The sequence below is a fragment of the Microcebus murinus genome, chromosome 10, assembly GCF_040939455.1.
Source record: "Microcebus murinus isolate Inina chromosome 10, M.murinus_Inina_mat1.0, whole genome shotgun sequence".
NCBI classification, from domain to species: domain Eukaryota; kingdom Metazoa; phylum Chordata; class Mammalia; order Primates; family Cheirogaleidae; genus Microcebus; species Microcebus murinus.
Window position 1 is genome coordinate 94,039,260 of NC_134113.1, and position 72,089 is coordinate 94,111,348.

The 72,089-nt window shown below is 37.0% G+C and overlaps 1 protein-coding gene and 1 pseudogene across 1 annotated transcript; both read right to left on the reverse strand.

The window, feature by feature from the left end:
* Positions 1-11,821: 11,821 nt before the first annotated feature.
* Positions 11,822-18,889, reverse strand: CLEC4E (C-type lectin domain family 4 member E). The gene is given in 7 exon segments (XM_012760703.2): positions 11,822-13,065; positions 13,067-13,204; positions 14,301-14,416; positions 15,073-15,224; positions 16,194-16,283; positions 17,681-17,773; positions 18,580-18,889. Coding segments are annotated over 7 exon segments (792 nt in total). The 5' UTR covers positions 18,617-18,889; the 3' UTR covers positions 11,822-12,899.
* Positions 18,890-23,145: 4,256 nt separating this feature from the next.
* Positions 23,146-24,536, reverse strand: LOC142873451 (BAG family molecular chaperone regulator 4 pseudogene; annotated as a pseudogene).
* Positions 24,537-72,089: the final 47,553 nt, after the last annotated feature.

The window sequence follows — 72,089 nt, forward strand, 5'->3', positions numbered from 1 at the left end:
CAGGCTTGTGTTCTGAGAAGGAAAATCTCAACCAGAATCCATAACAATTACACCAAAAGACACTTTCCACCAGGAGCTGCCAGACATATGCAGCGAATGACCTCTGAATAACTTTTTAGTAGCTCCTCTCTAGCCACAGATCAAGCAACCTCTGAAGTATACTCTCTTAGGCTTGCAAATACCTGTTGCTTATCTCACCCCAACTAAATAGGTAACAGGGATCAAGGTTCCCCTGGGAGAGGCACAACACTCCCCAAAGGTTGAGATTCCTGTCTACCACATTTAAGGGTTTAGAGGTCATTACATAAGTTTTGGAATAGCTTGATAACCAACCTCCCCACACAAACCACAAGAAACAAAAAAGAGAGAATAATCTCATAGCTCATTGCAGTGCCTCCCACTTCATACTAGTAGTTGATAAGGGAGTCATGCTCACAAGAGGGATACAATTCCAGGGAGTCTAAGCAAAGGATCCAATCTCACTAATTTCTACTAAAAGATGGTGAAGACAACAGGTCAAAGATAACCCAACAGGCTCAAACTCCTCAAAGACATTACAGGTCCAGAGCACATATCCCCAGATCTGCCAAGGATCATCCCTTCGGAATTCCAGAATTTAGCTCATAATCCAGTCCCTGCACCTCCAGTCCTCAATAAAGCACCCAGATGAGAAAGAAACAGCAAAAGTTCACAGGAAACATGAAGGAGCAGAGAGAAAAGTCACCTCCAAAGCAAAATACTCTTCCTTCATCATCTGACACCAACTTACATGATATGATTAAACTGATGGAGGAAGAATTTCAAATATGGATTGCTAGAAAACTCAATGGAATTGAAGAGAAAATAGAATCCCAACATAGAGAAACCACAAGAACAATACAGGAAATGACTGAAATATTCTCCAAATAAATTGAAATTATCCAGAAAAATCAAACAAATTCTGGCAATGAAGGAAATAATCAAGGATCTCCATAATACAGTGGAAAGCACAAAGAACAGGCTGGACCATGCAGAGGAAAGAATCTCAGAGCTTGAATATTATGCCTATGCACTAAATAAATCAGAGGAAGAAAGGGAACACAGAAATAAGAGACAAGACCAAAGTTTACAGGAAGTGTGGGATTATGTAAAAAAGCCGAATCTCAGATTGATTGGGAATCCAGAATGGGAAGAGAAATACTCACAAGGGCTGGAAAACATATTTCACAAAATACTGGAGGAAAATATGCCAGGCATGGCCAGAAACCTTGATATCCAAATATAAGAAACAATAGAACTCCTGGGAGACTCAACGTGAAAAGGCAATAACCTTGTCACATGATTATTAGGCTGACCAAAGTAAACATGAAAGAAACAATTCTCTGTGCAATGAGACGAAAGCAGTAAATGGCCTATAAAGGTAAGCCTATCAAACTAACAGCAGACTTCTCATCTGAAACCTTACAAGCCAGGAGGGATTGGATGCCTATCCTTAATCTTCTAAAACAGAACAAAGCTCAACCTAGAATTCTTTTTTTTTTTTTTTTTTGAGACAGAGTCTCGCTTTGTTGCCCAGGCTAGAGTGAGTGCCGTGGCGTCAGCCTAGCTCACAGCAACCTCACACTCCTGAGCTCAAGCCATCCTCCTGCCTCAGCCTCCCAAGTAGCTGGGACTACAGGCATGTGCCACCATGCCCAGCTAATTTTTTCTATATATATTAGTGGGCCAATTAATTTCTTTCTATTTATAGTAGAGACGGGGTCTCGCTCTTGCTCAGGCTGGTTTCGAACTCTTGACCTTGAGCAATCCACCCTCCTCGGCCTCCCAGAGTGCTAGGATTACAGGCATGAGCCACCACACCCGGCCAACCTAGAATTCTTTATCTGGCAAAATTAAGTTTTATCTATGAGGGAGAAATAAAGTCCTTCTCAGACAAGCAATCACTGAAGGAATTTGCAAAGTCCAGACCAGCCCTACAGGAAGTTCTCAGATCCACATTTCTAACCGAACAGGGTAATACACACTCCTCAAAGTAAAATCTTCAAAGAATTAAAGCTTAGATCTCAAACTACATGATGGCTCAAGGAGTAAGACAAAGCAACAAGACTTCACCCAACGATATGAATGAAAACCTTCCTCCAATTTCAATCCTCTCAATAAATGTAAATGGCTTAAACTGTCCTCTGAAGAGATATAGACTGGCAGAGTGGATAAAAATCCACAAGCCTAGTATCTGCTGTCTATGGGAAACACATCTAACCCACAAAGATGCCTTCTGACTGAAGGTCAAGGGATGGAAAACTGTCATCCAGTCAAATGGAAGTCAAAAGAAAGCTATGGTAGCTATACTATTTGCAGATAACATAAGCTTTAGAATAGCAAAAGTAAAAAAGGATAAAGATCGGCATTTTATAATGGTGAAAGGGAAGATCCAATAAGAAGATTTAACAATTCTTAATATCTATGCAGCCAATGCAGGAGCACCCAATTACATAAAACAAACCTTGTCTAATCTAAACACCATGTTACACAACACTGCCATGGTATCAGGGGACATCAACACTCCACTGAATGATCTGGATAGATCCTCCAAACAGAAAATAAGCAAAGAAATAATGGACCTGAACAGAGCCCTTTATCAAAAATGTCTGACAGATCTCTATAGAACATTCCATCCAAATAAACTTGAATTCACATTATTCTCAGCAGCCCATGGATCCTTTTCCAAAATTGATCACATCCTAGGCCACAAATCAGATCTCAAAAAATTCAAGAAAATAGAAATTATACCTTGTATCTTTTCTGACCATAATGGTATAAAATTACAGTTCAGTTCCTATAGAAACACTCAACGCCTCACAAAATCATGGAAACTAAACAATCTATTATTGAAAAATTACTGGGTCAAGGAAGAAATTCAGAGGGAAATCAAGAGTTTCTTCAAACAAAATGATAACAGTGATACTTGTTACTAAAACCTGTGGGATATAGCAAAAGCTTACTTGAGAGGAAAACTAATAGCAATTAATGCCCACATCCAAAAAACAGAAAGCTTAGATACTGACAACCTAATGAATAAGCTCAAGGAATTGGAAAAAGAAGAGCAAACAATTTCCAATCCTAGTAGAAGAAAAGATATAACGAAGATCAAAGCAGAACTTAATGAAATGGAGAACAAGAGAACTATACTAAAGATCAACAAAACCATAAGCTGGTTTTTCAAAAAGATAAACAAAATTGATGGCCCTCTTGCTAGATTGACGAAGACTCAAAGGGAAAGGACTCTAATAAACTCAATAAGAAATGAAAAAGGAGAGATCACAATAGACACCACAGAAATACAAAACATTGTATTTGACTACTATAAAAAACTGTATGCCCAAAAACTACAGAACGAAGACTAAATGGACAAATTCCTGGATTCATACACCTCCCTAAGTTCACCCAGGCGGTAACAGAATTCCTGAACAGACCAATCTCAAGTTCAGAAATTGGAGCAGCAATTAAAAACCTCCCCAAACAGAAAAGTCCCTGGCCAGATGGCTACACTTGAGTTCTACCAAACATACAAAGATGGACTTATACCTATACTACATAAACTATTTCACACCATTGAGAAAGATGGTATCCTTCCTAACTCATTCTACGAAGCCAATATCACCTTGATACCAAAGCCAGGAAAGGATGCAACAACAACAAAAAATTACAGACCAATATCCCTCATGAATACAGATGCAAAAATCCTAAATAAAATTTTAGCAAATAGAATTCAGCAGCACATCAAAAAAATAATTCACCATGAGCAGGTGGGCTTTATTCCAGGGATGCAAGGCTGGCTCAACATACACAAGTCTATAAATGCAATTCACTTCATAAATAAAATCAAAAACAAAGACCATATGATTCTGTCAACAGATGCGGAAAAAGCATTTGACAAAGTCCAACACATCTTTATGATAAAAACTCTTAACAAAATAGGCATAGATGGCTCATACCTTAAATTTATCAAATCCATTTATGACAAACCCACTGCTAATATCATTCTAAATGGGGAAAAATTGAAATCATTCCCTCTTTGAACTGGAACTAGACAAGGATGCCCACTATCTCCTCTCCTATTCAACATAGTGCTCAAAGTCATAGTGATAGTAATCAGGCAAGAGAGGGGTGTTAAGGGCATGCAAGTGGGGGCAGATGAAATCAAACTCTCGCTCTTTGTCGATGATATGATATTATACCTAGAAAACCCTATGGACTCATCCAAGAGACTCCTAGATTTGATAAATGAATTTGGTAAAGTTTCAGGGTATAAAATCAATATACACAAATCAGAAGCATTCATATATGCCAAGAACCATGAAGCAGAAACTCAAATCAAATAAAAAATGCAATACTCTTTACTATAGCCCCAAAGAAAATTAAATATCTAGGAATATATTTCACAAAAGATACAAAAGATTTATACAATGAGAACTATGAAACACTAAAAAAAGAAATTGCAGATGATTTAAACAGACGAAAAAATCTACATTGTTCATGGATTGGCAGAATCAATATCGTTAAAATGTCAATATTACCTAAAGTGATCTACAGAATCAATGCAATCCCCATCAAAGTACAGATCTAGAAAAAATAATTCTTCACTTTGTATGGAACTAGAAAAAACCTCATATAGCCAAAGCAATCTTAAGTAAAAAGAACAAGCTGGGAGGCATCAGTCTTCCTGACTTCAATCTGTACTATAAAGCAGTAATAGTTAAATCAGCCTTGAACTGGCACAAGAACAGAAGCATTGATATTTGGGATAGAACTGTGATACCAGAGATGAAACCATCCATATATGGTAATCTAATCTTCAATAAAGCAGACAAAAATATACAATGGGGAAAAGAATCTCTCTTCAATAAATGGTGCTGGAAAAACTGGATAGTTACATGCAGAAAAGTGAATCAGGATCCCCACCTCTCACCTCTCAAAAATTCACTCAAGATGGATAACAGACTTAAACCTAAGGCATGAATCCTTGAGAATCCTAGAAGAAGATGTTGGGAAAACCCTATCAGACATTAGTCTAGGCAAGGATTTTTGAGGAAGACCCCCAAGGCAATCACCACAGCATCAAAAATAAACAAATGGGATCTGATCAAATTAAAAAGTTTCTGCACAGCCAAGGAAACTATCATTAGAGTAAATAGACAACCCACAGAATGGGAAAAATATTTGCTCTCTACACTTCTGATAAAAGTCTAATAATAAGAATCTATCTAGAACTTAAAAGAATTAACAATAAAAAAATCAAACAACCCCATCAAGAAATGGGCAATGGAAATGAACAGAAACTTCTCCAAAGAAGACAGAATAATGGCCTGCAAACATATAACAAAATGCTCAACATCTCTAATCATCAGAGAAATGCAAATCAAAACCCCAATGAGATACAACCTAACCCCAGTGAGATTGGCCTGTATCAAGAAATCCCAAAACAACAAATGCTGGTGAGGATGTGGAGAGACAGGGACACTCTTACACTGCTGGTGGGACTGCAAATTAGTGCAACCTTTGTGGAAAAAAATTTGGAGATACCTCAAACAGCTAAAAATAGAAATATCATTGGACCCAGCAATAGCATTGTTGGGCATCTACCCCAAAGAGCATAAGACATTCTATTATAAAGACATCTGCACCCGAATGTTTATGGCAGTACAATTCACTATTGCACGGTCATGGAAACAACCCAAGTGCCTGTCAATTCATGAGTGGATAATTAAAATGTGGTATGTGCTCATAATGGAATATTACTCAATTCTAAGAAATGACAGTGAGCTAGTACCATTTATGCTATCCTGGATTAAGGTTAAGCCCGTTATCCAAAGTGAGGCGACACAAGATCTGGAAAATAGGCTACACATCTACTCGCCATCAAATTGGTACTGACTGTTTAAAACTATGGTACTCAGATGGTGGTAGTGTTCACCAGGGATTCGGTGGGGGGGAAACCTACATCTTAGGGATGTGGTGAGCATTCTGGATGGGAAGGGAATACCTCTAACCCTTCTTAGGGAGAGACAAAGATATACAATGTAACCAAAATGTCAAGAAAACCAAAAACTTTTATTGGGTGGTGGGCAGGTGGGGGGGGGGGAAGCATGTATACTGACATAATGGGTGCAATGTGCACCACCTGGGGGTTGGACACGCTTGAAGCTCTGGCACAGTGGGTGGGTCGGGGTGGCAGGGGCAATATAAGTAACCCCAACAATATTTGTACCCCCATAATATGATGAAATAAAAGGAAAAAAAGAAATTAATTCTAACAACTTATTTTATTTAAATTAACATATGCCAAAATATTATTTTAACATATAATCAATATAAAATTATTAGTGATATATTTTACCTTTTTTTTCCAATTAAGTTCTCAAAAATCTGGTGTATATTTTACACTTCCAGTGTATCTCAATTAGGATAGTGCTCAACAGCCTCCTGTGGCCAGTGGCTACTGTACTGGTTAGCTCAGTTATATAGATAGTATAATTATCTACACAGAAACTATAATAGACTGTACCACCAAAGTGTTATAAAAAAATAGGACAGTTCAACAATGTTTCTGGATAAATTATAATTATACAAAAATTCACAATATAATAACCTGCAAAATGTAGAAAATATATTTTAAAATAAAATATATTTAAGATACCAATAAAATGATAAGATACCCAAGAATAAATTTGACCAAATGTACCCATTTAAGTTTGGTTGCAGGATATGTAAGCTTACCTGCTCAGCCTCTGCCTCCTCACTCTGTGCCGAGTGACCGCTGTGGACACACACACCTCACCCCGCCCTGTGCCCTGCCACCCACCTAGAGTATCCTGCTTGACTCAGATACCCATGCTTGGCCACCTCACTGTGGACGTCCTCCTGGTCACTCTGTGCCAAGTGACCGCTGTGGACACACACACCTCACCCTGCCCTGTGCCCTGCCACCCACCTAGAGTATCCTGCTTGACTCAGATACCCATGCTTGGCCACCTCACTGTGGACGTCCTCCTGGTCCAAGCTCAGGTTTTGAGACTTTGAGCCAGTCCATCTCTCCACCAAGATGCCCCCTGAACCCTCCTGGGTGCTGATGCCCCGAGTCCATCCCCCTTCCACACCTCTCCCCTACACTGTCTCAGCCCAGCTCAGGCTCTCACTCCCTGAGGGGTAAACACGTGTGCCCTCAATTCCCCACCCCACATACCTGCACACACATATAACAGCTACCTTGTTCTCACCCAATGTATGATTTTAGGACTGCATTGTCAAGAGAAGAAAAGGCAGGAAAGGGGATTGGGAAATAGAAGAGCAAGAACATTTTATTTGATTCTTCATAATTTTTCTTTACTTCAGAGGGATCTTTAGGAACTAGCTTTTTGTGACGATCTATAAAGCTTATAAAATTCTTGAAGTTCAATACTTCTTTAATTTCGTTTCAATTTTTTTAAATGTTTAAGGTGATGTTAATTACCCTGATTTAATCATCATACGATGTATATATGTATTGAAATATCACACTGTACCCAATAAATATGTATAATTATTATGTCAATTAAAAACAAAAGTAAGAAAATTTTAAGTATCATCTGTTGTATGATTCCTTTCTAAATGTATGTCAATGCATACATGTATGTGTGTATGATTATGTGTGTGTGTGTGTATGTATAGAGAGAGGCACATGTATATATTTGCCTAAATATTTTTTCTCTCCTTGTCTTTCCATTCTTTTAGCCAACTTGAAGTTGTAAGGGAGAAAGGTGCTATCTTTTCCTTACCAATTTCAAGGTCTATGGCTAAGACCCCTATAATAAGAGACAGATGAATAAGAGAAAAGCATGCAGATTTATTTAATATAAGCTTTACAAGACCTGAGAGCCATCAGAAATGAAGACTTAAAGAAACAGGGAAATCTCTGTATATTGTATGCTACATCTGATGAAGAAGTGGATAGTTGTGGAGGAGATTGGACAAAAAAAGACATGATCTAATTGTAACACACTGGGAGAAACTTAGCAAGTCCTGTTTGTTCAGATTCTTCTTGGCTTCCATGTGTGACATTCCTTCCCTCCTGGAATAGAGTAGTACATCTTTCACATGACGGTCTTCGGGGTAGAAGGGAGGAGAAGGTCAGGGTGTGACCTTCCTGGTTTTTGTGGCCTGCTTCAGGGAAAAAGGGCAAAAGGAAGGTTAGAGAGGCCTTCCTGCTTGTGTTGTCTTCTCAGTTTCCAAGGTGCCATATTTTGGGGTGCAATTTCCTGTGCTTCATTAAGGTCAAGGAAAATTTTCTGGAATAATGCTACACTTGATCTTAGCCAAAAGACCAAGAAGTGATTGGAATGATGTTCAGCTAATGTTCATGATAATTATTTCTACAACTTGGGATTTGAAATTTTTTCCATTTTTATCTTTATATAATTGTGCTCTGTAGGAATTCTTGATAAGGAATATGTACTAATATCATTTTTATAAAAAGTAGTAGAGTGATTTTTCTTTAAAAAATTGGGGACCCAAATGGTAGCATCTTTTTTTTTAATATACTGAATTTTATTTTATTTTGCTATTTATTTATTTAAATTCAGGATATTATGGGGGTACAAACATTTTGCTCACATGTAATGCGTAGCCCAAGCCAGGGCTACAAGCATGCCCTTTCCCCAAACATTAAGTATTACACTGCCATGTGAACACTTTAGTGTTGATCAGTTAATACCAGTTTGATGGTGAGTACATGTGGGACATGTTCTTCCATCCCTGTGATACCCCACTTTGAAGGATGGGCTCAATCTCTATCAGGGATAAATAAGAGGTTTTTCACCATTGTTTTTTGTAGTTGAGTAGTGTTCCATGGTATAGATATACCACATTGTATTAATCCACTCATGTATTGATGGGCACTTAGGTTGTTTCCACATCTTTGTGATTGTGAATTGTGCTGCTATGAACATTTGAGTGCAGATGTCTTTATTATACGATGTCTTTTTTTCCTTTGGATAGATGCATAGTAGTGGGATTGCTGGGTCAAATGGTATTTCTAATTGTATCTCTTTGAGATATCTCCATATTGCTTTTCACAGGGGGTGTACTAATTTGCAGTCCCACCAGCAGTGTAAGAGTGTTCCAATCTCTCCACATCCATGCCAGCATTTGTTGTTTTTGGACTTTTTGATAGAGACCATTCTCACTGGAGTTACATGATATCTCATTGTGTGCTTTTTTTATTTCAGCATATTATACAAATGTTAAGGTTATGTATATTGCCTTTGCCCCCCACCTCCCTCGAGTTAGAGCTTTAAGTGTGACCATCCCCCAGATGGTGCGCCTTGTATTCCTTATGTATGTGTATACCCATCCCTTCCCCCCCACCTGCCCAACACCTGATAAGTGTTATTCTTATATGTTCACTTAGGTGTTGATCAGTTGATATCAATTTAATGGTGAGTACATGTGATGCTTGTTTTTCCATTCTTGGGATACTTCACTTAGTAGAATGGGTTCCAGCTCTATCCAGGAAAATACAAGAGGTGCTATATCACCATTGTTTCTTGTAGCTGAATAGTACTCTATGGTAAACATATACCACATTTTATTAATCCACTCATGAATTGATGGGCACTTGGGTTGTTTCCACAACTTTGCAATTGTGAATTTTGCTACTATAAACATTCGAGTGCAGGTGTTTTTTTTATAGAGTGTCTTTTGTTCTTTTGGGTAGATGCCCAGTAGTGGGACTGCTGGATCAAATGGTAGATCTACTTGTGTCACTTTAAGGTATCTCCATATTGCTTTCCACAGAGGTTGAATTAGTTTTCAGTCCCACCACCAGTGTAGGAGTGTTCCTATCTCTCCGCATCCATGTCAACATTTATTGTTTTGGGACTTTTTGATAAACGCCATTCTTAGTGGAGTTAAGTGATATCTCATTGTGGTTTTGATTTGCATTTCCCTGATGATTAGAGATATTGAGTATTTTTTCAAATGTTTCTTGGCCATTAGTTTATCTTTTCTTGAAAAGTTTCTATTTATGTCTTTTGCCTACTTTTTAATGGAGCTGTTTAATTTTTTGTGCTGATTTCCTTGAGTTCTAAATAGATTCTAGTTATCAGACCGTTACTGAATGTGTAGCATGTGAAAATTTTCTCCCATTCTGTAGGTTGTCTGTTTGCTCTTGTGATTGTTTCTTTGGCTGTGCAGAAGCTTTTTAGTTTGATCAGGTCTCATTTATTTATTTTTGTTGTTGCTGTGATTGTCGTTGGGGTCTTCTTCATAAATTCTTTGCCTAGGCCAATGTCTAGAAGAGTATTTCCAACATTTTCCTCTAGAATTCTAATAGTTTCATACCTTAGGTGTAAGTCTCTTATCCAGCGTGAGTTGATTTTTGTGAGAGGTGAAAGGTGTGGATCCTGCTTCAGTCTTCTACATGTGGCTATCCAGTTTTCCCAGCACTATTTATTGAATGAGGATTCTTTTCTCCAGTGTATGTTTTTGCCTGCTTTGTCAAAGATTAGATGACTATATGAGGATGGTTTTATATGTGTGTTCTCAGTTCTGTTCCACTGGTCAATGTCCCTATTTTTGTGTCAATATCAAGATGATTTAATTACTACAGCTTTGTAGTATAATTTGAAATCTGGTAAATTGATACCTCCCATTTTGTTTTTATTGCCTAGAATTGCTTTTGCTATATGGGGTTTTGATTTGCATTTCCCTGATGATTAGAGGTGTTGAGCACTTTATTATATGTTTGTTGTCCATTAATCTGTCTTGTTTTGAAAAGTTTCTGTTCATGTCCTTTGTCCATTTATTGATGGGGTTGTTTGATTTTTTTCTTGTTAATTTTCTTAAGTTCTATATAGCTTATTGTTATCAGTCCTTTATTGGATGTTTAGAAAGCAAATATTTTCTCCCATTCTGTAGGTTGTCTATTCACTCTAATGATAATTTCCTTGGCTGTGCAGAAGCCTTTTAATTTGATCAGGTCCCACTTATTTCTTTTTGTTGCTGCTGTCATTGCTTTAGGGGGTCTTCTTCATAAATTCTTTACCTAGGCAGATGTCTAAAAGAATCTTCCCAACATTTTCTTCCAGAATTCTTAAGGTTTCATGCCTTAGGTTTAATTAAGTCTCTTATCCAACATGAATTGATTTTTGTGAGAAGTGAGAGGTGGTGATCCAGTTTCAATCTTCTGCATATGGATATCCAGTTTTCCCAGCACCACTGATTGAATAGAGATTCTTTTCCCCAATGTATATTTTTGTCTGCTTTGTTGAAGATTAAATGACAATATGAGGATGGTTTTATATCTGGGATCTCCATCCTATTCCAAAGGTCTATATCTCTGTTCTTGTGCTAGTAACATGCTGTTTTGGTTTCTATAGCCTGTAGTAAAGTTTGAAGTCTGGCAGACTGATGCCTCCCAATTGGTTCTTTTTGCTTAAGATTGCTTTGGCTATATGAGGTATTTAAATCTTAATGATGGTTTATTTTTGAAATATGTTCTTAGGCATATGTATGATTAATTACTCCTTTATTTTTTGCAAATCTCTGGGTTTTCTGGTGCCTTAAGTGGTTAAGTATTTGTATAACCACATTTAGGATATATTATATTTTTTTAAAAATTTCATTTGGATGATGTACTTCTCAAAAAAGAATTTTCTAAATAGATAATTTAGGTTCCGGTGATCTTTAACCACTAAACCCTTAGGAATTGTTTCTTTTCTTGACAAACTGTGAAGACAAAGTTTAATTTTATAACTTCAATTATAACTACAGAAAGGGAAATAATGGAGAACAATATTTCCATGTCTTTCAATACAGAACTAAAATTTAATCAAATTATAACCACTGACAGGAAAATATCAATAAACAACAACAAAAAAACTTCATCTATCTTTCAATGTTTTCTCATTGATATTTATGCTTTTAAATAAGGGAATTAGAAAGTTGAAGTTACGTTTAGTGGATTATTTTTAGGGTGAATGATGTTTGCCTTAAAGGTGGGTTTTCAAAACCAGATTGTCACAATGCCTAACAGAAATGATCTTTGGTAAAGAAAGCTAATATATTATATTCACTTGTTCAGTTGAATTTTTCCATTCAGTGATTATACATTAATTCCAATGTATGAAGTTTTGAGGATGTCCTTATGGGTTTCTTATGCAAGAAACATAGTTGTAAAACCTGCCATGTTATTTATATATTCTTATTCATATTGATATAATATTAAGCAATAATTAGATAGGTTTGAGATAAAGTGTGAAGCTGAATGTTCTCTTAAAATAATTTGACTATTGGACTCTGGTCTAGCTGAGCAATAGATACAAATTCAGGTGAGATCCAGTCATTTCGTCGAAGAAAGTAGAGAGCAAAGGGAGTGCCAGGGATGTGTGGATTCGATCATAATCCGTTTGGAGTGGAAGGTCAGCAATGGTCTTCCCTAAGGAGGTGCAGTGAAGGCCTGTGGCCAGAAAGTCCACATCCATCTTCTGAGCAGGAATAAATTCGATGACTTGAGAAGCTTTTTACTCATTATACAGGGGAGGTTAGAGAGGATACATGTTTGGGCAGGAGGTAGAAACAGCATGATATCAAGAAGAGAAGGCAGACTTTTCAGAAGTTAGAAAGAAGACAACTTAACATAGACCTTGAATTCAGGTGACTGTCGTTCAAAGACAATTTCCAAAATCCTCTTTGCTGGACTCTGCACTTGCTTTATGTCCCTGTACTTTCATATAAATACTCAAAAATGACCTAATATACCAAAAGGAGCATTTCTTTCTTCTCATGGCATTTGCTAATGACTCTGGGAAGAGGACTTGAGACTAACATAGAGAAAAAAATGCACTTCAGTCAGTATCATGAACCATATTAAATAATATTCAAAACTACTTATTTTTATCAGTGTAGCAAATACTTATAAAGTCCTTTGAAGTGCATTGTATACTTTTCTCATAATGGAGTTGTGGATTTGACCACACTCTTTTTCCTTCTCCTTTATATATTAAGTTATGCCTTTTGTTCTTAAGGGATTTTTCTTTGTTCAAAATATTTTTCTGGCATTTCACAAATCCAAGCCTTAGAGAAGAAACATGGTACATCATTCCAATTTTTCTTTGGATTGGGAGAATCTCTTAGGATGGCACAGTCCTCCACGGTAAGTTTGTTGTTAGGCTCTCCTACATCCCAGAAGCTGAAAAAGAGTGACATGGGAGATTTTAAATACCATCAAAAAGAGATAAAGTGACCTCATCTACTAGGCTAGGCAAATTATATTCGTGTTATTTAACTTCACAGCAATTTTGTGAGGTAGGTATTATAATATTCATTTTCTTGATGAAGAAAAGGAATCTTGGAAAAACTAAATCATCTGTCTAAGTCATAGAGTTTGTGAGCATTGAAGCCTAAATGGATCTTTCTGATTTTATATTCTGCCATGCTCCTTCATGGTTTTAGACATAGAATGAGAAGTTATGGGAAAGACTGATACCTTAATGCTTTTGTTTTCTTTGCACTCACATCTCATATCAGGTTTGATTCTCTTTATTCTGCACAGAAATATTAACTTAAGTGTATCCTTCAATATTGTTATGGTGCGGTAGTGAAGCAATGTTTCTAAAGTATCAAAATATCTGGTCTATACTCTTAAAACTGTTGCTTATTAGCTGTGTAAGCCATTTAATCCTTCTGACCTTTACTTTCCTCAAATTCTAAATAAAGATGAATAACACTGCTGTATCTCAGGAAGGTGTAATTTGGGTAAAATGAAATAATGAACAAGAAAAAACTTTGAAAACTCCAGAATGCTGTGCTCTAAATGATATTAATGCCATTATTAAGGAGAAAAGAGACATCATTATGGGATTCCCATTTTCACTCCATAAGAATCTGCTGTCTTTTTCAAATAACTTTTTTTCCACATTTACTATAGTTTTGGAGCTTAAGACTCTTAATTCTATTCTTTGCCTCATCTTCATTTTCAATGGATGATTCTTCAATTCTAATCCACTTCTCATTTTCATTTATTAGTTCTCCTTTATTCTTGAGACAGTTCCAGGAAATGGGAGAGGTGGTTGCTTGTACTTCTCTTTTTTCTGTTCTACCCCAGTTCTTCTTCTTCTTCTTCTTCATTTTTTTTTTTTTACAGCTTTTCTTCTTCCTGCGTCTGACACCACAAAGCATAGACCTGACTATATTTTACGTCACAGAAGGAGGTTCTGAGAACTCCAACTGTGGTCTAGTTTAGGATTTGGGGTGGTACTAGAATTCTCCTACAGGAAGGTAATTACCTCAGAGACTCTCTGAAAGGTGTGCCGTCCACCCATTCCCACCTTCCCTCCACCACCTGGTCCGTCAGTCCAATATAAAACTCTATGTTGTTAGGTTTCATGTGGAAAAGGAATTCCTATGAAAGATACATAAGAAAAAATAGGAGATCAATTATTTCAGTTTTGAACAAATACTGAAGGTAATTATTATTAGAAGAAGCAAAGTATGATCTGGACTAGAAACAATAGATAAATGGGCCTGAAATTATAAGATCTTGGAAGATTATCTACTGATTTTTTTATTGTGGCAAAATACGTAGAAATCAAATTAAGCTGACAAAAATGACTTTCAACAGGGGAGAGTCTGAATAATTCCTTCAAATTTTACCTACTGTTATTGGTAGCCAAATCTACTGTATATTTTGAGCACAAAACATTATTAACCACAGTTTAAAGATAATGGACAATGTTTGCTTGCCTTCTTTCATATGTTCATAAATGTAATAATCATACATATGTTCATAAATGTAATGATCATTATAAACTTAACTCCCCACTTTCTTTTTTTCCCCCTGAATAACTAAAGGAACTTCACATGGAAATACGCATTTTCTTAGGTTCTTCTAGTAATGAAAATAAATTAAAGTAGATAGTGGCATAAAGAAATAGGAACAGCATGCATTTCAGCACATTCATTTAACAAATAGTCATTGAGGGTCAAACGCCGTGCACTTGTATGGAAAAGGGGACGGGCCCTGTGAAGAGTGTTACATCGAGCCTGTGCTCCATCTACCTGTTCCTCCAGTGTGTTGATAACCACCAGATGAGCCCCCATGGCTGAGCAGTTTTTTGAACTTAATGCCCAGGTCAGAGTGTCAGTAAAAAAGAAGTAGCAGCTAGATTGAAAATGTTTCCAGTTCAATGGACAGCAGTTCTTGACTGAATCTAGGAGGAAAAAAGTTTCAGTAAGTGTCTCACATGACCTGAGTAAGGAAACATAAAGCTTCATTTGGCCCCATCATTTACAGTCAGAAGCACTGGAATCCCTCATTCACACCCCATGTCTTACTATCTAAGATGTTAGATAATTCCAATGTCAATAAACATGAAAAGCAAATTTCTTGTCTTTTGAGTGTAATCCTTATTTGCTAGATGCCAGTGCCAGAAAATGCAACAGTGTACACAATCTATCTCAGTTGTGCTATTGATACAGAGCTCTGTTCTCTGTTGTTAGACTGCCAAGGTCAGAGAAAGGTGCGTATTTTATTTGGTGACCCCCAAGCAACCATTTCTTATGCTGCCCAGACAGTGTACCCTTAATCAAATCTCCAAACTGTGGTGTATGGCTAGGTTAGATCTCCTAGAATTATAGAATTTCAGACTTTTAAGTCTACTAAAAATAAATAGTCTAATCTCTCTCAATTTAATGGTAAGAAAATTATAGCTCAGAGAAGGAAGTCACTTTCCTACGATCATGTACCATTTTTCTAAGACTTGGATGATATATAAGAGCACAGGGAGTATTATTCCTGTGGTATTTATAATTTTCCTACTCTATACATTTTTTTCTTCTTCACCTCATTTTGAAAGCAGTTAAATGAAAAAAAAGTACACTCCAGACAATAACACCTTCTACTTCTAGATTTACTGTTCAGATATATGCCCCAAATTCATTCTAAAAGTTTACTATAATGTCCTCAAGATTTCCTGTCCCAATACTAACTGCATTTCCAAAGTTCTATTCCTGTACTCTTACCAACTCCTCATCATTATCTTACAGTGCAGACAGGATTTTAAATTTGCTTTCAAAAAAGAGTATCTAATCCAACGATATTTTACCTATTCCAAAGTCAATCTAGAAGCCAAAAAATGTTGATATATAACTTTGATGTTTAATGTTGAGGACTGTTATACCTGATCCATCATTGTCACAGGAGAGCTCTGTGAAATTCTCTTGAAGCTGGAAATTTTTCTCATCACAGTTTTGGAAGATGTGATATGTTACTGTAAGGGAAGTGGTAGACTTAATGTTAGTTACTATTTTTTTTAAGTAAACAATGTATAATTTTATTTATAAATAACTTGACATTAATTTTCAGTGTTTTCTGAATACTCAGTATGAAAACGTATTACTTTATTTGCTTATAGGGTATTAGAGATGTGATTATGCTTTAAAAGCTATACAATCATCTTGCATGACACTATTTGCATAATAAATCACATATTTATACTGTGGTTGCCACATGTAGAAAATTTTATGTTTATAAGATACTGTAAAATTTAGAAAAAAAGTCCTCCCCCAAAGCAAAATCCTTCTTTGCAAGATCTATTTATAAACATTTTATATGTGCATGAGGAAACCTGAGGAAGTCAGTGACACATGAAGTATGCAAATTTTGGTAATCCTTTAATTAAATTTATGATGGGCTTGTGTTGCTAACTAAGATTGTGCAATGAAAAGTGTCCATACTGAAATGTGTGCCATCACTGAATAAGACAAAAATCTACAATAAAACCTAGTAAGATAATGTCAGCCAAGAAATAAAAATAAAATAAAAATTTAAAAAGCATGAAAGCTTTATATGCTCTTACTCAGAGGAGTTTCTCATATTTCAAGATCTGCTAGTGGAATGATAAAACATTGTAAAATCTTATAGTGTTGCAGAGAATAAAATAAGAGAGATAATATTGAAAGTGAACCGTGCATGGTATTATAGAGAGTAGAGAAGGCAGGTTGAAGATAGGAATAGGAGTAAGCTGTGTCCGTAGTAAGCTAAGGACATAGTTACTATTTTTTGGTAAAAAAATCAATTTCCTCAGTTTTGCATTCATAACAAAAGTGCCAATAATTACCATAATATTTCCTTACTGTCTACTTCTTCCACACGCAGAGGCACTGAGATTTGCTTATTCAAAGAAAGAAGAGGGAATTCACATTTCATGGTTTTCCCAATTTATAAAGATGAATACATTTTATTTCGGGCCCAACAGCCCAGACAAAACAAATATGTTTGCACATCCTCTTATGTCAAGTCTAACCCTCTCTACCCTTCCTTCCAAAAAGTAATTTGTCATATCTCTGGTCCTGACTAGTGGGTTCAAGCTCTAAACTAGGACCTCCTAGGGAAGGTGACACTAATGATAGCGGTATAAAGGGTGGTGGTGGTGGGGTGGAATTCAAGGCATTAAGGAGATAAAAAATGTCTATCATGAAAATGGGTCAGAAATTACTGAAATTTGGTAATAGGTTTTTGCCTTGAGGAGTAACCTGGAGGTTAATAGGGAAAAAATTGAAATAGACAGAATATTTGAAGAAGAACAGAATCTATAGACATCAAGAAAGAGTTTACTCCTAGTATTCATCAGGGAGAATTAGATCAAATTTGACCTTCAGAACCCACCAACACATCTGGTGATAAAACAGGCACTCAGAAATAGGATGGAGACACCAGCAACAGTCCATAAAAACACCTGGGAAGTAAAGCATCCTCTCTCTGTAGAAAAAAAGACACAAACATGGTCAATCTTCCCTAAACTAGATACAAAAGAGATGGAACAAAAGAGATAGAACAGATTCTTATTCATCTTTGCTTATTTCCTTCTACTTGCTTTGTCTATATCGAGTTATCCCCAAACTTAAGCATGCATCAGAATCACTTGGAGGACTTGTTGAAACACAGATTGCTGAGCCTCACCCACAGAGTTAGAAATTCAGTAGAGCATGTATGGAACCATGTTCCCAGGGGCTTCTGATGCCGCTGGTCTGGGCCACCCTTTCAGAACCACTGAAGTAATCCATCACTCATTTTAAGACTGACTCATGAACTCAGATATACAATTCTTCTTTTCTAAGCCATTCACATTTTCTGAGGTTTTCTCCATTCTTTTCCTCTCTTCCTTTTCTTTCTCCCCCTTCTGCTTTTCCTCTATTTCTCTCTTCTTTTCAGTGTCTCATTTTTCAAGCTCCTTGTAAATTAGTCAGATAACAATTGACAGCCATCTACTCGTTTCCTTCCAAAATACATTTTATAGACAAGAAAAGTGAGTTCCACAGAAGTGAAATGACTTCCCCAAAAGACACAGTGTATACAGAAAGGGTCGAAATAGCAGTCTGATAGCTCTCCCTGCACTCAAGTCCAGCAAGCTTTCCAGTATGACATATAGTTTTCTAATATCTCTCTTTCTCTCTCCCCACCCTTTTACTTCACTGAATACTTTTCTATTATTCTGTCTCTCACCATATTTATCACCTGTTCCAAAAAGAGATGCATGAGATAAAAGGCAGAGTTGCAAATTTTACCTGGGCGTGGTAATGCAGGTGATTTGGATGAATTCATTCTTTCTTTCTCGTCGTCTCTTTCTTTCTCCCCACTTCTGGATCTTTCTCCCTTTTCTCAGTTTCTGAGTCCAGGAGTTGGTAATATGCAGGGAAAATCAATATTGAAAGATGAACACTTCATCCATTTTTAAAGAAGTCCGACTCTAATAGACATAGAATATTAATTTGTTTTGTGGTTGTGCATTTAGGTAAGGATTTCCTTCCTTGCACAAGGAGGACAAGGGACTTTACTGGACAATGTGCCAGCTCTTACTCTGGTAAATGACACAATGAGGAAATTATGAAACGGTGACTATCAACACAAGTAGGCTGACTACGGGAAAATATGAGAAACTCAAAAAAAATGTTGCTTTATTTTGTTGGACAAAATATCTTTACTTTCTTCAAAACCTAACTTATCCCCCAATTTTTCCTTCACAATGTGGAGGCCACCTCTGCACTCTCAATTTCACTTTTTTTTTATTGCGGCATATTATGGGGGTACAGATTTTAAGGTTTCAATAAATGCCCATTTCCCCCCCTCCCTCAATTTCACTTTTAAGCTGTACTATTCACATATTTGGTAACTGAAAAGGAGACCTAAACAGCACTCGGCACAGAGCTGAGCATATAGTATATGCATTTATGACATAGCAACATGAATTTTTTAATCTTTTATTTTTTTTCTTTTGTAGCTCTTAAACATTCTATTAATAGTATGGCGGACTTATCTCCCTCTTATCAAAGCACTATTAGGCTGCTTTGTGGGTTCATCTTAGCAGGAAAACCTCATGCGGTGTGACATTTGAAACTCAGCTCAGTTTCTTACAACATAGTGTGGTTTCTGAAATCTCAGAGACTCAGCAGGTAGTTTAATTCTCTTGTTCTGAACTTTTGGGGGATTTTAGTATATATTACAGTCTACACGAGGAGAAATGGATTTGAATTTCAGAAGAAGCAATTTCAACCAGATATTAGAGTTTCATATTGCTATGGAAAGTTAGACAGGTGCCATCTCCTTTCACAAAGACACTAAAGAATGAGATCATATTGGTCTCAGCTGCTACAAGTGCCTGAATGTCAGGAGGCATGAGTGTGATATACTTCACTCCACACACCCAATGACTCACAGATTTTCCATGTGTTAGAGAACATCCTTGTTCTTAAAGGGACTTTTTATTATTTTGATACACTGGCCAGTTTCCTCTGCAGTCTCCACTTTACAGTAATACAGATTTATTAAAAATGTTTTAAAATTATGTGTGTATATTATGGAATATAAACATATTTAATATGTGTGATCAGTAAATGGCTTTTGACCAGTAAAAAAGAGAAATTATCTAGTGGATGAGTTATATGAATTATTATTATTTTTTTTATCATGCCAGGTCTTTAACTTTATTCAAGATTTTAACAAAATGATCCCCAAAGTAATATAAATATAGACACTTTTAAAAGTCCAGATATGAAATTTCAAGAAAATCCTGAATTCAGATTTTCAATATTAAACCAAAAGTTGAACCAAGTCTACAAATCATAAAATCTATTTTCCTTCTTAAGTTCATTATATTTTCTGAGTCAAGTTACCAACTTAGTTAACTTTCTCTGATATTGATGTTTGGAATCATTTTAACATGATTTAACATCTTTAAATTCTAAGTGTGTACTTGTTCTGAATATTCTTATTATAATTAAAAATATAAATCCAGAAGCAACACCTCTTTTTTAAAGAGGAATTTCAATTAATAAACATAGAAGGAATGAGAGAAATAGAAAATCACCATTAGAACACCACAGTAGTAACTGCCACAAGCAAGATCTGCCAAGGGATAGTAAAATGGCTGGGCAAAAGTTTAAGCAGAAACAGGACATTTGCATAGTCTCCAAGTATCTCCAGCAAATATTTAGTAATTACAAGGAAAACATAGTAAGTTTACAGTAGAGAATCCTAGCAGACACCAGCCAAGCATAGTGATCAAGGTTAACAATACCAGAAATACATTGCATTAGGTATCCCCTGTTTTGATACACTGTCACAGAATAGAGGACACAAAAGAGACAAGACAACTAAATGGAAGGTGGGATCCTGGATTGGATCCTGGAATAGTAAAAGGATATTAATCAAAAGACTAATAAATCTCTACTTTTTAAATTCTCTACTTCAGTTAATAGTATCGTATCAAGGTTAATTTCTTAATTTTGACAAATATTCTATAGTTATGCAAGATGTTAACACAAGGAGAAGGTGGGTGGAGGATACGTGAGAACTCTGTACTATTTTTACAACTCTTCTGTAAGTCTAGAATTATCTCAAAAACTTTTAAAAAACTGTTTAAAAGCATACACACATATATGTATATATGTACATAACATGGGTACATATATCTAGAAATCAAGATGTCATGGAAATTGGCATCTTGGGGCACTCAGTAAAATAGTAGTGTTCTCTTCTGAATTACTCATTGTCTCACTGGTAACTTAGCTTTAAAGTCCTCCCCCTTCTATATTTTTAGTCTCAAGTATAATTTTCTAATTTTCATAGAAAAGCCTTTTTAAACATTCCATATTAGGCCAAAAATTAAAATCCAAAAATAAATTTACCACTATATTATCTGGCAGAATCACTCATCCCAACCATAAGACCCAGCCAACATTTTTACTACATTTCCTCTCATCTAATATGTTTGTACTGATTTGGTTTTGTTTATGAGGAATGGAGACAGATGATAGATTTAGTATCACTAATAGGCCTGGTAGTCTAGGAAAAAAAAAAAACCACTTGGATATCTTATGAAGAAACAGTTGTTTTTCTAAGAACAGATACTGTATACTAGAACTCACCTCAGATGTAAAAAGTAAGTTATGTACCTAAGTCTCTTCTACTACCCACCAAGGCTAGGTAAGACCCTTTCATTATCCCTTCCATAAATTTGGCTCTAAAATGACTGTTAATAATGGTAAAAACATCTTTTTATGAAACAGGCATTTCTATATATGCAGTTTACAGAAATAAAGATAAACATCAAATCTACCTTTAAAAGAAGAAAATAATTAATTTCCCACTCTAGCTATGGCTGATTCATTCCCTGAGCATGAATACCCTTTAACCCTCATTGTTTTTAACTATAAACTGAGCTGAAATCTGCTCATAGGGATCTTGATGGTGAAACTAATCTTAGATGGAGAATGGTATTACTAAATAATTATATCTATTACTTTTGTACTCATTATTTCTACTCACTGTGGCATTTAAAGTTTCATCTATTGTCTATCACAATGCTCTCTATGGAAGCAGCAATAGTGAAAAGATAATTACACTTTGTTTAAAAAAACAGATAATTTTAAAATGGATCTTTATCCAAATACAATAAAAAAGCAAAAAAAGTAAAATGTCTACAAACATTTTCATTCTATGTCAATGACATTTCCAAATTCGCCGTCCACTACCACCATGAAAAGCAAAAGTGGTAAAAACAATCTACACAACACGGGAGACAAACAATTTACCTCAGGAACTCACTACACATTGCAATACATTCAAATGGTGAAAAGATATAAATTTATTCAGAATTGTCACACTATCGGGCTGTCAATATAGCCTCTTGAATAATTATATTAAACATATTACTACAAAATGTACCAAGAAGTAGAGAATACTGTATTTGTGAACTGCAAGTAACAAAACAAAACAAGTCCAATAGTCTAAAGTCTAAGCTGTAATTGACACATGAAAGGTATGCTGAAAGCAGTCACAATGTACAAAAAGGTGACAAGTAATCCAGATGTTTTTAAAAAAAAAAAAACAGATCCTGTTTGTCTCAGATTATAGCCAGTCTCATCTGGTAGGTTTCTATTATAAAGCCTGTTACATAAGGTATATTTCCCTCCTGCTGATAAGAAGCAGTTTGCAGATATCCATAAATTTCTTAAAGAGTGAGTCTACTTGGCAATATTGTTAGTTCCATAGTTTCCTATTATATTCAATTGTCTGAAAACTGAAAGCAACTTCATAACTAAAATGTTCTTCCATTCCTTTATCAATTTTTTCAAATTTTAAATCAAAGGAAAGTTGGAATGTATTGCTTCTTGTCATCAACAGGCATTTAGAAAAGAGGGTAATTAACGAAAATCAAGAGTTCTTTGGTCAAGTTAGTAACAGGCTTCCACTTTGTTCTAAATCCTTTCATAATCCTTTTTTTTTTTTTTTTTTTTTTTGAGACAGAGTCTCGCTTTCTTGCCCAGGCTAGAGTGAGTGCCGTGGCGTCAGCCTAGCTCACAGCAACCTCAAACTCCTGGGCTCAAGCGATCCTTCTGCCTCAGCCTCCCGAGTTGCTGGGACTACAGGCACGAGCCACCATGCCCGGCTAATTATATATATATATATATATATATTAGTTGGCCAATTAATTTCTTTCTATTTTTATAGTAGAGACCGGGTCTCGCTCAGGCTGGTTTTGAACTCCTGACCTTGAGCAATCCGCCCGCCTCGGCCTCCCAGAGTGCTAGGATTACAGGCGTGAGCCACCGCGCCCGGCCTCATAATCCTTTTTAAAAAAATTTTTCTAGTATGGCCTGGATCTTACAAACAGCCTCTTTCTGGGCCTGCCGGACAGAGTCCTGGCCCCCAGTTTCAACTGAATCCAGTTCCAAAAGTTCCTTGGTTAGCATTTCTTCCAGAAGCCAGTAAGCTTTGTCTGTGTTTTTTCCTACGAACTCTTCTACTTCTTGTTCAAGATATTGGACCTTCTCCAGCACATGTATGATTTTTTTAATACTTGGGGGAGGACCTTCATCTGAAGATAAGCACTCTTCAGGAACATTATTACTTCGATCTTGATTGCTGGGATGTTCGTTGGTGGTGTTAGCATACAGCTGAGGCTCAGCACTATATTGGACTTGGGAATCCAAAAGATCTGAATTATCATTGTTCGCTGTCCCCGAGGATTCGTACAGATGGACACTGCACGGGAACTTGTGCCATTCCTGCGTTGATCTGATTGGCTACAGGGGTATGAGGAGTCCTCGGGCTGCTGCAGAGACGGCGAAGGAGGCGGCCGAGGAGAGCCACTGCCGGGCCATGGCGAGGCACTTTCGGTCAGGTACGGATTCCGAGGTGCCCGGAGGGCGCAGCTGCAGGCCAGGGCAACGCGCACCCGTGCCGTAAGCTCCGGGAGAAGCCCACGCGCCCTCCTGTGGCCGTGCAGGTGGTCCTGACTGTGGGACACTGGGACTCCCATCCTCATAAGGATAGTGAGGCGGGGTCACTCCGGGTTCTGCGAAGCAGGATATCCTGGAACCTGCCCCCTAAGAGGGGGTGCTTCAGTCCGACAGTCCTGTTGGGGATATAGCCAACGAGGGACTGGAGTTGGGCTGTCACCCGGTGAACGGTAAGAGCTTGGAACGTCTGTGGAGTAATTAGTCTGAGTCTATCCAGGTGCGTAATAAGCCCCAGAGTACGAGGCAGCATCTGCCCCAGGGCCAGGGGACAGGTTGGACCGTATGCTCCATTTGTGTAAGAATTCAGGCTCTGGCCTTGCAAGTCTGGTCTTACAGGATACGACCTTGGGCGTGGAGCCCCGGGTCGTGCAGCAGAATTCCAGCAGTTAGAACTGTAGCTGGGATATGGGGGCTGCTCCTGGTGGTTACCCCAGCTCGACCCGGCTCCGGCCAGGAGCCTCCGGAAGGATAGTAGCCATCTCCTCCTTCGCCTTCTCCCGGCCACGTGGTCTCGGTCGGGCGCCCCCGCGCCCCCGCCGGGAAATGGGAGGCTGCGGAGGTCGGGCGAAGAGGAGACAAGGGCGCAGGTGGGTGCTCCGGCACATCCCCACCCCAGAGCCGTGGTCGCGGCGTAGGACCGACCGTCACTGGGGCCGTACCCGAGCGCCTCGGGGCCGACATGGGCTCCGCTACCCCAGTTATATGACTTATTAAATGACAAGTAATAGTTATTACTACAGTCATTATTATTGTGATCAGCCAGCAATCATCAATATTAATATGTAATTATATGTTACTGTTTTACTTTTGCAATCTACATACAATTAAATATATACTAAAAATTCAATATTTTACCAGCCAAAATACGTATATGTTTAATCCTTTATCACTTTTCCTCCAAATTATATTAATAAAAGCAATATTTTTTATCGTTAACAATATGAAAGGAATGTGACAAATAAAAGAACTCCCATTTATCCTTAATGAATTCTTCTAAAGTCAACCACGCTTAATGATTTCTCTTATCTACTCATTTTCGAGGGTTATTTAATTGCAATATGCATAATACATTGTTTATTATTTTATACAAATAGGATGATACTATGCATACTTTTATGTTTTGAAAATTACCTTTATATTCTTCATTATATTTGGATATTGATCTTAATAGATATTTCCATAATTTATAAACCAGGTGCATTTAAATCATTTCTAGCCTTGCCTCTAACAAATTAAGTAATGACTATATTTATATGTATTTTCCAGTGCACACTTTTTGGCTTCTGGCTACATGGCTGAGTGTTAAAATCAATATTTGGCTTAGGCTGTCATCATACAATAATATTATAGAATACAAAATTAAATCTGAAATTTTATCTGAAGGAAATTTCCATTGCAATTCAATATTAAAAGCTTTATTCGGTAAATGTAGCACAATTACATTATAATATGGGAAGAATAATTACTAAGCAGAGTAATTTGTTTCTCTGATCACTATGTTGCAATTTTTCCATACAAAACAAATCTTGCTCTTAATAGTGGAGAAATAGAGAAACAGGGCATTTTTGAATGTGTACTTCACTTTCCTTTAACCCTTTCTTATTCACACTCTTTAATAAAAATTCTCTTTGTATCAAATATAATTGATGATAGATTTTGAAAAAAAAGATTTTGAAATTTTTCTGTCTTATAAAATTTTGAGGTGGAAAGATTGATAGTCTGGTGTTAATTCATCCCTGTAATATGTGAAAAATTTCCAAATAGGATTCATATTGAAAGATTTATAGGCTAAATAGAAGTTAAATAACTAAAAAAACCTAGTCATTTTAAGAGGTTATAATGTCTAACAGAGCTATCCTGCAAAGACTAGAATTATAATTTTTGCATTTATTTCTTTTACTTTTTCAAAGCAGTTTTAATGAGGTATGATTGTCATACAAAGCTGTAGATATTTAATATGTAAAACTTGATGTGTCTGGAGATAAGCATGTACTTGTGACTGATGTATATTCATCAGAGATAGTGGCCTGTAGTTTTCTTTTCTTATAGTTTCTTTGCCTGTCTTTGGTATCAGGGTGATTCTGGCTTCATAGAATGAGTCTGGAAACATTCCATCTTTATTCTGTTTTGGGGAAGAGTTTAAGAAAAATTAGAATTAATCTTTCTTTAAATAGTTTGATAGTATTTACCAGGGAGTTGAGAATTATTTATTTATAATTCTTTTTTATTTCAGCATTTTACGGGGGTACAAATGTTCAGGTTATGTATATTGCCTTTGCCCTACCTGAGTCAGAGCTTCAAACGAGGCCATCTCCCAAATGGTATGCACTGCACCCTTTAGACTTCCTATTTGTAATTGATATGTTCAGGATTTCTGTGTCTTTTTGATTCAGTCTTGGTAGGCTGTATGTTCCTAGGAGCTTATCTGTTTCTTCTAGATTGTCAATTGTTGTTGTATAATTGTTTATAATGGTTCTTTATGATCATTTTTGATCTTTATGATCATTTTCTGAGGCATCAGTTATAATGTCTCCTTTTTCACTTACAATTTTATTTGTCTTCTTTTTTTCTTCGTCTAGCTAAGGGTTTGTTGATTTTGGTTATCTTTTCAAAAAACAAATCTTAGTTTCAGTTTCAATGATTTTTTTAGATTCATCTCTATCTTTTATTTGACTTTGACAAGTGGCATCTTTTTATGAAAAAAGAAATGCAAATATTTTTTCTTCTGAGTATCATTATAAACTCATGATTTTTACAGACTTAAACTGTCCCAACTAATTATAATTTAAAAAAATTTATTATGTTTGACTTGACAAAATTAGCTGATAGTTTCTCCCTTTAGGCGGACTTCTTTGTCTTTTTAATGACACTCTGTAAATTTTTCTTTTATTTTTAGTTGACACACAATAATTGTACATATTTATGGGATACAGAGTGATACTTCAATACATATATGCAATGTGTAATGCTAAATTCAGGGTATTTACTTATCCATCACTTCACATATTTATCATTTCTTTGTGTTGGGAACAGCCAAAATCCTCTCTTTTACCTTTTTGAAAACATACAATAAATTGTTAACTATGTTCATCCTACAGTCTTGTAGAACACTAGAACTTATTCCTCCTAACTAGCTGTAATTTTGTGTCTGTTATTGAACTTCTTCCTATTCTCCCTCCCCCACTTCCATTCCCAGCCACTAATAACCAAAATTCTACTTTCTAATTCCATGAGCTAAGTATTTTTTAGCTTCCACATACTAGTGAGAACATGTGGTATTTATCTTTCTGTGCCTGACTTATTTCACTTAAAATAATGTCCTCCAGGCCCATTCATGTTGCCATGAATAACAGAATTTCATTATTTTCTATAGCTAAATAGTATTCCATTGTAAATCTATTCTACATTTTCTTATCCATTTATCTGTTGTTGAACATTTAGATTGAATCCATATCTTAGCTATACTAAATAGTGCTGCAATAATCATGAGGGTGCAGATATCTCTTTCAAATACTGATTTTCTTTCGTTTGGATAAATACCCAGTAGTGGGATTGCTGGATCAATGGTAGTTCTGTTTTTAGTTGTTTTTTTGTGTGTGTGGGGTTTTTTTTTTTGAGAAATCTCTGTACTGTTTTCCATAGTAGCTGTACTAATTTACATTCTAACCAACAATGTCTAGGAGCTCTGCAATGTCTAGATGTCTCTGCATCTTCTCTAGAGTTTTTATTTTTGTGTCTTTTTTAATAATAGCCATTTTAACTGGGGTGAGATAATATCTTATTGTGGTTTTGATTTGTATTTCCTTGATGATTAATGACATTGAGCATTTCTTCATATACCTGTTGGCCATTTGTATGTCTTCTTGTGAAATTTCTATTCAGATTCTTTAGCCATTTTTATTTTTATTTATATTTATATTTTTTATTTTTTTATTTTTTTTGAGACAGAGTCTCGCTTTGTTGTCCAGGCTAGAGTGAGTGCCGTGGCGTCAGCCTAGCTCACAGCAACCTCAAACTCCTGGGCTCAAGCGATCCTTCTGCCTCAGCCTCCCAAGTAGCTGGGACTACAGGCATGCGCCACCATGCCCGGCTAATTTTTTATATATATATCAGTTGGCTAATTAATTTCTTTCTATTTATAGTAGAGACGGGGTCTCGCTCTTGCTCAGGCTGGTTTTGAACTCCTGACCTTGAGCAATCCGCCCGCCTCGGCCTCCCAGAGAGCTAGGATTACAGGCGTGAGCCACCGCGCCCGGCCTCTTTAGCCATTTTTAATAGGATTACTTATTTATTTGGTGTTGAGTTGTTTGAGTTCCTTGTATATTTTGGCTTGGTGGATGAATAATATGCAAATATTTTATCTCATTGTATAAGTTCTCTCTTTATTCTCTTCATTATTTCTTTGCTGTGTAGAAGGTTTTTAGTTTGATGTGGTCTCATTTGTTTTTGCATTCTGTGCTTTTGAAGGTTTACCCATAAATCTTGTCTAGACCAATATCCTAAAGCATTTCTCTTACCTAATCTTTTAGTGGTTTTATAGTTTCAGGCCTTAAATTTAAGTCTTCAATCCACTTTGAGTTCATTTTTGTATATGGTGAGAGAAAGGAGTCCAGTTTCATTCTTCTGCACATAGATATCCTGTTTTCCCAGCACCATTTATTGAAGAGGGTGACCTTTTCCCAGTGTATGCTTTTGGCCCCTTTGTCAAAAAACAGTTGGTTGTAAATATGTGGGTGTATTTATGAGTTCTATATTATGTTCTATTGGTCTATGTGTCTGCTTTTATACCAATACCATGCTGTTTTGGCCATTTTAGCTTTGTAATATATTTTGAAGTCAGGTAGCATGATGTTTCCAACCTTGTTCTTTTCACTCAACATTGCTTTGGCTATTTGGGTATTTTGTGGTCAATACAAATTTTAAGATTGTATTTTCTATTTCTGTGAAGAGTCTCATTGGCATTTTGAAAGAGATTGTATTAAATCTGTATATTGTTTTTGGTAATAAGGTCATTTTAACAATATTAATTCTTCTAATCTATGAGCATGGGATGTCTTTGCTACTTGTGTCCTCTGATTTCTTTCATAAGTGTTTTATAGTCTTTATTGTAAAGATCCTTTACCTCCTTGGTTAAATTTATTCCTAGGTATTTAATTATTTTTGTAGCTATTATAAATGAGATTGCTTTTTATGTTTTTTATTTTTATTTTTTTTTAATTTCAGGGTATTATGAGGGTACAAACATTTTGGTTACTTTTTATGTCTTTGCCTCACCCTAGCGAGGGTTAGAGGCATGCCCTTCCCCTCTACAATGCTCTCTGTGCCCTTTAGTTGTGAATTTATCTTTCCAACTTCCTAATCCCTGGAAAAAATTACTACCACGTGAGCACCATAGTGTTGATCAGTCAGTATCAATTTGATGGCGAGTACAAGTGGAGCCTATTCTTCCGATCTTGTGATACCTCACTTTGGATAATGGGCTCAAGCTCAATCCAGGAAAATATAAGAGGTGCTAGAGATCATTTCTTATAATTGAGTAATATTCCATTGTATGCATATACTAAATTTTAATAATCCACTTATGAATTGACGGGCACTTGGGTTGTTTCCACATCCTTGCAATAGTGAATTGTACTGCCATAAACATTCGGGTGCATATGTCTTTATTATAGAATATCTTTTCTCTTTTGGTTAGATGCCTAATAGTGCTATTGGTGGATGGAATGGTATTTCTATTTTTAGCTCTTTGAGGCATCTCCAAATTCTTTATGACAGAGGTTGCACGAATTTTCAGTCTCACCAACAGTATAAAACTGTTCCTGTCTCTCCACATCCTTGCCAGCATTTGTTGGTTTGAGATTTTTTGATAGAGGCCAATCTAATTGGAGTTAAGTGATATCTCATTGTGGTTTTGATTTGCATTACTCTGGTGATTAGAGATGTTGAGCATTTTTTTATATGTTTGCTGGCCATTATTCTGTCTTCTTTTGAAAAGTTTCGGCACATGGAACAAGATGGCAGACGAGAAACACTACCAGACAGAGTGTCTCTGCAGAGAAGACAGATTCTAGGAGAAATTAGAAGAAAGAAGCAAGCAGATGAGCATACATTGGAGGAGAGTCAGAAGGAGGGTACCTGAGACCATGGGAGACTCCATGGGAGGAGGTTGCGAAGGAGAACTGGAAGCAGAGACCTCTTGAGTAGCCTGGAGACCAGTGGCAAGGGTAGGTGTTGTCATTAACTTTCCCCTTCCTTGCATGTTGGACTGCTGGTGGGCTCCCCAGCGGGTGGAGAGACCTGTGGACACCAGCCCAGAGACGACCACCGCCAGTGAGCAGTAAGCCTGTAGCGGACGCAGCACCAGGCTCCCAACTCCCTCGGGGCACCTCCCTATTCACAGACCCGAGCCGAGTGGCAGGCACCATACTGCCTCATTCTGCCCTCCCCTGTCCCTATTCATGGCCACTGAGAGAGACAATATAGCTACCAGCTGCAGGCACCTCCAGGGACCAGGACCTTCTCTTTTGGAGCCCTATAGCTGACTGAGGGGAACTCAGATGGTGAGCTCCCTACCCACCAGCCCTCCCAGGTGCTGCTGGCCCAGTGATCCCAGGAGAACGGGGCAGAGCCTGAGGCTGAGAGACATCAACCTAGCTTGGGCTACCCATGGGAGAATTAGAACTGGCACTCCTCTCCCTGGTGGGGTTAGGGATTGAACTCCAGGGCTCAGAGGTCAGACCTGCAGACCAGATCCCCTGCACCCAGGTCTCACATTGCCTGGGACACAGAAGGGATATTCATGAACAGCCTACTGAGGTGTGTGTGCCTTCAGGGGCATATCAGCATCCTAGAGGGCAACCCTCCTTCCAAAGGGGGGTCATGTGCCCAGCCCAGGCAGCAATCCTACGCAGGTAACCTCTCAAATAGCATCACAGGTAGGGGAGGCCCAGTGGTGTGAGGTCTGGCCTGCTGGCAGAGGCCCAGGAGTAGCTGCGGAGTTGGGGAGGGTGAAAAGAAGCGAGGCCCACTCTGGACTGTGGGTCTTAGACGGCCCCACCCCCACAGGCAGACTTTCTGAGTGGGGCCATTCTAGCCCCTCCCTGACAGCTTTTCCTGGAAGCAGAGAACAGAACTTTGACCCCTGCTAACAGCATTGGTGGTGCCTGAGGGCAGGCTTACCCAACCCAGCTCTGCCCAGACTCACTCCCAGACCAGCCCTCACTGAGGAGGAGAAGAGACATCTGGAATTCCCAGGGCCCCACCGACCACCTGAGGCACTAGAGTGCCTCTCCAGAGGAACAAGAACTGGAGACAAGACTCGAAAGCAACAGTGTAGCCTGTTCCTCTGAGTAAGCATCATCTACTGACAGGAAGGACATTTAGTACACCCTTTTGACAGCACCTACTGACTCATAATGTAGGGTGTGGTCAAATCTAACCCACAAACACCACCTACTGGCTCAGAGACTAAAGAGGGCGTGTCAATACAAAAAAAAAAAACCTAAAGGAAAGAAGCAACAACTGATCCAGATGGGAAGAAACCAGCGAAGGAACTCCAGAAATATGAAGAACCTAATGGAAACCACACCCCCAAAGAGGAGCACCAGCCCCTTAGAGATAGACACCAACCAAAATCAGGCAACCAAAATGACAGAAGAGGAATTTTGAATATGGATCATAAGAAAATTCAATGACCTGCAAGAACAGCTGGATAGCCAACACACACACACACAAAAAAAACACAAAAAGACTCCAGGACCTGGAACAAAAATTCACTAAAGAAACTGAAACAATGAAGAAAAGTTTAACTGAACTCCTGGAAATGAAGAATCACTTCAGGGAGCTACGAAACACAATGGAAAGCCTCAAGAACAGAGTAAATCAAACAGAAGAAAAATCTCAGAGATTGAAGATAACACTTTCCAATTAAATAAATCAGTCACAGAGATAGAGCAGAGAAACAAGAGAAAAGAGCAAAGCCTACAAGAGATGTGGGATTATGTGAAGAAACCTAATATGAGGGTCATAGGGTTACTAGAAAGGGGAAGAAGAAAATACTCAAGAGTTGGACAAGCTATTTAAAGATATAATAGAGGAAAATTTCCCAGGTCTTGCTAAAAATCTCCAGATACCAGTTCAAATAGCTCAGAGACCTCTGGGAGATTCAACGCAAACAGGAAGACCTCACGACATGCAGTCATCAGACTGACCAAAATATCAACTAAAGAGGCCCTTCTGTGACCTGTAAGATGAAATAAGCAAGTAACATACAAAGGAAAGCCAATCCGAATAACACCAGACTTCTCTACTGAGACTTTACAAGCAAGGAGAGACTGGGGCCCCATTATCACTCTTCTGAAACAGAATAATGCCCAGCCTAGAATCTTATTCCCTGCAAACTAAGTTTTATATATGAAGGAGAAATCAAGACATTCTGAGATAAGCAAAGACTGAGGGAATTTGCTAAGTTAAGACCAGTCCTTCAAGAAGTACTCAAAACAGTGTTACCCATGGATCAGCACAATAAACACTCACGACTCTAAACCTACTCAAAGCTAAAGATCAAAGCTCAGATACCACAATGGCTCAAGAGAGAAAACAAAGCAACAAAGTTCAACCCAACATAATGAACACAAATGTGCCCCACCTATCAGTTATCTCAATAAATGTGAATGGCTTGAACTCCCCACTCAAGAGACATAGGCTGGCTGAATGGATAAAATAACACAAGCCAACTGTCGGCTGCCTTCAGGAAACACATCTAACCTGCAACGATGCAGGTAGACTAAAGGTAAAGGGGTGGAGAACAATATTTCAAGCAAATGGAAGCCAAAAGAAAGCTGGCATGGTGGTGCTGATTACAGATAACTTAGTTTTTAAATCAACAAAGGTAATAAAGGAAAAAGAAAGTCACTATATAATGGTGAAGGGTACAGTTCAACAAGAAGACATAACAATTCTAAATAATATGCACCCAACCTTGGTGCACCCAGATTCATAAATCAAACTCTACTTGATGTAAACAAATGGATAAACAACAACACTATAATAGTCAGAGACTTTAACACCCCACAGGACAGATCCTCCAAACAGAAAATCAACAAAGAAATAATGGACTTAAGCAGAACTCTAGAACAAATGGGCCTGACTGACATTTACAGGACATTCTACCCCAAAACCACTGAATATACATTCTTCTCATCAGCTCATGGATCATTCTCTAAGATTGACAATCTCCTAGGACACAAAGCACATCTCAAACAATTTAAAAAATAGAAATTATACCATGTATCTTTTCAAACCACAGTGGAATAAATGTAGAAATCTATCCTAACAGGAGTTCTCATTTCTACACAAAGTCATGGAAATTAACCAACCTTCTGCTAAATGATCACTTCATAAACTAGGAAATCAAGATGGAAATCAAAAGATTCTTTGAACTAAATGACAAAGGAGACACAAGTTATCAAAACCTGTGGGAAAACCAAAAGCAGTCCTGAGAGGAAAGTTTATTTCCATAAATGCCTATATCCAAAAGTCAAAAAGATCACAAATAGACAACCTAATGAATTGTCTCAAAGAGCTGGAAAAAGAAGAACAGACTGACCCCAAATGCAGCAGAAGAAGTGAAATCATTAAGATCAAATCAGAACTAAACAAAATTGACAACAGGGAAACTGTATGGAAGATTAATAAAACAAAAAGTCGGTTCTTTGAAAAAATAAAATTGACACACCATTGGCTAGACTAACGAAAATCAGAAAAGAAAATTCTCTAATAAACTCCATCAGGAACAATAAAGGAGAAATTACAACTGATGCTACGCAGATACAAGATATAGTTTATGAATACTACAAAAACCTCTATGCACACAAACTGGAAAATGTGGCGAAAATGGACAATTTCTTAGAAACACACAGCCTCCCTAGGCTCAACCAGGAAGAAATAGAATGCCTGAACAGACCAATATAAAGTATTGAAATTGAAACAGCAATAAAAAACCGCCCTAAATCGAAAAGTCCTGGACCAGACGGTTTCACACTTGAATTTTACCACACATACAAAGAAAAACTGGTGCCTATCCTGCAGAAATTATTCCACAACATCGAGAAGGTGGAGACCTCCCCAACACATTTTATGAAGCGAACATAACCCTGATACCAAAACCAGGAAAGGATGCAACAAAAAAAGAAAACTACAGACCAATATCCCTTATGAATATAGATGCAAAAATTCTCAACAAAATCTTGGCCAATCGAATCTGGGTGCTTGTCAAGAAAATAATCCATCACAACCAAGTTGGCTTCATCCCAGGGATGCAGGGATGGTTCAGCATATGCAAATCTATAAATGTAATTCACCATATAAACAGAAGCAAAAATAAAGACTATATGATCCTCTCAATAGACGCAGAAAAAGCATTTGACAAAATTCAACACCCTTTTTTGATAAGAACGCTCAACAAAATATGTATAGATGGGGCTTACCTAAAAATGATACAAGCCATATATGACAAACCCATAGCCAATATCATACTGAATGGGGAAAAATTTAAAGCATTCCCACTTAGAACTGGAGCAAGACAAGGTTGCCCACTATCTCCACTTCTGTTCAACATAGTGCTGGAAGTCCTCGCTACAGCAATCAAACAAGAGATCGGAATTGAGGGCATCCAAATGGGAGCAGAAGAGATCAAACTCTCACTCTTTGCTGATGACATAATATTATACCTAGAAAACCCCAAGAATTCAACGAAGAGAATCCTTGGTCTGATAAATGAATTTGGTAAAGTCTCAGGATACAAAATCAATACACAGAAATCAGAGACATTCATATACGCTAACAACAGTACAAGTGAGAACCAAATCAAAGACTCAATTCCCTTCAAAATAGAAACAAAGAAAATAAAGTACCAAGGAATATATTTAAGGAGGTAAAAGACTTCTGCAGGGAGAACTATGAAACACTGAAGAAAGAAATAGCAGAGGATGTAAACAGGTGGAAGAATATACTATGCTCATAGGTCGGCAGAATCAACATTGTTAAAATGTCTATACTACCCCAAGTGACCTACAGAGTCAATGCAATCCCTATTAAAATACCATTATCATTTTTCACAGACATAGAAAAAATAATTTTATGCTTCGTATGGAACCACAGAAGACCCCGTATAGCCAAATCAATCCTAGGCAATGAAAACAAAATAGGAGGTATCAATTTACCAGACTTCAAACTATACTACAAGGCTATAGTCATTAAAATAGCTTTTTACTGGCACAAGAACAAGGACATTGACCAGTAGAACAGAACAGAGAACCCAGATATAAAACCATTCTGATATAGCCAACTAATCTTCAACAAAGCAGACAAAAACATACACTGGGGGAAAAAATCCTTATTCAATAAATGGTGCTGGGAAAACTGGATAGCCACATGTAGAAGACTGAAAAAGGACCCACACCTTTCACCTCTAACAAAAATCACCTCACACTGGGTAACAAACTTGAACAGCAGGTGTGAAACTATTAGAATCCTAGAGGAAAACGTTGGAAATACTCTTCTTAACATTGGCCTAGGCAAAGAATTTATGAAGAAGACCCAAAGGCAATCACAGCAGCAACAAAAATAAATAAATGGGACCTGATCAAATTAAAAAGCTTCTTCACAGCCAAAGAAAGACTCAAGAGAACAAACAGAGAACCCTCAGAATGGGAGAAAATTTTCGCAAGCCACACATCCGATAAAGGACTGATAACTAGAATTTATTTAGAACTCAAGAAAATCAGCAAGAAAAAAATCAAAAAACTCTAGCAAAAAGTGGGTAAAGGACATGAACAGAATTTTTCAAAAGAAGACAGAATAAAGGCCAGCAAACATGAAAAAATGCTCAACATCTCTAATCATCAGGGAAATGCAAATCAAAACCAAAATGAGATATCACTTATCTCTAGTAAGAATGGCCTTTTTCAGAAAGTCCCAAAACAGTAAATGTTGGCATGGATGTGGAGAGATAGTAACACTCCTACACTGCTGGTGGGACTGCAAACTGGTTCAGCCTCTGTGGAAAGCAATATGGAGATCCCTTAAAGTGATACAAGTAGATCTACCATTTGATCCAGCAATTCCACTACTGGGCATCTACCCAAAAGATCAAATGACATTCTACAAATGTGACACCTGCACTTGAATATTTATAGCAGCACAGTTCACAATTGCAAAGGTGTGGAAACAACCCAGGTGTCCATCAACACATAATTGCATTAATAAAATGTGGCATATATATACCATGGAGTACTATTCAGCTTTAAGAAACAATGGTGATGTAGTACCTCTTGTATATTCCTGGATAAAGCTGGAACCCATTCTACTAAGTGATGTATCTCAAGATACAAGCACCACATGTACTCACCAACAAATTGGTATTAGTGGATCAACACTTAAGTGGACATATAGGAATAACATTTATTGGTGGCTGGGAGGGGGGACATGGGCAAATTTGTAACCTTAACATTTGTACCCCCATAATATGCTGAAATAAAAATAAAATAAAAAAAGAGAAGTTTGTGTTCATTTCCATTGCCCATTTATTGATGGGGTTGTTTGATTTTTTTCTTGTTAATCCTTTTAATTTCTAGATAGATTCTTGTTATCAGCCCATTATTGGATGTGCAGGGAGAAAATATTTTCTCCCATTCTGTAAGTTGTCTATTCACTCTAATGAGAGTTTCCTTGGCTATACAAAAGCTTTTTAATTTGATCAAGTCCTATTTATTTATTTTTGCTGCTGTGGTGATTGCTTTGGGGGCCTATTCCAAAAATTCTTTGCCTAAGCCAATGTCTAAAAGGTTCTTCCCAACATCTTCTTCTAGAATTCTTAAGGTTTTGTGCCTTAGATTTAATTCTGTTATCCTTCTTAAATTTATTTTTGTTAGAGGTAGGGATCCAGTTTCATTCTTCTGCATGTAGCTATCCAATTTTCCCAGCATCATTTATTGAAAAGAGATTCTTTTCACCAATGTATATTTTTGTCTGCTTTGTCAAAGATTAGATTACCATATGTGAGTGTTTTCATCTCTGGATTCTCAATCCTGTTCCAAAGATCTATGTCTCTGTTCTTGTGCCAGTGATACACTGTTTTAATTATTATAGCCTTGTACTACAGTTTGACATCTGGTAGACCAATACCTCCCAGTTTGTTCTTTTTCTCTAAGATTGCTTTGGCTATATGAGGTCTTCTCCGGTTCCATAAAAAGTGTAGAATTATTTTTTCTATATCTGTAAAGAATGATGATGGTACTTTGATAGGGATTGCATTAATTCTGTAGATTACTTTAAGTAGTATTCACATTTTAACAATATTGATTCTACCAATCCATGAGCAAGGTAGATTGCTTTTTAAATATCTTTTTCAGCAAGTTGGTTATTGGTGTATAGAAATGCTACTGCTCTTTATATACTGATTTTGTATCCTGCAACTTACTAAATTCATTTATCAATTCTAAGAGTTTTTTGGTAAGGTCTTTATGTTTTTCTGTATATAAGATCATGTCATCTACAGAAAGGGATAGTTTAATTTCTTCTTTACCAGTTTGTGTGCCTTTTATGTTTTCCTCTGCCTAATTTCTTTGGCTAGAACTTCTAGCAAGATGTTGAATAAAAGTGGTAAAAGTGTCATCTTTGTCTTATTCCAGTTTTTAGAGAAAAAGCTTTCAGCCTTTCCCTGTTAAGTAGGATGGTAGCCATGTGTTTACCACATGTGGTCTTTATTGTGTTGGGGCATGTTCCTTATATACATAGATTGTTGACAGTTTTTGTTATGAAGGAATGTTGAATCTTAAATTGTTTTTCTGCATCTATTGAGATAATCATATAGCTTAGACCTTCATTCTGTTGATGTGCTATATCATGTTTATCTATTTGGGTATATTGAAACATCCTTGTATCCCTAGGATGCATGCCTTTGATCAGGATGAATTATCTTCTTTTTTGAAAGTCAAAATATCAATGGGGTTCAAATGTTTTTGTTACATGTATACTTGTGTAATAGTTAAGTCAGGGAAAGCAGACAAAAAATACACTGGGGAAAAGGATCCTCATTGAATAAATGGTTCTGGGAAAATTGGATAGCCACATGTAGAAGACTGAAACAGGATCTGCACTTTTCAGCTTTCACAAAAATCAACTCATGGTGGATAACAGATTTAAACCTAAGGCATGAAACTATAAGAATTCTAGAAGAAAATGTTGGAAAAACTCTTATAGACATTGGCCTAGGCAAAGAATTTATGAAGAAGACCCCAAAGGCGATCACAGCAACAACAAAAATAAATAAATGGGACCTGATCAAATTAAAAAGTTTCTGCACAAGGAAACCACCACAAAAGCAAACAGACAAACTAAATAATGGGAGAAAATATTCACATGTTACACATCTGATAAAGGCTGATAACTAGAATCTATATAGAACTCAGGAAAATCAGCAAGAAAAAATTCAAACAACCCTATCAAAAAGTGGGCAAAGGACATGAACAGAAACTTTTCAAAAGAAGATAGACTAATGGCCCACAAACATTAAAGAAATGCTCAACATCTCTAATCATCAGAGAAATACAAATCAAAACCAAAATGAGATATCACTTATATCCAGTGAGAATGGCCTTTATCAAAAAGTCCGAAAACAATAAATGTTGGCATGGATGCGGAGAGATAGGAACACTCATACACTGCTGGTGGGACTGAAAACTAGTACAACCTCTGTGGAAAGCAATAAGGAGATGCCTCAAAGAGATACAAGTAGAACTACCATTTAACCCAGCAATCCCATTACTGGGCATCTGCCCAAAGGAACAAAAGACATTCTATAGAAAAGACATCTGCACTAGAATGTTTATAGCAGCACGATTCACAATTGCAAAGATGTGGAAACAACTGAAGTGCCCATCAATACATGAGTGGATTAATAAAATGTGGTATATGTATACCATGGAGTTCTACTCAGCCACAAAAACAATGGTTATGTAGCACCTCCTATATTATCCTGGATAGAGCTAGAAACCATTCTGCTAAGTGAAGTATCCCAAGAATGGAAAAACAAACACCACATATACTCACCATCAAATTGATATTAACTGATCGACACTTAAGTGCACATATAGTAATAACATTCATCAGGTGTTGGGCAGATGGATGGGGAGGAGGGGGTGGGTATATACAAATCTAATGGCTGTGGTGCACATGATATGGATGATGGACATGCTTGAAGCTCTGACTCAGGTGGGACAAGGGCAATATACGTAACCTGAACATTTGTACCCCTGTAATATGCTGAAATTAAAAAAATTAATTAAAAAAGGTAATGCATAAGAAAAGTACTGGAGGACTTAGAAGGGAGTTTGGTTGATGTGATTAGACTATCTGTGTTTGCTAATTGGTACTTCACAAAATTAGGCTCCCATCTTCCTACAGAGACTGGGAGAAAGTAGTGCTATCTTTCCGATGACTACACCTTAAAGGGTCGCTTCCAGGTCCTGAGAAAGACTTTCCTGGGTTGTAAAACTGGCAAGAGTTTGGGAGAAGATTTATATCTCAAAGGATCAGAGAAATAATTTTTAATTGCAAGTTTTCTAAAGTAAATGCTCTAATAAAAAAGAGCTCCTGAGCTCTCTTATAATCGGGAAGACACCTGTCTAAAATTTAGTCAAGCTTTAAGGCAGTTTGGTCACAGGCAATAGGGATAAAGTATTGAACAAAACTATATTTCAGAAGAAACAGATAATAGACAAAAACACAAGTATCAGTAAATAATAATTATGAATTTTAAACAATTTCTATGTATTATATCAGGCCCCATTAAAGTAAATTTGTAGTTAATCACTCCTTATATACACATACACAATATATAGAAAGAAGGTAATTGTGCAATAGAATACAACACTAAGAGTAGACTATTGGTCAATGAGATACAAGCATACACAATGCAGATAAGGTAGGGCACAGTAAGGAATGACTGTTTGGTAGTTCTCAGTTGTCCCTTATTATTTAAGAATAACATGTGATGACTTCTGCTTCTGGCAGAATGATAGTCTAGTTACTGTAAAAGGCCCCTTCCTCTAACACCACACTAGATGAACATATAAGACTTACTCTTAAGTATATTATTATACTCGAAAAAATTAAGGAGCTTCACAACAAAACAGAACAAAACCAGAAAGCTCAACTTGGAGCTATGAATGGTAAGTGGGGTTACTTTAAAAATAAATATGAATATCAGAGGAATCAAACTTGAACCCTGCAAGGGGGAAAACCTTACTTTTATGCTCCTGCAGGGAGCAGGTAGGCCTGGAAGGTAACTAAATTGGTTCAGGTTGGTGGCAACCTCTGGCTACCACTAGAAACAAATGACCAATTCTCTCCAGAAGAAGCTATCCTCAAATTAAACCCCCAGGATACTCAAGAATTAATAATAATCAAACACAAATAATCAAATAATCAAACACAAAATTTCAAGTAACTATGTATAAAAATTTTAAAATGAGCAAGGAATAGCAGTTTATCAATAAAGAAAAGGTATGTTTGAAAAAAATTCAAAAAATTTTCTAGAAATGGAGAGCAAAAATGTTTAGATTAAAAAGTCAGTGGATGGGTTAGTAGCAGATTGGACAGGAATGAAATGAGATTTTGTGTATGGAATATGCATCTGAAGAAATTACCCAGAGTGCAGCTCGTGTAGACAATGTGAAAGACAGGTTAATAGGTATGTAGGATGGAATAAGGAAATCTGAAATCCCAGGAGGACAGAATACAGAGGATGGAGAAGATAATATTTGAAGGGATAATATTAGAATATTTTTTAAAATTGGGGAAATACAGTCATGTGTTGCTCAACAACAGGGATACTTTCTGAGAAATGCATACTTAGGCAATTTCGTCATTGGGCAAACACCGTAGAGTGTACTTACACAAACCTATTAACAGATGGGATAACCTACTCCTTTATATATAGTTCCATCATAATCTTATGGGACTACTGTTGTACATGTGGTCTGTCATCTTCTGAAATGTCATTATGTGGTGCATGACTGTACTTAATCTGTCCATCTCTATTCAAATCTGAATATGTGAATTATTATTTATTTATTTCTTAAGACAAGAGTCTCGCTTTGTCACCTGGACTAGAGTGCTGTGGATCAGCTCATAGCAACCTCTAACTTCTGGGCTTAAGCAATCCTCCTGCCTCAGTCTCCTGAGTAGCTGGAACTACAGGCATGCACCGCCACATGAATATGTCATTTAGAGCATTCTAAATAGGAGAAACCAAAAAACAATATCAAGATAGATTATAGTTAAGTGCAGAATTCCAAAAAGGTAAAATAAAAAGGTCTTAAAAGCAGCAAAAGATAGAGCACATGCAAAAGAATAATTATTATTCTGACAATAAAACTCTCCAAAGAAACAATGGAAGCCAAAAGTAGTGGAATAGTATCTTCAGTATACTGAGAAAATCAGTATGCATATAAGTAGGTTGGAAGGTGATTTTGTGGTTGCCTTTACATGAATTCCTAACCCTTGATACAGAGCAAGGTCCCATACAGGTGTAAGTGGGGTTTCTGCCTCATGGTGTTATTGAGTATATTATGCTGAGGATATTTCATCTCTAGGGAAGGAGCCAGAAGCAAACTCGACCCAGTCATAGCCTTGGCATTGTGTCTGTTACATCTCAACCCCAAGTCCATAGCAAACTTTGACTACATGGGCATCTTTCCTTCCACATCTCATATGTTGTTCGCTTAGGCTTAGTTATCATGCACTGGTCACTTACCTGGGCAATGCATTGCACTGTTTGGACCTTATAGTAGGTCTGTGCCTTATCTTCACTTGGCACTTTGTATTTTCTTTTGTTTCTGGTCTATTAATATTGGTATGTGAGCCTGGGTATGCTTTTTTTTTCTCTTTTAATATTTTATTTATTTTTGATGGTATTTTTACCAGTTATTGTTCCAGTTTTGGAGCAAGGGTGTTGTCATATTGACTGGGAGTTTCATTATAAAATGTTCTTCAAATTTATTTCCAAACTGTGTCATTATATCTTACGTGTGGGTCTTATAAATTTTGTATTTTTAAAAATTCAAATGGATTTACAACATTGGATTATTGACATGTTTCAACCTATTTCAATAATCTTATTTTGTATTTTCCAGCTTGATTTGCAGCAAACAACAGAAATTTATTGTCATACAGTTCTGGAGGCTAGAAGTTCAAATCAAGGTGTCAGCAGGACCACATTTCCTCTGAGACCTGGAGGGGAGAACCCTTCCTTGCCATCGTTGGGGTTCCTTGTCTTGCAGCTATAACACTTCAAATTCGGCCTCTATTATCACATGGAATTCTCCTGCATGTCTGTCTTCACATGGTGGTTTCCTTTTCTTATAAGGACACCATGAACGTTGAATTAGGGCCCACCCTAATGACCTCATCTTAACTTGATTACATCTCCATGACTCTATTTCCAAACAAGGTCATATTCAAAGGTATCAGATATTAGGGCTTCTGAGTATCTGATAATATATATCTAATTATTAATTTATTTACAAGTATTCATCATGCATTTCCTACCTATACTAACTGTGTTTAATGCTGGGCACACAATGGTTGTCAAAACAGACATGCTTTTGCCTTCATGCATATTATGACCTTTTGAAGGAAGTATTTAATATATGAACAAAAAAGTGAATACATAATTGTAGATTGTGACATGTGTTATAAAAGAGAAGAATAAGGTCCTATAATAGAGAACTGACATGGGATATCTAATGTGGATAGAGGGTTAGGGAAGACATTTCCATGTGTACTTGATATTTAAGGGGAGATCTCAATGATGCAGTGGAACTAGCTTTTGAAAAGCAGAATAAAAATAGTTCCAGGCAGAGCACAGGCATATGCCAAAAATCTGAGGCAGAAAAACAAGCTTGCTACAAACTGACAGAGTATCGGTGTTATTAAACCATAAAGCAGGGAGTGGGGAAATGGCTCCATTCAGTATTAGAGATATGGGCGGGGGCCAGGTCATCTAGGGCACTATGGGCCATCCTAGGGTGCGTGAAACCTGGGAGTCATTTTGAGGAAGACAGGGTCTTGGTAAAATTTACACCAAAAATATCATTTTTTTTTTTCTCACATGGAAGCTGGGTTGGAGGGAGTCATATTATTAGGAGGCTTTTACAGGTTGAGTTCTTTGAAAGCAGATGCTAAGATAGTTTGGCATGTAGGATATTCACATGTGTTGAATACAGGGAGAAGACAAAGAATGATTTATGTTCAAAAAAGCCTCTGCAACCCTGTGGGGAACTTTGATGCATATATGGCATCAGAGTTGTCTCTGATGGGCCAAATGGTCGGATTTTATGGCTCCCTAGTAATCAGCCGTTCCATATAGGCTGCTGGAGTAAGAGTATATATATGGTCTCACAAGGGAACTCTTGGCAGCTGAGGCAGACCCCAAAGAGCTGACAGGCTGCTCTCAGTCTCCCAGAAGATGAGGCAGCGAGATTTTCTTGAAGGGTATTTGAGTGGCACATTTCCATGCCTACTACATGGGGTATTGCACTGTGAGAATACTAATGAATCATATGCTATTGGATCTGAGCCAACTGAGAGACAGAAACCAGAGGAAATTAAAATAGAAGACTTTTTTAAAACCAATAATGCTGTATCAAATAATTTCTTTGATTTTTAAAAAATTTTTAACTTTGTAATTATTATGGGCACATAATAGTTGCATACCTTTGCAGGGTACATGTGATGTTTTGATACAGGCATACAATGTGAATTAATCAAATCTGGTTAATTAGGGTCTTCATCACCTCAGGCATTTATCATTTCTTTCTGTTAGGAAAATTCCAATTCCACTCTTTTAGTTATTTTAAAGTATACCCTAACTTACTGTTGACTACAGTCACTTTGTTTTGCTATCAACTCACTGTATTTTTGCACCTACACACCACCCCCACTTTATTCCCTATTTGGTCAAATGAATCTTTTATTTTTAGAATAATTAGATTGATTTATCCAGTTGCAGAAAATAGGATCTATGAACACAATTGAGTGGGTGGAGAACACGGCAGAAGTTCTTTTTCAATAATTTTTTAAAAAGGTGAAACATTGGCAAAATTTTCTCTATCATAGAGAGGGGAAGAGAAGAGATGCCCAATACAGAAGTTATTGCAATATTGCCTGCATCAGTATGTGGAATACCCAGACACATTTTCAGATAGGCTCTCTATTAGTGGCATGGAGGGTGGTAGCGTACGACAGATTGCTGAACTACTGTTATTTCTATAGAAGAAAAATTAGAACTGTTTGAATAGGAAAATTCATTCCTAGGAAAGTGAGTGTAAGACTGGCAGGCCAGTTCTATAATTTTGCATTACAAAGGTTTATAGAAGATTATTAAAGTTTTAGTTGCATGTATAAAAATTTAGATTCTTTTAAGCAAAAACAGGGAACCCCAAAATTCTCTCTTACAGTCAAATCCAAGAAGTCATACTTTCCACACAAGGATCCCTCTGGTTCTCACTGCTTTAATAAAGCCCATTTCCAGTATGAAGATCTTCTCCAGCATCAATTAAATTCAGCAATTATTTTCTTATAATCTAGTGAGATCAAGAAATGTTTCCAGCATTTTTGAGGGATTCAGAGATGAATAAAATTTAGTGCCCTAACTTAAAAAGCTCATTATATTTAAACAGTGAGGCATTGGCTTCCCTTCCCCCACTTTCTTTTTATAAATAAATTTTTACTTTTAATTATTATGGGTACATAATAGTTGTATATATTACCTCCACTTTCTTAGTATCTGATTTTGGAGAGAATCAAATAGTGAAAATTGAATAGTCACACTAAATTATGTATTCCATAGATATTAATGGTTTTTAGAATTTTGCTCTTTAGTTTATCCGTAGGTAGTTAATTGATTTCCAGGACTTTAACCACTGTTTACAGGCCAGCGATCTCCAGGTTTTCAGCTTAGTTCTCTTTCCCAAGATCCACTTGACTATAAATATTCAATCTACATGGGATAGCATATATCAAACAAGCAGTGCCTCATTTTCTTACAACACAATGTATGTCAGGCGTCCTCAAACTATGGCCCAGGGGCCACATGTGGGCTGCCTGGCACATTTATCCAGACCTCTGGGTGTTTTTGCCGCTACCGCCTGTCCTGCTTAGCAGCAGACTTGTCCTGGGCCCACAGTGCGCACTCTCCAATGGTCTGAGGGACAGTGAACTGGCCCCCAGTTTAAAAAGTTTGAGGACCCCTGATACGTCTTTTCCTTCTTACCCCACTCTTTCTTCCTCATTATTGATCCATCAGTGAATTGTGGCAGTATGCATTCACTAAGCAACTATAAATAACATGTGACTGCTTTTTCATTACTCTCCGTTCTGTATCACTCTTGGTGTTTTTTTGTTTGTTTGTTTCTTTGGATTTTTTTTTTGGCAATGGCTAAAATGATTTTCCTACCTCTAAAGAGCATCCCTAAATATCTTCCCCAGCTTCAATTCTTTTAGTTCCACATCACTGCAATGCAGCTAAAATGATCTCACAAAAATGCAAATCTGGTATATTTCTCTAATATGAATTCAACCAGAGTTCTCCACACATCTTTTAAAAATACTTTTAGACTTGTTATTATGGCCCACAGGCTTTTCATGAGCTGCTTATCATTCTCAATATACTTATTAAAACATTTTCTGCACCCCACTGTAATAGTCTGTTTAATGATCCTGTTTCTTCTTCCCCTATCTTGAAGTTAGATTTCCTGTGTCCTTTTCTTGGAACCTCCAGTGTCTAGATGCTCATATTAAAGAAATGCACAAGAAAGCAAGAGAGGGAATGAGTGGAGCTGATAGCCAATTCTGGTAAATTTTGATAATGATCATAAAGAAGTCATTGTTCCTAAGACAATTGATTTATATCACTATTTTGGAAGAGAGATTAGCAACATGGAAATGATCAATATTTTTTCAGTATCTTTAGCAAAATTTGTGTGGGATATAAACCCACAGTGCAATATATAATTGTTCGATTCAACTCACCCTTTCTGTATTTTTTATGAATTCAAATGTGTAATAGATGATTTCTCTCCCATAAGAAAAAGTCTTTATTTATTTATTCATTGTTATGCTTCGACGAATGTAACATTCAATGAATGATATGGTTCAATGAATGCACATTTCCTTCAGCATTCAAATGTGTTTTTCTGTTCAATATGTATTTGTTTTATGCATATATTTAGGGCATGACTGATGGAATACAATAAATCAAGCTGTATCCCTTTCAGATATGGATCAATGTGTCAAGTGTTCTGAAGGACAATGTCAAGATAAGCAGAGAAATCAGTGCCTCCCCAAAACTGTGACTTTTTTGTCCCATGAAGAAGATCCTCTAGGAGCTGTTTTGGTATCTGTGGCTATTAGTTTCTCTGTCCTCACTGCTCTGATTTTAGGACAATTTATCCAATATTGAAAGATACCCATCATCAGGGCAAATAACTAAAATCTCAGTTATATACTCCTCATTTCCTTACTGTTATGCTTCCTTTGCTCCTTGACTTTTATTGGCCAGCTTAGCCCAGTCGCCTGTGTCCTGAGACAAATGTTCTTTGGAGTTATATATTTTGTAGCTGTTTCTGCTATTTTAGCAAATACCTTCTTTGTGGGTGTGTCCCTTGAAGCTATCAAACTGGGAAACACACTACGAATATGTAATGTGTTTGCCAAATGTGGCTCCCTCATTCAGGGACATATCTGCGGTCTGGCTGGGAACTTCTCCCTCTTTTCCTGACATTGACACACAGTCAGAGCTTGGCCAAATCACCCTTCAGTGTAATGGGGATCCACCACTGCCTTCGACTGTGTTCTGTGTTCCTTGGGCTTTTTGACACTTCTGAGCTTGATTATTGCTTTCTGGCCAGGAAGTTACCAAACAGTTTCAATGAGGCAAAAACGATCACATTCAGCATGCTGGTTTTCGTGGTGTGTGGATTCCTTTCATACCTACCTACCTGGCACGAAGGCAAAACCATGGTGGCTTTGAAACTTTTTCAATCTTGGCTTCCAGTTTTGGCTTATTGGATTGTATATTTCTTCCCAAGTGCCATGTGATCCTACTGAGATCAGATAGCAATGAAAGGAAAAATATGACTTGAACAAGCTCCTGTTAAAAAAGGCAAAGGAATTAGTGTTCAAGTTGTATCATTTCATTGATATGAAATGAACAATAATATGGAAATAAAGATTCTAAAGTGTGGCATGAAATAAATGCATTTCATTAAAATGATGATAATTGCTCTTTAATCCAGTGTCCCAGTTATTGGAGGCAGCAAGTCACAGTGAAAAATGCTCTGGGTTCAATGTTCAAATTCAACACCCCTGCTGACTGACTTTCAGTGGGCTAATTGACACTTTCCTAAATCACAGCTTTCTCATCTTTAAACAACAATGTAGCAGGTCTAACAAATAATTAGAGTGAGAATTCAATAAAATCATCCATGTGAAAACATAATTGATGCTCAAAACTATGCTTCTTTTCTGTTAGTCTTACTCTGGCTTTCATTTTCTTCTTATTTAAATAAAAATTAATTTTTAAGAAATTATAAGTTTTGGTGGGGTGGTACAAAGCTGGTGATATCTGATTCTCCTTCATTAAACTACTCATGAGCATAAACAATATGAAATTCGAGTTTCTGTGCAATCTAAATAATGTTTTGTGCTCTTCCATATGCCCAGGTGAAACATTATGGACCAAAGCTTAGGTAAAGCCCCGAGGAAAACAGAAAGCTACTCAGGGAGAAAGACAGTGCTCCATCACTGGGAACCTCTAAGACGTGAGTGGAGAAACTGATCCACTGAGCGAGAGGAACCGTTCTTTATGTTGCTCTCTAACATAGTCAGAACTTTTAGAGACTTTTTCATTCACCTCTTCCCCTACTGATACCCGATGCTGCTTACAATTTGTTAAACTATGTTTTCTAGCACTAAAATATGTTAGGGGTTCGATGTGCAGTAAGAGATGAAGTTTAAATCCAGGAACGTAAAATAACAGTTATAATTGAAAGGACTTGGAGAACTGCGGATTGATTATTCCTAAGAGATAGTTTTTCCGTTATTTTATTTATTTTCTTTGGCACAGAAATTCTGGATTACACAGTAATAAATAAATCCTTCATATAAGTATTTAAAAGCAGAAGGCCAAGTGGACTCGGAAGGCAGTGCACTTGGGCTTTTCCCTCTGTTAGCCCCTCCTTGATTGCCAGCTCATCTTGGGGGAAGGGGCCGTGGGCAGGCCCCTCAGACTTTATTTCTGAAGCTTAAGTTGGAGTCTGCTATGGTGGTGAAGGCCACTGCTGAGGAACGGCAGTCATGGTCAAAATAACAGAAGTATTGGATATAACTGATGCTCAGAAATTGCTACATCAGGTAAAATTTTTTTGGGAACAGGATTATATGTCATTCAAAGTTTAAAAACTCAAAGGAATTGTGTCTACATAATATTGGACATAGTACAACTGTAAGGCTAAGGAACATTAAAGACATTCTTTGTCTATCTCAATTTTCAATTATCATGTACATTTCTTCTTTTCCTAACAAAATAGATTTCTAACTAAAATTAAGATATAGCCAAGCACTTTGTACTGAGTTGTTTGCATTTGGCCATAAAATTAGTACAAAAAAGGCCAGAAAGCTGTAGCTTATGCCTGTAATACCAGCGCTTTGGGAGGCAGAGGTGAGAAGATCCCTTGACACCAGGAGTTTGAGACTAGCCTGGGCAACAGCGAGACTCCATCTCTACAAAAAATTTCAAAAATTAGCTGAGTATGGCAGCATGCACCTGTAGTCCCAGCTACTTCAGAGGCTGAGCCAGGATTGCGTAAGCCCAGGAGTTGGGAGTTGCAGTGAGAGATGATTGTGCCACTGCACTCCAGCCTGGGAAACAGATCAAGATCCTGTCTCAAACAAAACAAAACAAAACAAAACCTAGTAGAAAAGGGAGAAAATATTTCATTGGTATCTGCTTTGATGTGAATAAAATGAACTATGTTCACAGTTTATTACCTGATGAGAATGAAAATAATTGTATTGAGGTTGTGATGGAAATATTCTACAACTCTATTATTTATTCATTCTTGAGAACTTATCACTTTAAAAGGGAGAGATTAGTTTTAAGAAAACTGAAAAGAGGATTAGCCAATGAGTATGCCAATGTATATCCATGTTTTCTAGGGCAAATCTTTCTGTGTTGGAGTTATATATCATAACATTGGAGATCCGAGCGCTGAAATGTGTGGAATTGACAGAAGGAACAGAACGTCTTCAGAAACATTTTCAAATAAATGGCAGAAATTTGGCCTTCTGGTAAGAACTTACCCAAGTGATTAAGTGAATATTCATCAAGTATATGTTTCAAACCAACTGTTCACAAGTTGAAATGAATCGTAAGTGGGCCCACTGTGTTGATGCAGAATAACCCATCATCCAACAACCCCTTAAAAAGTATCTAAATTTCTTGTTTTGTTATATATTATAAATAGAAGTGTAAATAATGTTCATATGCTGTTTAAATAATTTTTATTATATAAATATGCTTGTTTGACCACCTTGCTTAAGAAATACCAGTGTATGATCGCTGTATGTTCTTTTCCAAGTACATTCTGCCCCCTGCTGGTATCCAGCAGGAAGCTCCAGTCTAAATTTTGTGCTAATCATTTCCTTGCTTTGTTTTCAAAAGTTTTCCATCTCCAAATAATATATTGTTGAATTTTGTCTATTTTAAGTTTTATATAAATATATTATACCCTATGTATTCTGTTATTTCCTCAATTTCCAAAGCATGTATTTAGGATTTGTAGTTGTATATGATATAATTGTATTTTATTCTTTTTTACTGCTGCATGTTGCATATTGTATTTCACTATGTGGAAATATATTAATAACTAGTAAATTCTCACTACAAAATAGAAAGGCAATAAAGTATATACATATATATGAGGGGAGGGGAAAGATTAAAAAATAGGTTTACAGCCAGACATGGTGATAGCCCTAAATCTATTTCTCAGTATGTTTTTCCTTATTGACCCTAGAAGGATTTTAGTTGCTGCAGCTTTAAACAGAAAATTGCCACATTCACTAATTGTGGACACATAAATATGCTTTTAGTACTTGCTTTGCTTATGTACAAATAAAAAATATGTAATATGTATTATATGTAATTACTCTTTTCTTTACCTTTCATTTCAAAATGTATTATATTTTCTGATTATTATCATGAGCTGTAAAACAAAGGGTCAATATCAGATATTCTCCCAAATAATAAATTTTCAGGATTCATTTGGGGCAAAAAAATCTCACGACAGATATTTGGACTAGTTCCATTTCTTTCCTATTGCAAACAATGCTGTTTCTTCCATTCTTGTACAAATCTCCTGGTTCATATGTACACAAACTCTGTAGAAGTGGAATTTCTAGACAATTTCTGTGTCATAGCATATTCCTTCATCAAGAAATACTGAAATATTTTCTAAATTCCGTTTGTAATAATTTTAAATTTCAACAGCTGTGTATAAAACTTCCCATTGCTCCACATCTTTACTAAGACTTGATCATTGTCAGACTTTTAATTTTGTCAGTTTGAGATTATAAAATGGTATTTCATTTTGTTTTACCTTACAATTGGATGCTTAGTAATGAGATTGCCATTTTTCCTTCTCACACTCCTGGAAGTAGACATGAACAAATGGAAAGAAGACATCTCTTGTTTGTAGATATCAATTCTCATGTTAACATAGAGATTTTGCACAATTCCAACACAAGCAGTGTATTTTTCTCCTTGAGCAACACAGGTTGATTCTAAAGTTTTTATTGCAGAAAACGTGCTACAGTATGTATGAACACCCCGAAACGAAAAGAGCCCTGAATAAGAGATAGATTTTCCAGATGTTAAAACACATTAACAAGCCTTTGTATTTAAAACATTGTGGAGAAAGACAAAATAATGCATGATGAAAATTTGCATGTGAAATCTAAAGTGTCAAATTCATGGAAGCAGAGAGTAGAACGGTGGTTATCAGTAGTTGAGAGGGGAATGAGTAGGTGTTGGTAAAATGAGTTAAATATAAACTTGCTGTTGTAAGATGAATAGCTTCTAGACCTAATGTACATCACGGTGGCTATAGTTGATAATTGTCCCGACCCGTGGGACCTTTTGTTACTCGCGGGGGGGGGGGGGGGGGGGGGGCGAGGGGGACCGTGCCTGAAAGAGATGGGCGAGGGAAAGGAACGAGACCAAGCAAATGGTTGTCAAGGTCTACTTTACTTGGATTCTTTGTAGGTTTTATAAGCATACAGAAACAAGGAAGTAGAAACAGAAAAATAGAGTGGGGTGACAATGAGGCTTGGGTCTGGGGCAATCAGCCCCAATCAGCGTCTTATCGGTATCGAAGCTGTTTGTGACTGATTACTCAACCCCAACCTGGCAGGTGGTCGGAACAATTGCAGTTAGCACTCCCTGGAGCATTCCGTGGTCAGCACGTCATGGAATGTATTCTTCTCGGAGCTATAGCTGGAGGGTGGAGTGCTATTTTTGTGCCGGGAATTTTCCAGGGTGAAGCCCGTGCGTAGGACGAGTCATAGGGGAGTTGAGGGTCTTTGAGGGTCCTTGCCTCCAACAGATAATGATGTATTGTATACTTGAAATTTGCTAAGAGAGTAGTATTCTCGCCATACACAAAAACATATCTATGTAAGGTGATCAATAGTTTATCAGCTTGATTGTGGTAATCACTTCACAATGGGCATGTATATCAAAACATCAACTTGAATACCTTGAATATATACAATTTTTGTTAGTTATGCCTCAATAAAGCTTAAAAAAATAAAATACAGTTGACGCTTTAACAATAGGGGTTTGAACTACATGCATCCACTATGAGGATTTTCTTCTGCCTCTTCCACTCCTGAGACAGCAAGACCAATTCTTCTATTTCCTCCTCAGCCTAGTCAATGTGCAGACAATGAGAATGAAGAACTTATGATGATCTGCTTTATTTAATTAATAGTAAATATATTTTCTCTTCCTTATTATTTTCTTAATAATATTTTTTCTCTAGTTTACTTTATTGTAAGAATACAATATATAATACATATAACATACAAATATTGTGTTAATTGTCTGTTTGTGTTATTGGTAAGGTTTCCAGTCAACAGTAGGCCATTACTAAATAAGTTTTGGGGGTGTCAAAAGTTATACGTGGATTTTTGACTTTGTAGGGGTTGGCACCCTTAACCTCCATGTTGTTCAAGGGTCAAGTGTACTATGGTATTGGCATAAAAATAGACACACAGACCAATGAAATAAGGAAAAATTCAGTAATGAGTACAAGTACATAAAATATAAAACTGCCATCTCAAAATGGAGTTTTAAATAAATGAAATGGAAACAATTAGCTAACCATTTGGAAAAATAGTGAAACTGGAATAACTCCAAATGAGTAAGAAATATAAATATAAAAATTAAAATCATATAAGTACAAGAAAAAAACATTGATGTGCTTTTATATAACCCAAGTCTGAGAATTCAGCTATGACTATCTATAACTAAAAATCCAGATGTTACATAACATGTATAAAAACACTATAAGTAGTAACAAAAGACAAACGAGAAAATGGGGAAAAAAAATTTGCAGTGTATGCCATAGGTAAAGAGCTAACATAAAGAGTTCTTAAGAATAAAGAAAAAAAAAAAACCAGTAATACCCTGCTGGCAATGTAACACTCCCTAAAGAGTGGTTCTAATGCACCATTTCTCACTGAAATGAATGGTTCTTGAAGAAATGACTGATTCCAAGTTTGAGAGAAGGAAGATGCAAAATGAGTCTGGTCCATCTTTTTTTGCAGCCAGAAACAAGGCAGTGTTCAAAGACTTGTCAAAAGGAAAAGGGAGCCAAGTCATAGGGAGTTGTATTGGCCTAATTTGGGGAAATTTAAGCATAAAAAAGCCAATAATAATTTACAAAACATTAAATAAAAGCAGAATCCATAGGTCTACTATATCAGTTAAAGTATGGGGGCAGGGGAAGAGGGCAAGGAGCCCTTCTTTATGGAAGAATGCCAGCTAATAAATGTGCAAGGAATGGCACAACTGGAAAATCATGGTTTCACCTCAATCTCCAATTTTAATAATTGTTTTGGGCAAGAATCATCAATGATTTTTGAAGGCACTGAGAGAAGGTCTGTTGGCGAATTAGCATGTGAATATATTGGGAACAGCATTACAGGTAGTGGGAATAACATTTAGGAAGTACATAAGAGGTGAATAATAGCAAAGAGGCCACAGAGGAAGAATAGATGAGGGAAGGGCAGAGGAGGAGAGGCAAGAATGAGGTTGTTGCATCATGTGGAGACTTGAAGCCATTGTAAGGACTACCTTTTTGTCAGACTGAAATTGGGGAACAAGCTCAGGGTGACTGTTATTTTTATATAGAAAGGCTACTAATTTGTGCACATTGATTTTATAACTCAAGACCTTGCTGAATTTATTTATTAACTCCAGGAGTCTCTTGGTGGAGTCTTTGGGGCTTTCTAGATATAAGATTGTATCATTGGCAAAAAGTGGTAGTTTGACCTCCTCTTTCCCTATTTGGATAAACTTTTTCTTTTCTCTTGCCTGCTGCTTTGGTTAAGTTGAATACAAGACATGGCAGTGGGCACCCTTGTCTTGTTCCAGTTCTTATGGGAAATGCTTTCAACTTTTCCCCATTGAGTGTGATGCTGGCTGTGGGTTTGTCATATATGGCTTTTATAATTTTGAGATATATTTCTTCTATGCCTAGTTTGTTGAGGGTTTTATCATGAAGGATGCTGGATTTTGTCAAATGCCTTTTCTGCATCTATTGAGATGGTCATGTGGTCTTTGTTTTTGCTTCTATTTATGTGATGTATCACATTTATTGATTTGTATATGTTGAACCATCCTTGCATCCCTGTAATGAAGCCCACTTGGTCCTGGTGGATTATTTTTTTGATGTGTTGTTGAATTTGGTTTGCTAGTATTTTATCAAGGATTTTTGTGTCTATATGCATAAGGGATATTGGTCTGTAGTATTTTTGTTGTTGTTATCCCGTCATTTCCTGGCTGTGGTATCCCAGAGATACTGGCTTCATAGAATGAATTGGGGAGGATTCCCTCCTTCTCAATGCTATGGAATAATTTCTGTAGTATGGGTGCCAGTTATTCTTTATAGGTCTGGTAGAATTCAGCTGTGAATCCATCTGGTTCAGGTCTTTTTATGCTGGAAGACTTATTAGTGCTTCAATATTGCTGTTCATTATTGGTCTGTTCAGAAGTTCTATTTCTTATTGAGTTTTGGGAGATTGTGTGTTTCCAGGAATTTGTACATTTCCTCTACATTTTCTAGTTTAAGTGCATAGAGATTTCATAGTATTCACAAATAGTGTTTTGTATTTCTGTGCTATCAGTTATAGTATCTCCTTTTTCATTTCTGATTGAGCTTACTTGGGTCTTTTGTGTTCTATTCCTGGTTAATCTAGCAAGAGGTCTATCTCTTTTGTTTATCTTTTCAAAGAACCAACTTTTTCTTTTGTTGATCCTTTTTATTGTTTTGTTATTTTCTATTCCATTTTGTTCTGCTCTGACCTTTGTTATTTCTTTTCTTCTGCCAGCTTTTGGTTTGGTTTGCTCTCCTTTGCTAATTCCTTGAGATGCGATATTAGGTTGTTAATTTGTGATCTATTTGGTGTGGGCATTTAAGGCTATAAATTTTGCACTTAGGAATGCTTTTGCTGAATCCCATAGATTTTGATAGCTTCTGTCCCTTTGTCATCCAGTTCAAGGAATCTTGATTTCCATCTTAATGTCATTATTCACCCAATAATCATTAAGCAGCAGGTTGTTTAATTTCCATAACTTTGTATAGAACCAAATGTTGTTGCTCTTTAGATTGATTTCTAGTTTTATTTCATTATGGTCTGAAAAGATATATGATATGAGTTCATTTTTTTAAAAAAATTTCAAGACTTTTTTGTGGCCTAAGATATGATCAATCTTGAAGAATGTCCCATGTGCTGATGGGAAAAGTGTATATTCAGTAGTTTTGTGTAGAATGTTCTGTAAATATCTGTTAGGTGCATTACTTTTAGAGTCTCATTTAAGTTCAGTGTTTCTTCATTTATTCTCTGCTTTGATTATTTGTCCAGTTCTGACAGCAGGCTATCGAAGTGTCCAGCAATTATGATGCTACTATTTGTTTCCTTATATAGCTCTAGGGGATTTTTGTTTTGTGTATCTGAGAGCTCCTGTGTTACGTGACTATATATTTAGGATAGTTATGTTTTCTTGTTGAATTGATTCATTTATCATTATATAATGGCTATCTTATCTTTCTTTACCTTTATTCATATAAAGGCAATTTTGTGTGATATGAGAATGGCTAGCATTGTTTGATTTTTTTTCTTGCTGATTTTCCTGAGTTCTATATAGATTCTGGTTGTCAGCCCTTTATTCGATGTGTAACATGTGAATATTTTCTCCCATTCTGCAGGTTGTCTGTTTGCTGTCATGATCATTTCCTTGGCTGTGCAGAAGCTTTTTAATTTGATCAGGTCACATTTATTTATTTTTGTTGTTGCTATGACTGCTTTTGGGGTCTTCTTCATAAATTTTTTGCCTAGACCAATATCTACAAGAATTTTTCCAACATTTTCTTCTAGAATTGTTATAGTTTCATACCTTAGGTTTAAGTCTATTATTCACCGTGAGTTGATTTTTGTGAGAGGTGAAAGGTCCAGATCCTCTTTCAGTCTTCTACATGTGGCTATCCAGTTTTCTCAGCACCATTTATTGAATGAGGATTCTTTTCCCCAGCGTATGTTTTTGTCTGCTTTGTCAAAGATTATATGGCTATATGAGTATGGTTTTATATCTGGGTTCTCAGTTCTGTTCCACAGATCGATGTCCATGTTCTTGTGCCAGTTGCAAGATGTTTTAATTACTATAGCCTTGTAGTATAGTTGAAGTCTGGTAAATTGATACCTCCCATTTTGTTTTTATTGTCTAGGATTGCTTTTGCTATATGGGGTCTTCTATGGTTCCATACAAAGTGTAAAATTATTTTTTCTATATCTGTGAAAAATGATGGGAGTATTTTAATAGGGAGTGAATTGACTCTGTAGATCACTTTGGGTAGTATAAACATTTTAACAATGTTGATTCTACTGGCCCATAAGCATGGTATGGTCTTCTACCTGTTTACATCCTCTGCTATTTCCTTCCTCAGTGTTTTGTAGTTCTCCCTGTAGAGGTCTTTTACCTCCTTAGTTTAATATATTTCTAGGTATTTTACTTTCTTTGTTGCTATTGTGAATGATATTGAGCTTTTGATTTGTTTCTCAGTTTGACTGTTGTTGGTGTATAGGAATTGTTGGTGTATAGGAATGTTACTGATTTCTATACATTGATTTTTGTAACCTGAGACTTTGCGTCAGCAAAGAGCGATAGTTTGACCTCTTATGCCCCCATTTGGATGCCCTTGATTTCCTTCCCTTGTCTTACTGCTCTGGCTAGGATTTCCAGCACTATGTTGAATAAAAGCAGCGACAGAGGACAACCTTGTCTGCTTCCAGTTCTAAGTGGGACTGCTTTCCATTTTTCCCCATTCAGTATGATGTTGGCTGTGAGTTTGTCATATATGGCTTGTATCATTTTTAGGCAAGCCCCATATATGCCTATTTTGTTAAGTGTTCTTATCATAAAAGGGTGTTGAATTTTATTAAATCTTTTTCTCTATCTATTGAGATGATCATATGGTCTTTATTTTTCCTTCTATGTATATGATGAATTACATTTATAGACTTGCATATGTTGAAACATCCCTGCATCTCTGGGATGAAGGCTACTTGGTTGTGATGAATTATTTTTTTGATAAGCACCTGAATTCAGTTTGCTAGGATTTTGTTGAGAATTTTCACATCTATATTCGTAAGGAATATTGGTTTGTAGTTTTCTTTTTTAGTTGCATCCTTTCCTGGCTTTGGTATCAGGGTGATGTTGGCTTCATAAAATGTGTTGGGGGGGATTCCTTCATTCTCATTGTTGTGGAATAATTTCTGCAGGATAGGCATCAGTTCTTCTTTGTAGTTCTGGTAAAATTTGGGTGTGAAACCATCTGGCCCGAGACTTTTCTTTTTAGGGAGGTTTTGTTTATTGCTGTTTCAATTTCAGTACTTGATATTGGTCTGTTCATGAATTCTATTTCTTCCTGATAGAGCCTAAGGAGGCTGTGTGCTTCTAAGAATTTGTCCATTTCCTTCACATTTTCCAGTTGTGTGCATAGAGGTTTTTATAGTATTCATAGATGCTATTTTGTATTTCTGTGGCATCAGTTGTAATTTTTCCTCTTTCATTCCTGATGGAGCTTATTAGAGTTCTTTCTGCTTCTCATTAAACTAGCCAGAGGCATGTCAATTTTGATTATTTTTTCAAAGAACGAACTTTTTCTTTATTAATCTTCCTTATAGTTTTTTTAAAATCAATTTCACTTAGTTCTGCTCTGATGTTTGTTATTTCTTTTCTTCTGCTAGGTTTTGGGTCAGTTTGCTCATCCTTTTCCAGCTCTTTGAGATGAATCATTAGATTGTTGATTTGTGATCTTTCTGTCTTTTGGATATAGGTATTTATGGATATAAATTTTCCTCTCAGGTGTGCTTTAGCTGTGTCCAAAAGGTTTTGATAACTTGTGTCTCCTTTATCATTTAGTTCAAAGAATCTTTTGATTTCCATCTTGATTTCCTCCTTAATGCAATAATCGCTCATCAGAAGGTTGTTTAATTTCCATGACTTTGTGTAGAAATGAGAGTTTCTGTTGGAGTTGATTTCTAATTTTATTTCACTCTGGTCTCAGAAGATTCATGGTATAATTTCTAATTAAAAAAATTTTTTGCGACATGCTTTGTGGCCTAGTATATAGTTGATCTTAGAGAATGTCCCATAAACTGATGAGAAAAAAACGTATATTCAGTGGGTTTTGTGTATAATGTTCTGTAAATGTCAGTTAGGATGATTTGGTCTAGAGTTCTGTTTAAATCCATTGTTTCTTTGTTTATTTTCTGTTTGGAGTATCTGTCCTGTTCTGTCAGAGAGTTGCTAAAGTCTCTGGCTATCATGGTGTTGCTGTTTATCATTTTATTTAGATCAAGTAGGATTTGCTTTATGAATCTGGGTGCACCTGAGTTGGGTACATAAATGTTTAGAATTGTTTTGTCTTCTTGTTGACTTGTACCCTTCACCATTACATAGTGATGCTCTCTGCCCTTCCTTAATTTTGTTCATTTGAAGACAAAGTTATCTAAAATCCAAACTGCCAAGTGAGCTTTCTTTTGTCTTCCATTTGCTTGATATAACATTTTCCATCCCTTCACCTTGAGTCTGAATGCATCCTTATGGGTTAGATGTGTTTCCTGAAGACAGTAGATACTTGGCTTGTGTATATTTAACCATTTGGCCAGCCTATCTCTCTTTAGTGGGCAGTTCAAGCCATCCACATTTATTGAAAGAATTGATAAGTGGGGCAGATTTCTGTTCATCCTGTGGAGTTGAACTTTGTTGCTTCATTTTCTCTCTTCACCCATTGTGGTATCTGGCCATTGACCTTTAGTTTTTGGGTGATTTTACATTTGTGTTTACTGTGCTGATCTGTGTGTAACACTGTTTCGAGTACTTCCTGGAGGGCAGGTCCTATCTTAGTGAATTCCATCAGTCTTTGCTTGCCTGAGAAGGCCTTTATTTCTCCTTTGTATACAAACTTAGTTTTGCAGGGCACAAGATTCTAGTTTGGGCATTATTTTGTTTGAGAAGAGTGAGAATGGGGCCCTAGTCTCTTCTTGTTTGTAAGGTCTCAGTTGAGAAGTCTGGTGTTATTCTGATGGTTTTCTTTGTAGGTTACCAGCTTCTTTCGCCTTACAGCTTGTAAGAGGGCGTCTTTGGTGATTGTTTTCGTCAGTGTGATGACTTATAGAAGAATCCCTTATAGAAGAATCATTTTTTAACAATTTTTTTGCATTCTAAAATTTGAGAATATAGTTTAATTTCACAGGATGTGAGAATATTCTCAAATCCCCATGATAGAAGTGTTTATCCTTTCTTTGTCCACAAATTGTTTCAAAGACTCTAACCAAATGGTAAAGAGGTGAAATTTTTCTTTTTCTCTTTTCTTTCAGTCCCTCTTATCTATTTTTTGAGTTGTCCAGTTACTTTGTGATGCCCTGACTTCTTTCATAAATAATGGCAATGATCACCATTGTATCTTTTCCAAAGATATTTACTTTCTTCATAAGAGTTAGATTTCTTTTTCTTTTTTTTGAGACAGAGTCTTACTTTCTTGCCTGGGCTACAGTGCTGTGGCATCAGCCTGGCCCACAGCAACCTCAAACTCCTGGGCTCAAGCACTCCTCCTGTCTCAGTTTGGACTACAGGCACATTCCAATGTGCCTGGCTATTTTTAGTTGTTTGGTTAATTTCTTTCTACTTATAGTAGAGATGGGGTCTCGCTCCTGCTCAGGCTGGTCTCGAACTCCTGAGCTCTAGCAATCCTCCCACCTTGGCCTCCCAGAGTGTTAGGGTTACAGGCGTGAGCCATCGTGCCTGGCCTAAGAGTTTTCTAGTAGTGAATTTTTGATAATTTGGCCACTGAGAATGTATGAATGTCTACTGGAACTCTTCACTTATACCTCTGAAGTAAGCATTTACCTAATCATTAGGACTTCAACCTTGTTTTTCCAATTATGTGTTTTTGCTATGAAATTTTAGTTAATTCATGCCAAGTATTAATAACAATACCTAAATGGGTTTCTCTTTGGACCTGATTTTGCTCAGAGAGTTTTTGCTAGTTTTAGGTAGCAAATTAACAATCTCAACGCTTTTCCTCAAATTTTTATTTTGAGGGATTGGGAGAAAAATGGATGTTCTCATGTAATAGTTTTGTTATTGTTCAAAGAGAAAGAGAATTGGTGTTTTTTATAAATTTGTGCTTCTAGAATTGTTCAATTGAAACAGTACTTGGGTATATTTTTCTATTTGAAATACATTTACCAATCAATACAGGTGAATAATTTAGTCTAAAAAGTGTTTGCTTAGTTTTGTTTTTGGTTTTATTTTTTACTGGATTGACCATTTTTTGATGAATTTGCTAAATGAGCTCATGGCTTTGGCTTACTGAGTCAAAGTTTTTAGCCTTTAACTTGTAGTTTATGACCTTTTGACTTCAGCATCAAACTCCAGGCAGCAATTTGAAACTTTAGGGGTTGCCCAGACAGGTCTGGAAGCTTGGGAGGAGAGTTTGGAATTCCCAGTCACAACTCTCCCCAGGCCTCGTACTTGCCAAAGGCAGCTCCCTGCCTCTAGAGGTTCGGAATATTCCAAACATATTTTTCATCAGCTGTCTCTGTTCTAATTGGAGGCAGGTGCAGAGCTACAGGGCAGTAACTTCTTAAGGACTATAATTATTGTCTGAAGTTGAAAGGGAAGAAAAAAAAGAGTAAAGTGAATGAAGTAATTAAAAGTTTTCATCAATAACAATGGAAGCTACAGGACCTGTGGGAAGGACCATCTCTTGCATCAGTTTTCAGTGGTGCTAAAATAAAATCTCAGAGGTGACCTATTCTCAGGCACAATTATGAAGTTGGTAAAGTTTGTTTCAGCAGTATACATCACTTTGTCACTGTTCTCTTTCTGTTTGTTAGAAACTGTTTTCCTAGCCTTGGATGGAGACTTCCTGTTTCTTTTCTATGCCTTTCTAATGCCTGTGGAAGTGCAGGCCCTGCCTTTTGGGGTAACACTCCATGCTTCAGTCCTCCACATCACTGTATGAATCTTTAAATCAGAACCTAGTGATTGCATGTCCTGTTCTTTTCAGGCCTATGTTCACTGACCAAGCTGAGGTGTCCTTCACTATTGCAGATACACAAAGCTGCATGTGTCCCATTTACTATAAGACATGAAAAGGCCAATCCAAGGAACTATAGAACGTCAGCCACGCAAGTAGGTTGGTAGGACACAAAGGTCTCTCCAGTGAAACCTGCTTTGGCCTATACCAACTCATATTACTTTGGTTAAAATCTGTTCCTCTCTCACAGGGTATTTTTCCCCTCCCCATGTACTCTGAACTGGATATGATCTGACTCGTAGTAACTGATTGTTTATAAACCTTAGACATTTCTGCTTCTATAGTAAAAGACAGAAAGATAAATACAAATCAGGTATACTGTGCCATCATTTATTATTTCTTTTCTATGAAACATTATTGTCATTGTGACTTCTAATTATATTTTCTTCCACAAACCACTGTTATTCCAGGTACTGAGAAATGATTTCTTAAACTGGGAGAATTGGAACAGATGGAGCTATATTGCGGTATAGGCCTTTCTTTGGAAAAAACAATACAATATTTATTTAAAATATGAAGCACATAAATTTTTGTTATACTTTTCAGTGTTCCACTCATGAGAGCACTTAATCTCAATGTAAAAAGAAAAGTATCTTTTTATTATCTTGAGAGTGTGTGGTAGAGTGTGAACTTGCTGAAGAAAGATGTCCTGAGACAGGAAGGTAAGTAAATTTTAAAATATGAGATAGAACATAAATAAAGTAAAAAAAAGTATTTATCTTTATTACATAAATTGAATTGAAATCAATAGTAGATAAAGAAAAGTCATGAGACCAAAATCATTTTCAAAACCTTCCCAATAGCCAGATACACACATGAAAGATATAGTGACCTAATATTTGAGTAGATATTTTGTTTTAGAAAGGTATTACTAGTCTTATTTTACAGATTAAGAAATTGAAGCTTAGGGAATTTAAATTATTTGGCTAATATCACAGAGTTTGTTGAAATTGCCCAGATTCGAATCAGGTAAACTTTATTTTTCTCTATTCTAGAGGCTTCTAATGAAGCCTTGAGCAAATGACTTCATCTTTCTGGGAGTTAGAGTAGTCACACAGAAAATAAATCTTCTGGCTGGGCGCGGTGGCTCACGCCTGTAACCTGTAATCCTAGCTCTCTGGGAGGCCAAGGCGGGTGGATTGCTCGAGGTCAGGAGTTCAAAACCAGCCTGAGCAAGAGCGAGACCCCGTCTCTACTATAAAATAGAAAGAAATTAATTGGCCAACTAATATATATACAAAAAATTAGCCGGGCATGGTGGTGAATGCCTGTAGTCCCAGCTACTCGGGAGGCTGAGGCAGGAGGATTGCTTGAGCCAGGAGTTTGAGGTTGCTATGAGCTAGGCTGACACCATGGCACTCACTCTAGCCTGGGCAACAAAGCGAGACTCTGTCTCAAAAAAAAAAAAAAAAGAAAGAAAATAAATCTTCAACTATGCCATTCCAGATTTCTTACAATTTCAACATTCTATCATTGTATTAAATATCTCTTTCTAGATAAATGACTCTTCTTGCAATTTTTAGAAATAATTGATTCCATCCTGGATGGTCATCTACCCAGTTGGCAGCTGAGGGGCTGAAGCAGAAACCCAGAAGCCAGAGAAATCCTACTGGGGCAGGAGTCAGCAAGTGCTGACATATAGAACTTCCTTCCTTCAAGGTCTTAGGTACCAAGGGGAGTCTGGTATAAAACGATGTTGAACCCATACTCTTTACTTATAAAAGATACATGTAGGAAAGAGCTTGGCAATAGCTATATAATAAATCTTAGTTTTCTTTCTTCCCTGGGTTCCTATAAGATCCACAAGGATGCTGGTGATTACTGAATCAGAAATACAAAAAGAATATCGAAGGTAGCTTAACAGCTTACATGTAACTAAGGTAGAGAAGATAAGAGGCCAGGTCACCCAGCTATTACATAATAGAAGCAAAATTTAAATCTAAATTTTATGCTTTATTTTGAATATGTTTTCCCCATTATACTATATTCAAGGTTCCAAAGAAATAGAACAGAAATTATTGTTTTGAATGAAAAGAAGAAGGAGTTTACCATGTAAATTAAGATTTCATGGAAGAAGTGAGACTTGAACTTGATCCGGAATGAATGGTTGGCTTTTGATGGAAGGAGATCTATTCCAGGAGGATGCCCTAACATAAGACTCCCAGTGATTATGAGCCAAACAGACCCACCCAGGAGACAGGCATATGAAAACAGCATCTAGCCTAAAGGAATGGAGGGTAAGGATGATGAAATTTCAACAATTCCTTCTGCCTCCCCCCACTACCCATGCTGATCTTCCTACTACCGCATAATTAAACCTAACATAGGCTCAGTCATAGACATGTAGACATAGTTCTTTTCTCTTAGGTCATAGAACTTTTATACTCAACTCATTCTTTTCCTCCCATATCCCTTCCATTTAGAAACACATTCAAAATATATCTATTGAACACACCTTTTACTTGACAGGCTAGGTCCCAAGTAAATGCTAAACAATTTCATATATTATCTCATTTAATATCTTCCACAAAATCTCTATGAAGCAAGCATTTTTTACTTTCATTTTTAAAACAAGGAAATGAAACTAAGATTCTTCAGGGACTTCCTAAGTCTTTTGCTGTGATTAAAACGTACATATTCTGATTCCAAGTTTTGTAATCTTTTGTAGCTGCTGCTAAGAAACATTTAAATTTAGGAATTTGATCTTTTAGGATAGAAGAAAGTAAAGCCTATTGAAGTGTCCTAGATACAGGAGGTCATTAATCAGTAATATTGCAAGAAAGGGATAGAAACTTTCCCCCTTCCTACTTAGTTATTAGCACCATCTTAAGAGAGAGTTAGCTATTAAAATAGTTCGTAAATAGCTCATAATATTTTCTGAGTTTGGGATGTGTGCAACATTAGATATTTTTTTAAAGACAGTATGAGAATTGTGTTAATTAGTTTGAAAAGAGTATTAAACATTAACATCCAAACCAGCCAGTATATTCTAGCTAGAATTTAAGTTTTTGTGCTGTCAAAAATTGCTAAAGGCAAAAATACATGTGGGCTAAATCATTCCAGGAAGGCTTTATGGAGGAAGTGCAGATTGAACTAAGCACTTAGAGGTGGTAAGAATGGGACAACATGAGATCAATTGCAGGGACAGACACAGAGACTGGAACCACACACACACACAAACATACACATTTATACTTTTATTACGATTTTAAATGATGTTAAACTGAGTAACTTCATGAATATAGATGTATTGTTCTTAAAACTGTTTCGTTAGCATGATTTTTGGATTCAATTTATATACTGATTCAAAAAGAAACATTTTTGAAGTTTCAGTAAGAATTATAATATTATTTTGCAAGCAGTTGTTTAAATTTTCACCCCTAAAGCTTTGTATTGGAATATATTTCACACACTGGCATTACCACCTAGTAGTTTCCATTTAAAGTTCTAGGTACGAACTGATTCTTTGACAATTTCCTAATTTTGTATTTTTGATTCTTAGTGAGATTATCCAATTTTCTTTTATTTCTAACTGTATTTTCCCTTCAATGAATTATCTATTTATAACTTTATAACTTTTGCTAACTTACTAGGTAACTAATATTTTATTACCAATGCTCTTGAATTTTCATATGTCCTAAATATTATATATAAATATAAATTTAAAAAGAATTAAATTTCAACCTGGATATAAAGCAAAACATTATTTTAAATAATTGGTTTAAATCTATGTTTTTAGATAGTCCACTTTAGTGTGCTACAAAATGAACCTAGTTTTTGAGAACTGATAGAATTATAATGTTTATTATTTTCCTGGATAGTCTAATTCTTATTTTTCCTTTTGCTTCTTCTAAATCTTGATGGCATTATTTTATAAATATAACAAATAAATACAAATACAGTAAATAAGACACCTCCTTAACAAGGTATCTTGTGCTGTTGGTGTATGGCTGCAAAATGTTAACATGATAGACCCACAGGATCAGATTTACCCTCCCACCTTCAACAAATAAAAAACCAGACAAAATAAATGAAACAATGGTTTTTGGACATTAGACATCAGACAGCCTGAGACAGTGATCCCCGAGAGAAGCGAAACAGATGAGGTGAGCCCTTTGATTACTCCTTCTTACTGCCTGGACAGTTTTTCGGTGCCACACAGGAAGAAAGAATCCAGGCAGGGCCCAGCAATGTTCGTGAGTTGACAAGACAGAGCTGAGCATTCAGAGTACAAGGCAGGTGGAGTTCAGGGGGCAGAACATGAGAGAACATTGCACAGAGAGAGCTCTGAAGATCCACATAAAGTTCACCTGGATCTTCAGCTGAGCACTGATCAGCACATGTGAAAAACCACCTGAGCACAGGGTAAAATCCACCAGGTTCCATCAGAGATTGCAGCACAGTAATCGAAATAGGGAAAGGAACAGTGCATGTTTCCAACAGCCAGAATGAGGAAACTTCATTGCTCACAGGTCATTAGGTAAAGTACTCAGAAGAGCACTGCCTCAAGTCGGGACAAATTAGCTCTAGAATAAAGACTGCTCTGTTCCCCCTTAACAAAACTTAAAAAGGAGCCTTAAAAAGATCAAGCTGTTTCCAAGTAACTTAACTGAATCTCAGAATGAAGGTCAGAACTACTTAAAGAAACATGAAAAAAGTTCAACATCCAAGAATATAAAATTAAAAATGTCTGGCATCCAATAAAAACTTACTAGGCATACAAAGAAGCAGATGCGTACAATCCATAATGAGAACAAAATCTAATCCATAGTAGCAGACTCAGAAATGATACCAATTATAGAATTAATAGGCATAGACACTAAAACAGTAATTTTGTATTATATATGTTTAAGAAGATAAAAACATGTAAAGAAGGTACACGGAAGATATAAAAGAGACTCAAATTTCTAGGGATACCAAATATGAGATGAAAAATACACTAAGCTCATCGATAGATTAGACACAAGAGAAGAAACTATTAATATTAGTGAACTTGAGGGCATAGCAATAGATACTATCCAAATTTAATGTTTGAAGTATTTTCTCTAATTACTTGATACGCAATTCCAAATCCAGTATGAGTATCTACCTTGACTACCCAGTCAAGATCTATCAGCACCCACGGACCAGTCTAATTCACTTGCCATCTATGAAATGCTCAAATCTTCCTAGTTTGTGGCCCATGGCCATTTTTAGTTTCTGATATTCTTTTTTTTTTTTTTTTTTTTTTGAGACAGAGTCTCGCTTTGTTGTCCAGGCTAGAGTGAGTGCCATGGCGTCAGCCTAGCTCACAGCAACCTCAAACTCCTGGGCTCGAGTGATCCTTCTGCCTCAGCCTCCCAAGTAGCTGGGACTACAGGCATGTGCCACCATGCCCGGCTAATTTTTTATATATATATATCAGTTGGCCAATTAATTTCTTTCTATTTATAGTAGAGACAGGGTCTCGCTCTTGCTCAGGCTGGTTTTGAACTCCTGACCTTGAGCAATCCGCCCGCCTCGGCCTCCCAAGAGCTAGGATTACAGGCGTGAGCCACAGCGCCCGGCCAGTTTCTGATATTCTTGTTGACAGGTAGAGCAACTGTCAGTAGCATTTTGATCTTCTGAGGGCAATAACAATATACAAGATCTGTCCGGAAAGTATCCAGTCATTGTTAATATAGGCCTTTAAATATGAAATGTCTGATTTCAGATCAAAAGCGTAGTCTATTATATCTCAAACAAGAAGCAGTACAAGTAATCAAAGTATGCATCTAAACTATTGACACAGCTTTGCCATCCTAACCGTGGTTTGTTTATGCCAGCAGCAAAAAAGCCTGGGGAGTAAGTGGTGGTGAAATCGCAAAAGGCATTTTCCACAGCTAGTTGAGAATTGAATGTTTTCCCTTACAAGAAGTGCTCCAAAGCCTGGAAGCAGTGATAGTCAGTTTGTGCAAGGTCTGGTGAATACAGTGGATGAGAGAGAGTTTCTAAGTCCAGCTGCTGTAGTTTGTTTTTGCAACATGTGGTCAAGCGTTGTCTTGCAAGAGGATTAGCCTGTCTCTATTGACAAATCTCAGCTGGTTAATTGCAAGCATCCTCATTTCATCCAACTGGTTGCAGTAGACATGCGCTGTAATCAGTTGATGAGGTTTCATGAAGCTATAGTGGATACCAGCACTGGACCACCAAACAGACACCATTAGTTTTTTTTTGATGACTATTTGGTTTTGGACAGTGTTTCAGCACTTCATCTTTATCCAACCATTGTGCCGAACACTTGCAATTGTCAGAAAGAATCCAGTTTTCATCACACGTAACAATCTGCTGTAGAAATGGTTTGCCCTTAGCACAGTCATAGCATTGTTAAAAAAAAAAAAAAAAAAAAAAAAAAGAAATGGTTTGCCTTTATGTCATGACAGCAAAGAAAGGCAACCTTCTATATGAATTCTTTTCTGACACTCATTTAATTCATGCAGAGCCCATCTATCCAGCTCCTTTACCTAGCCCATTTATTTCAAATCGTCCAATATTGTAGGAATAGAAATGTCAAACCTTGCTGCTAATTCATATGTAATTTGAGATGGATTCACTTCCACTATAGCTTTCAGCTTATCATTATCCACCTTGATCTCATGACGCCCACGTGGCTTATTTTCAAGATTAAAATCACCAGAATGGAACTTCTCAAACCACTGACTTACTCTGTGTTCATTCACCACATCCTTCCCAAATACTTCATTGATATTTCAAGCTGTCTACGCTGCATTGGTTCCATGATGGAACTCATATTCAAAAATAACATGAATTTTTGACTTATTCATAGTTTCACAGAAATTGCTTTAAAAAATGTGAAAGATGGCCGGGCGTGGTGGCTCACGCCGGTAATCCTAGCACTTTGGGAGGCCGAGGCGGGCGGATTGCTCAAGGTCAGGAGTTCGAAACCAGCCTGAGCGAGACCCCGTCTCTACCATAATAAAATAGAAATAAATTAATTGACCAGCTAAAAATATATATACAAAAAATTAGCCGGGCATGGTGGCGCATGCCTGTAGTCCCAGCTACTTGGGAGGCTGAGGCAGTAGGATCGCTGAGCCCCAGAGATTGAGGTTGCTGTGAGCCAGGCTGACGCCACGGCACTCACTATAGCCTGGGCAACAAAGTGAGACTCTGTCTCAAAAAAAAAAAAAAAAAAAATGTGAAAGATAATTACAAGCCAAAACATGCATTTGAAAGACTGAGGATTTACCTTCTCAATAATAAAAAAAAAAAACTAGAAGTGCCAATATGAAATATTAGAGATAGCAACAGTCAAACTTAGTACTTAAAGAAATTGGACATTTCATAAGTAATAACCTAAATAGAATGAGAATGGTTTGTGTGACATCATTGTAACCTGGCAGCCACGGTGAGTGGACTGGAATGCGCATGCGTGCACAATGACGCCTTCGCTGTACTAATCAGTGGGGCGCTAGACGCCCTTGAGTGAGCGTGTGTGCTGTGTGGCCATTGATTTCAAAGTGACTGAGCAAGCAGAGCAACGAATCTGCGTCAAATTTTGCATTAAGCTTGGACATTCCTCCATGGAAACTGTTCAGATGATTCAGAAGACTTTGCAGGATGATGCAATGAGTGCAGGGCAAATAAAATTGTGGCACGAGCCCTTCAAAGATGGTCGAGAATCTGTGGGAAGTGATCCACGTTCTGGGAGCCCTGCAGCAAGCAGATTACCTGAGAATGTTGACTGTGTGCAGGTTAGGCTGAGAAACACTGGGAGAACTGTGTGAGGTCCCAAAGGTGCCTATTTTGAAGGGGACTGAAGCATCATTGTTCTATGTACAATATTTTTGTATCTTGTATCTTCTTCAATAAATCTCTCTATTTTTCGTATTACATGACTGGATAGTTTCTGCCAGTGTTTTGTTGCTTGAGTGCCTTCTTGGCCACTTATCTAGTGTACCTAAGAAATCTCTTCCAAAAATTGAGCAAGAGCATTCACTTTTTGGCTCCAGCATTCTTGGGAATTTGTAAGGGAGCTCTTTTCATGGGCTCCAACAAGCCCCACTTTAATTTTCCCCCTTCAAATCCACAAAGTTTTCCATAATAGTGCTCCACACTAGGTTTTATGTTTTTGTTTCAAGATCTTCCAGCCATCGAAGTCACCGTTTATAGACTATATGTACTGCTAGTCAATATTTCAGGCAACTGAAAAAGAACCAGTAAAACTCCATACCCTTATAGTTAGTATCTACTTCCTTTGATGCCATGAGAAACATCACTGTTAATTTTGTCCTTTAAGCAGATTTATCTTTTCTCTTTTCATTTCACATGCAACCAGTAACTGATCGCAGAGCTGTCACTTCCCAGGTTGGGTGCCAGCCCTTCACCCTTGAACTACCCTCTGTAAACCACACTGCCCCTTTGACCTCATCTGATAACCAACCGTGAGAGGGGCCCATTCAGCTATGGGTTTAGCTGACTGCTCAGGGGAGCCTAATATTGAGACTAATGGTGCAGCAACCACCTGATTATCTCTGCATTGGATACCCCCATCACACACTCTCAAATATATCCTTTCCACTTAACGAAGGAACTCTGCACATTTAATTCCTCATTGGAACTATGATACAATATAAAACGGATTGTTATAGGTTTTTAAATGAGTCTATGTCCTTTAGTAATAGAAGCAGTTTTAACTAGAACCTAATAGCAAGCTAGCAATTTCCTTTCAAGTGGTATGTTATTACTTGAAGCTGCGCCCAATAGCTTTGGATTTCAAAATCTCACAGGTAGCCACTAGGTGGCAGTAACAGGCTTTTGCCAGAGTCTGTAGCCAGCACGGCTTAGGCTGCCTGTTGTAGAAACTTCCAAAATCATTTGAGCTTGGGGTTCCAGAGGGGCCAAAGAGCTTTACGGTGGCTTTTTAATCTCCAAAAAAGGCCCTATTTTCATTCAAATTCAACTGTTTTCTCGATAATTTCATGAACAGTGGCATGTAATTTCTCCATCACCTTAACAGCCCGACAGTCCTTGCACCTCTTGCTTTGTGGAGCTGGCTGAAGGGTGATCTGAGCTATGTCTCTATTCTCCCCCATCCAAGTGAAAGTCGAGGAGTTTTATCGTTTGTCCTGGACCCTGTATTTTAGTTGGGTCAATCAGCATCATATGGCTAACAAGCATTATGCACTAATTCAGTTGTACTAATTCTTCAGATTGTGTTAATACATGATCAGTGCAATGAATAATATTACTTTCCAACTAGGTAAGTCTCTTCTCACTAGGTGTGGCAATAAGAAGGAGAATTTAAATAACCTATGGGAATATAGGAAATGTATACTGGAGTCAATCCCACACGAGTGCATATTAGCTTAGATTTCCTTCCTAAATCGAGATAGAAAATAAGGCTTTAGGCAAATAGTACATTACTCTTCTTTAGCTTTTTGCAAAGCTTGAATTGTGATGCTGGTGCTATTGGAGACATCACTTTATTCAGTCCTCTATAATATACCTGTAATCTCCAGGATCCATCAACTTTTCTTATAGGCCACATTGGACTATTAACAAGGAATTTGTGGGTACTAACATGCCTGTATCGAAGTGATCCTTAACAAAAGCTGAAGTCCCCCACCCCATCCAGTATTATTTTAGAATAACCATTGAATGGGCTTAAGCAATTCTAAAAGTTCCCCAACCAATAGGCCCAATTAAAACTAGCTGAAGAGTAGATTTGTGCACCCCTTTTCCAATGGTTTGGTAAGGAAAGTGAACTCCATTCAGATACCACGTCCATGCCTATAATACATTCTGGTAGCACTGAGGCAAAAATATAAATTATTTTCACTCATAAATATTGTACTGTGACATTTTATGTAAGGGACTTGGGCATTCACATATTTTGTTATCCAAAGGGTGTCCTGGGACCAATCCTTTATGGATACTGAGGAACGACTGTGCCCACTTTCAGCTGTGCTTTCATCAGCAAGCGTTCTTAATTTAATCTTACCGTCCTTTCACTTTTCATTGGCTGGTTTAGGTGTGACAGCACATTACGCGCCAATGTCCAGCCATCCCAGTAATGTCAATCATCCCCAGACCATTTTACCCATACCGATGCACGTGGCCGGTGTCTTCTGCTGGGGATTGTGCCAAGAGACCCCGGCCCACCTGTCACCCTCTCTCCTCATAAGCCTTTCCTTCACTCCGGACTGTTTTAGTCTGCGCTGAACATGAAGGGATTATGTACTCTTTTTGTTCGTACGTGATCATCAGATTTTGGAATCCAGGTTAGGACCACAAGTCCATGTGGTCCTTCCAGCAGTTTGAGGAGCTGGCGGGACAGCTGAGCAGCCTAATCTCTCGTAGTGATCCATGAAAACTTTAGCAGCTGCTCCATCTATCTCCTCTTTCATGCCATTTAAAAATACTAGAAATAACTTTTAAAATGCATTTTAAAAAATTTTGGAATAGTTTCAGATGTGCAAAAAAATTGGGAAAACAATAAACTATAGAGAGAATTCTCATATATCTCACATCCAGTTCCCTGATTATTAACATCTTACATTAATATGGTATATTTGTCATAATTCATGAACCAATATTGATACATTATTATTAATGTAATCCTCACTTTATTCAAATTTCTTTAGTTTTTGCCTAATGTCTTTTTTCCATTCCAGGATCCCATCCAGATCCTTGGCTATGACAGTTTCTCAGACTTTCCTTGTTTTTCATGATCTTGACAGTTTTGAGGAGTACTGGCTAGGCCAGGTATTTTATAGAATGTTCCCCAATTTGGGTTAGTCTGATTTTTTCTCTAGGTTAGACTTGGTATATAAATCTGTGGAGGAAGACCACAGAAGCAAAGTGCCATTCCTGTCACAAAATATCAAGGATACATACTATCAATGACATCATGGTTTATGTTAACCTTGAACACTTGGCTGAAGTGGTGTTTGTCAAGTTTCTTCACTGTGAAGTTACTTTTTTCCTTCTTATTCTGTGTGTTTTAGAAGGAGGGGACTATACATGGCTCATACTAAGGGGAATGGACAGTTATGCTCTATTCCCTTAAAGGTGAGGTATCTCCACAAATTGTTTAGAATTCTTCTTAATGGGGGATTTGTCTATTTTCCCATGTTTAGTCTTTTATTGAATCATTTATTTACATCAGTATAGGGTTTGCCCAACAATAAAGTCACATAAGGTACCCACCCAGCCAGTAAGGGCATTTTTATCACAGCATCAATCATTACTTGGGGAGGGGACACAGAGTTATGAAAAACATAA